The sequence below is a fragment of the Hibiscus syriacus genome, unplaced genomic scaffold (genome assembly GCF_006381635.1).
Source record: "Hibiscus syriacus cultivar Baekdansim isolate YM2019G1 unplaced genomic scaffold, ASM638163v2 tig00110392_pilon, whole genome shotgun sequence".
NCBI classification, from domain to species: Eukaryota; Viridiplantae; Streptophyta; class Magnoliopsida; order Malvales; family Malvaceae; genus Hibiscus; species Hibiscus syriacus.
This window is the reverse complement of record NW_024062720.1, coordinates 357483-429571: the sequence shown is the minus strand read 5'-3', so window position 1 is coordinate 429571 and position 72089 is coordinate 357483. Positions and strand designations below refer to the sequence as shown.

The 72089-nt window shown below is 33.3% G+C and overlaps 3 protein-coding genes and 3 pseudogenes across 4 annotated transcripts; 2 read left to right on the top strand and 4 right to left on the bottom strand.

Moving 5' to 3' along the window:
* Nucleotides 1-21875: 21875 nt before the first annotated feature.
* On the bottom strand, nt 21876-25408 carry LOC120123367 (annotated as a pseudogene).
* A 7709-nt stretch (nt 25409-33117) lies between these two features.
* Nucleotides 33118-36646, top strand: LOC120123244 (annotated as a pseudogene).
* Nucleotides 36647-38893: 2247 nt separating this feature from the next.
* LOC120123346 (chloroplast processing peptidase-like) lies at nt 38894-41273 on the bottom strand. Its single transcript, XM_039142266.1, has 5 exons — nt 40653-41273; nt 39921-40058; nt 39319-39405; nt 39134-39201; nt 38894-39035 (listed from the first exon to the last, which is right to left on the bottom strand). The coding sequence occupies exons 1-5, from the start codon at nt 41211-41213 to the stop codon at nt 38900-38902; spliced, it is 990 nt and encodes a 329-aa protein (XP_038998197.1). The 5' UTR covers nt 41214-41273; the 3' UTR covers nt 38894-38899.
* Nucleotides 41274-41349: 76 nt separating this feature from the next.
* On the bottom strand, nt 41350-41838 carry LOC120123366. Its single transcript, XM_039142278.1, has one exon. The coding sequence runs from the start codon at nt 41836-41838 to the stop codon at nt 41350-41352; it is 489 nt and encodes a 162-aa protein (XP_038998209.1).
* Nucleotides 41839-42437: 599 nt separating this feature from the next.
* On the top strand, nt 42438-43596 carry LOC120123359 (annotated as a pseudogene).
* A 496-nt stretch (nt 43597-44092) lies between these two features.
* Nucleotides 44093-47161, bottom strand: LOC120123357 (tRNA(Ile)-lysidine synthase-like). 2 transcript variants are annotated; one of them, XM_039142272.1, is made up of 8 exons: nt 46910-47161; nt 46433-46586; nt 46029-46200; nt 45787-45889; nt 45411-45520; nt 45307-45310; nt 45182-45220; nt 44093-45082 (listed from the first exon to the last, which is right to left on the bottom strand). In XM_039142272.1, the coding sequence occupies exons 2-8, from the start codon at nt 46444-46446 to the stop codon at nt 44838-44840; spliced, it is 687 nt and encodes a 228-aa protein (XP_038998203.1). In that variant the 5' UTR covers nt 46447-46586; nt 46910-47161; the 3' UTR covers nt 44093-44837. The 2 variants fall into 2 exon arrangements, with proteins under 2 accessions (XP_038998203.1, XP_038998204.1); XM_039142273.1 differs by lacking the exon at nt 45307-45310 and having other exon boundaries at nt 44898-45082.
* Nucleotides 47162-72089: the final 24928 nt, after the last annotated feature.

Below are 72089 nucleotides of genomic sequence, written 5' to 3'. Positions count from 1 at the left end.
TGTAGGACTCACGAAAAATTTCAAAAAAATATTCAGATCGAAAACCCTCTTCATAAACATTGCTCAAGTTGATCCTGCATTTAATCGACAAATTTGGGAACTTGTCATTGATGAATTTTTTTTCTTCAGAATTTTCTAGAAAGATTTTGATGCTGAAAGTTTCCATTTTGCAACTACATTAATTGGAAGACATCCAATTTTTTTTTAGAAATTATGGAGATCAGAAACCCCCTAAAAATGTTGCTTAAATTGATTTAGCAATCATTGTTTTTCTAGGTTTAGTTTTCCAACTTTTTCTTCGACTCTTATTGCTCTACCTTTTTCTTGTTCCTCTACACTATCTAACATATTCTCTTTCTTATGTTATTAGGATTAAATAGTTTGCATATTCTTCTTCATTGCATTCTCGTTCTCTTGGAGCCATAACTTTCTTTGGCCTCTTAGAACCCTTAAGTAACATTTTCTTCCTTTGCTAGTGATTGAACTCCGATAAGAATATTGGAAAGCTTTTTGCATAATATTATAACACACATTTCACGTATACCTTTCCATACATGAGATAAAGATGTCACATCACTTTTAAAACATTTCCTCCTTTTAAAACACATAAAATTTTCTTTCTTTTCATAAAACATTTTAATTTAATAATAATAAAACATTCATTAAACTTACTTAGGTAAAGAAAAAGTAATGTTAAATATTTTTATATTTTTACATCATTTTAAATTAAATACTTTTCATAGCATTACTCATAGGTCTATTACATGCCAACTAAGGGGTTATTTGTTTACTTCAGAATGATTAAGCGTTGAATGATTCAGAGGTTCTGTATAAATTAGCTCTGAATGTGACATGTTTGATAATGGCTCTGAATCATTCAAAATGTACTTCTGTGTTGAATCATTCAGTACTATTTTGCTGAATCAGTCAGCACTGTTTTGATGAATCAGTCAGCACTGAATCATTTAGAGGTGCGAAACAAATGCGCTGAATGTTGAACGGTTCAACATTCAGCGCTGAATGATTCCATTAAGAGGCAAACAAATAGCCCCTAAAAACATCAAAAGTAGACATTATTGTCGTACAGTTACTGATGAGGCACTCCTTGATTTGCGATGTCAGACTAACTCCTTACTCCGCTCGTATTAAAACCTGCGTATGAAATTAACACATGCTAAGTAATCACATAGTGAGGTATAATAGTCGTAAGGTAAATTCTAAACACGAGTATATTATAACAATTCAAATATCAATTAACTATTTAATTTCATAATAAATTCTATAGTTTTCACCCGTAGTGTCAATACAATAATTCACCACCTCATTAAGAATTACGTGGGATGCACATCTAATACCAATATGGAAATTCATAAACTCATTATGAATTTCTTAGGTTGCACACACAGTTCCAATACGGAAAATTCATATACTTATTATGAATTTCTTAGGTTGCACATATAGTGTCAATACAGAAATTCATAAACTTATTATGAATTTCTTAGGTTGTACAGATAGTGCCAATTGGGTAAATGTAATACATACATTAAGCAAACTACATCTATGACTATCATAACATATAAGTATATAATAAATGCACTCACCTGGCCCGCCTCGCTATTATCCAAAAATGCAAATTTGACTACTCAGCGACTTTATCTTTGCCTTTTGGTTTGCTTGATTCGGGAGCTTGATTACGATCCTCAAACATTCATTAAAGACACATACCATACCAAATGTTAGTATATTCCCTAACATTTATAATTTAAAAATACTCAAAAGTACTATTATTTAATTTTCTATAACAATCTCAACCTATCTTAAAATTTCTGGCTCAATAGTATAGATACCCCTACCATGGTATCGATACTTCTATAATATGGTACCGATACTCATTTCAGTATCGATACCATGTCTACATTATAGATCCATGGTATCGATACTTTTCTCCTAGTATCGATACTTCTATACTATGGTACCAATACTCCCTTCCAGTATCGATATCATTTTTACCTTATGGATTCCAAGGTATCGATACATTTTTATTAGTATCGATACTCACTTAAGTATCGATAATAGTACATTAGTATCGATACCGTTCAACTGATTTCCCTAAATTTAACCTATAATATCGATAATGTTCTTCCAGTACCGATACCCTTACCCAGATTTTCCATTTTTCAGCCTGATTCTTTCCCAAATTTGGTCAAATTTCCTTATGTTTACTCCCAACAATACTTTTAAACCTTATATACTTATACCAACTAACTTCCCTTCATTTAGTTCCTTAAAACATTGACAATCTCCAAAGAACATTCCAATTCAAGAATCACACTTCTTTTTCTAACCTGTTTTTAAAATCATCCAATGCTTCTAATATCTTATTTACTTCTTTAACAAGTCAAATATACTAGTAAACATTAATAAAAACTCATATCTTAACATATCATTCAAAAATCCATTTTCTTAAATCTTAAATTTTTCATCCATCTTTTGGTTTCAATCTTATTTAATGATTCTTTAAGCCTCTATAATATTCAATGATTCAAAAACCAACAAAAAACGAAAGGAAAAGTTAGTTAAATAAAACCTTACCTTTGGCTATGGAGGAGAGCCTTTACACGGGAAAGAAGAAGAAGAAGAGATAACTTAGTGTTTTTCACTTTTCCCTTTTTCCTATATTTTTAATACTCTAATAAAAATGAATTTTAAATTCATTTCCCCTTAAAGGATTAAAATACCCTCTTTATCCATCCATTGCTACAAATTAGTCTAAAACACTATTCTAAATTATTTTCCGACCTTTTATCATTTATTCAAATAAATCCTCAATTTTAAATCTTTTCAATAAAGTCCCTGGCCTGATATTTGGGGTATTACAATTCTCCCCTAAGAAAATTCGTCCTTGAATTTAAAGAAGTACCTGAAACAAAAAGGTGTAGAAACTGCTTTTATGTCATCCTCTCTTTCCCAAGTAACTTCTTCTACCTTATGATTCTGCCATAGCACTTTAACTAGCAGAATCCTCTTTTTACGAAATTATTTGTTTCCCTTTTCAGAGATCCATATTGGTTCGTCCTCATAAGTCAGATCTGGTCAGATCTCTATCTCCTCTGGTGTGATTATATGGGATGGATCTAATCTGTACCTTCTAAGCATTGATACGTGAAAAACATTATGGATCTTGTCCATATCCGGAGGCAAAGCTAATTGATATGCTACTGGCCTGAACCTTTTCAAGATCTCATAAGGTCTAATAAATCTCGGACTCAACTTTCATTTGCGTCCAAACCGTAATACTTTCTTCCAGGGTGACACTTTCAGAAATACCTTGTCTCCCACTTGAAATTCTATTTCTTTTCAAATTTGTATAAGTCTTTTTTCGATCGGAGTATATCTTTAGATTATCCTGAATAACTTTCACTTTCTCCTCCATTTCTTTCATCAAATCTGGGCCAACTAGGTCTCGATATTTTAGTTCAAACCAATTTAATGGTGTTATGCACTTCCTCCCATACAAAGCTTCACATGGGGCAATCTTAATTCTTGATTGATAGCTATTATTATAAGAAAATTCCACTACTCAATCACGCATGCCCTTAGCATATCCTCTCGTGTATGTATAGCTCGTTCTGACTGCCCATCTTTCTACAGATGAAAAGTTATGCTGAAGTTCAATCGAGTACCCAATGTCTCATGTAAAGACTTCCAGAATCTTGAAGTAAACCTTGGGTCACGATCTGACACTATTGATATAGGCACTCCATGCAGTCTAACTATCCCTTTTATATACAACTCCAAAAACTTATCCAACGAGTAATCTACTTGAACTGGAATAAAATGAGCCGTTTTGGTCAATCTGTCCACAATTACCCATATCAAGTCTTTTATACCTGGTGTCAAAGGTAGCCCCGAAACAAAATCCATTGTAACTCGCTCCCACTTCCACTCAGGAATGGATATCGGTTGTAGCAATCTGAAAGGCACTTGATGTTCAGCTTTCACTTACTGACATGTCAAACATTTTACAATAAACTCTGATACAACTCTTTTCATACCAGGCCACCAATAACGACTTTTTAAATCGTGATACTTCTTCTTTTCGCTTGGATGCATCGTCAAAGGATTATAGTGTGCTCGTACAGAATATTTTTCTTCAGTTCATCTTTATCGGGAATGCAAAGTCTTTCATGATAATACAAACATCAATCGTCCCTCATTACGAAGTCTTTGACCTCTTCTTTTTCGACTTGTGCCATTCTCTCCAAGCATTTCCCATCTCAACCTTGCAGTTCTTTTACCCGATCTAAAAGCATCGGCTTTAACTTAAGTTCAACAATCAAGGCACCATCTTTCTTTAAGGGCATATGTGCATCTAAAGCTCATAGAGCTACAAAAGTCTTTCGACTGAGTGCATCAATTACTACATTAGCCTTTCCGGGATGATAATCAATAATCAAATCATAATCTTTTAAAAGCTCGATCCATCTTCTCTGCCTCAAGTTCAGATCTTTCTAAGTCAACAAGTACTTTAGACTCTTGTGATCCGTATAAACATGGCAACGCTCACCGTATAGATAATGGTCCAAATTTTCAAAGCAAACATTACTACTGCCAATTCTAAGTCATGTGTCTGGTAATTTCTCTCGTGATTCTTCAGCTGTCTTGAGGCATAAGCCACAACTTTCCCTTCTTGCATCAGCACACATCCCAACCCATTATGGGATGCATCACTGAAACGATATAGTACTTACCTGACTCAAGTTGTACAAGCACTGGGGCCTCTGTCACTATTCTCTTTAGCCTTTCAAAACTTTATTGGCATTTCTTTGTCAAACAAAACGCACATCCTTTTGTAACAACTTGGTTAGTGGGAAAGTTAACATTGAGAAATTCTTCACAAACCGTCTATAATAACCAGTAAACCCCAAGAAACTCTGAACTTCAGAAACATTCTTCGAGGGTTGTCAATCCACTATAACTTGAATCTTTTTTTTTTGATCTACTCTTATGCCTTCTGAAAAAACTATATGACCAAGGAAAGCAATCTCAGCTAACCAAAATTTACATTTGGACAATTTCCTATACAACTACTTTTCACGAAGTATCTGAAGAACCACTCGAAGATGAACATCATGTTCCCCTCTTGATTTGGAATATACCATAATATCATCTATAAATACCACCATGAATTGATCTAAAGTAAGGTTGGAATACTCTGTTCATTAAGTCCATAAATGTTTCAGGAGCATTAGTCAATCCAAATGACATTACCATAAATTCGTAGTGTCTGTACCGAGTCAAAAAAAGTCGTCTTGGAAATATCCTCTATTTTATCTTTAATTGAGGTACCCCAACCTTAGGTCTATCTTAGAAAACACCTCTACACCTTTCAATTGATCAAACAGATCATCAATCCTCAGAAGAGGATACTTTTTCTTTATCATTACTTTATTTAACTGACGATAGTCAATACATAACCGCATAGACCCGTCCTTTTTCACAAATAGCACAGGTGCTCCCCAAGGAGAAACACTATGTCTGATAAATCCCTTATCAATTAACTCTTGTAACTGGGCTTTTAATTCTCTTAACTCTGTTGGAGCCATTCGATACGGAGCCATAGAAACAGGTTCAGTACCTGGGTAAACCTCAATCCTGAATTCCACTTCACGATCTGGAGGTAAACCCGATAATTCCTCCCGAAAAACCTCTAGAAACTCTTTAACTATTGGAATATCGTTTAATCTCACTTCTGGCACTCGAGTGTCTATCACATTAGCTAGAAAAGCTATGCATCCCTTTGACATCATTTTCTTTTCAGTTACGACCGAGATCACATTGGATGATGATTTTGCTTTTTCACCGATCACTACTATTTCGTAGCCTTCCGCATCCTTAAAAAATAATAGCTTCTTACGACAATCAACCCATCCATGATGTGGAGACAACTAATCCATGCCCAAAATGATTTTGAACTCATCGAATGGTAACTCCATCAAGTTTGCTAGGAACACAACTCATTGAATCTTAATCGGACATTTTCTACATACCTGAGTTACTCTTGCACTATGACCCATAGGGTTTATCGCTATCACCTCACTAAAGATTGGTTCTAAAGGAATGTCTCTAATTCTAACCAACTTTGTACTATTATAAGAGTGTGTAAAACCAGGGTCAACTAGAACAAAGACAGGCTCATCTAAAAGATGGAATATACCTGTTATAATCTCTGGGTCATCATAATCCTCATTGGTATTAATATTATAAATTTGTGGCATTCTCGAGTCTATTGTCGCTGGCTAGACTCATATTATCTGTCGGAGCTTCCTTTTCCTCTGTTTCTACTAGGTGCTGCTACTGATCTCTCAGTTTACGCTGATCTATCTCTAGACCTATTTTTGCAAATTCGAGCATAGTGACCAGATTTACCACAATTAAAACAAGCACCAGAGAGCAATATCATCTCTTTCAACTTAGGCCTCAGACCCTCAATAAACTAATCACGCCGGGCTTTATCATTAGGAACTACCTCGGTAGCATAACGACTAAGTTTGTTGTATTCAGCTTCATACTCATACACTGGTCGATCGCCTTACTTCAAATTAAGAAATTTCAATAGCATTGACCTCATAAACTGCTCCCCAATGTACTTGTTCTTGAACCCATCTTGAAAGAATTGCCAGTTCAGTTATTCAGGTGTTGCATACATCGTCGTATTTGACCACCACATCCTAGCTGATCCTCAGAGTAACGATACAACTCTGCCCAACTTTTCATGATTTGAGTACCGTAGACTTTCCAACATCACCATAACATCGTTTAACCATAAATCAACATCATAAGACTTTCACCTTCTTCTCCCCGGAACTTAGGAGCTCCCAAACTTCTTAGCTCTTTTGGGATTAATATTCGCGGTGCTAGAGGAGCAATAGGAGGTGGAGGAGGTTGGAACTGTGTCAATATAGCATCAAGAACTTGCATAAAAGCTCCAACCTCTGAAACGGGCATACCCTGATATGCCGGTGCACTAGTGTTCTCGGATGAATGGATACTCACTATTCTCTTTATAGTTTTCATTATCTGATCCATCTCTATTCTCTCATTCAGTCTCTCTCCTTAAATTCGTAGAATCCGACATCTAATATAACATACATAAGGATAATACTTAAGTTAGTAATGAGAGACATCAATCATATTCTAACTATACCCTATCAGTAACCTTGAAATCTTAGTGGCATGTAAACCCTTTTTACATGAAATTACACTCAATTTCGATCGAGAATCAGCTAAACATGTAGCTCTGATACCAATAAATATAACACCCATTTCAATTATACCTTTTCGTACATGAGATACATATGTCATATCACTTTTAAAACATTTCCTTCTTTAAAAACCCGTAAAATTTTGTTTCTTTTGATAAAACATTTTAATTTAATAATAATAAAACATTCATTAAACTAACATAGGTAAACAAAAAGTAATGTTCAAACATTTTATATTTTTACATCATTGTAAATCAAATACTTTTCAGAGCATTATTCCTAGGTCTATTACATGCCAACTAAATACATCAAAAGTAGACATGGTTGTCGTACAGTTACTAATGAGGCGCTCCTTGATTTGCGATGTCAGACGAACTCCTTACTCCGCTCGTATTAAAACCTACGTGTGAAATTAACACACGCTAAGTAATCACTTAGTGAGGCATAATAGTCTTAAGGTAAATTTTAAACACGAGTATATTATAACAATTTGAATATCAATTAAATATTTAATTTCATTAAAATTCTATAGTTGCACTCGTAGTGCTAATACAATAATTCACCACCTCATTAAGAATTACGTGGGATGCACATCTAATACCGATACAGAAATTCATAAACTCATTATGAACTTCTTAGGTTGTACACAAAGTGCTAATACGGAAATTCATAAACTTATTATGAATACTTTTCAGAGCATTATTCCTAGGTCAATTACATGCCAACTAAATACATCAAAAGTAGACATGGTTGTCGTATAGTTAATGATGAGGCGCTCCTTGATTTGTGATGTCAGACGAACTCCTTACTCCGCTCGTATTAAAACCTACACATGAAATTAACACACGCTAAGTAATCACTTAGTGAGGCAAAATAGTCTTAAGGTAAATTCTAAACACGAGAATATTATAACAATTCGAATATCAATTAACTATTTAATTTCATTTAAATTCTATAGTTTGCACTCGTAGTGCCAATACAATAATTCACCACCTCATTAAGAATTACGTGGGATGCACCACCAATCATAAACTCATTACTTAGGTTGGTGCCAATACAAAATTCACATTTCTTAGGTTACATACCAATACGGAAATTCATAAACTCATTATGAATTTCTTAGGTTGCACACACAGTGCCAATACAAAAATTCATAAACTTATTATGAATTTCTTAGGTTGCACACATAGTGCCAATACAGAAATTCATAAACTTATTATGAATTTCTTAGGTTGCACACATAGTGCCAATACATAAATTCATAAACTTATTATGAATTTCTTAGGTTACACACATAGTGCCAATTGGGTAAATTCAATACATATATTAAGCAAAATACATCTATGACTATCATAACATATAAATACATAATAAATGCACTCACCTGGCTTGTCTCGCTATTATCCAAAAATGCAAATCCGACTACTCAACGACTTTACCTTTGCCTTTCGGTTTGCTTTACTCGGGAGCTTGATTACGATCTACTAAAACATCCATTAAAAACACATACCATACCAAATGTTAGTATATTCCATAACATTTATACTTTAAAAATACTAAAAATACTATTATTTAATTTTCTATAACAATCTCTACTTATCTTAAAATTTTTGGCTCAATAGTATCGGTACCCCTACCATGGTATCGATACTTCTAGACTATGGTACGATACTCCCTTTTAGTATCAATACCATTTCTACATTCTGGATCCATGGTATCGATACTTTTCTCCTAGTATTGATACTTCTATATTATGTATCGATACTCCCTTTCAATATCGATACAATTTCTACCTTCTGGATTCCAAGGTATCGATATTTTTTTCTTAGTATCGATACTAGTATATTAGTATCAATATCATTCAACTGATTTCCCCAAATTTAACCTATAGTATCGGTATTGTTCTTCCAGTATCGATACCCTTACCCAGATTTTCCATTTTTCAGCCTGGTTTTTTCCCAAATTTGGTCAAATTTCCTTATGTTTACTCCCAATAATACTATTAAACTCTTCCACACTTATCCCAACTAACTTCCCTTCATTTAGTTCCTTAAAACATTGACAATCTCCAAAGAACATTCCAATTCAAGAATCATACTATTTTTTATAACCTGTTTTTAAACTCATCCAATGCTTCTAATATCTTATTTACTTCTTTAACAAGTCAAATATACTAGTAACCATCAATAAAAAAACTTATATCTTAACATATCCTTCAAAAACCTATTTTCTTAAATCTTAAATATTTCATTCATCTTTTAGTTTTAATCTTATTTAAACCTTACCTTTGGCTATGGAGGAGAGACTTTACACGGTGAAGAATAAGAAGAGATAACTTAGTGTTTCTCACTTTACCCCTTTTTCCTATACTTTTAATACTCTAATAAAAATGAATTTTAAATTCATTTCCCCTTAAAAGACTAAAATATCCTCTTTATCCATCCATTGCTACAAATTAGTCAAAACACTATTCCAAATTATTTTCTCACCTTTTATCATTTATTCAAATAACTCAACTTTAAATCTTTTCAATAAAGTCTCTGACCTGCTATTTGGGGTATTACAAATAGAGTTTTAAAGAGTAAAAGATCGGCTTTCTTGCGTCTGGTTGTGTTACTTCCTTGGAGTGACTTGTGAGGTTTCTTGAATTTTTCTTTGAGTGTTCTGATTTCAGGATGGAAGAAGAAGCTACTTTGAATTATACCTTAGCAAAACTATTAAATGTTGCAAATCAATAGTCCGTCTTACTATAGGGAATTAAACAACAATTTGATGAACTTCCGACTAATCTCACCATGAAAAGAAAAAATGGCCAATAATTAATCAAGGTTTCATATGTCGGACCTTTTGCTAAACCAAAGTTCACAATTCCACAATTCAAAGGCGATTACTATCCAGACGGCTACATAAATTGGGAGAGAAAAGTTGAACACATGTTCTCTCACTGCAATTGTCCCAAGGAAAATAAGTACGATAGATCACTTCAAAATTTCAAGGTTATGCTCTAACTTGGTGAAAGCAAACACGAAAGGTAATACAAGGTTTTTGAGTACCAGACATCATTTCTTGGATAGATCTTAAACGAGTAATGAGAAAACATTTTATCTTGACAGACTACATTCATGAAGTTAAGCAACGACTTCACCAACTTTGACAAGATAGAAGATCAGTAGAAGACTAATACAAGGAGATGACATCCTTAATGAATCGTGCAGACACACATGAAGAAGAAGGATATACTGTTAATAGATTTGTCACTGGCTTGCCATCCAAACTTCATTAATATTTTTGACTTACATAGTTATGAAAGCCTTGAAGATACACTGAAGAAAGCAATGACAATCGAATCACAACTTCAGAGGAAGTATCGTTTTAGAGACTCTTACCAAGGTACTTCATATATTTACCAAGGTAATTCATCTACTTCTACTTCTTCTTCTACTCCACATTCTACCACGGATACTAAATCGGATAATGACATTGATGAATATGATATTAGCATCATTATAATAGAAGATGTCGATCTTCTGTCACTTAGCCTTACATAATTGGAATCAAAAGATGTACTTTAAAGTCATGTAATGAAACTTTGTGAGGAGGATGAGAAAACACAAACAGAAAAAGACACTGAAAAATAGGCAAAAACGAAAGATGTCACAACCCATAAAAGCCAATAAAATGAACCATGGGAGGTGAGTGAACCTAATTGGAGAAGAAAAGAGTGACTCAAAATCAATGTGTGATCACAAAAGAATTGCGATAGAACATTCTTCACAAAAAGCCTTGTATCCTTGTTCTTTAGGGAATCAATTGTTTCAATTTCTAACATTAACAAGGATTTTTCTAGTGTGTTTATTTCTCTCTTATAAGATTTTCAAGAAATGTTAGGTGATCCACTGGATGGATTACCACTGAAAGAGGGAAACAACCCATATTCATCTAATTCAATATTCTATCATATCCCATTAAACAAATAATCTCGGAAGAACTAAAGAGTTAGATTTTTTACAAAAGGCTACATCCAGGAAAACCTTAGTGATTATGCTATTCAGTGACAAAACAAGAGTTAAACCATACCAAAGGTAAATATGTTGTTTACATTGATGATATTCTTATCTACTCACATTCTATTGATTTTCATTTCTCCCACTTCCGCTCGGTTCTTGATGTTCTCCTACGAGAACACTTTTATGCTAACATGGACAATTACTTTTTTTTGTAAGCTTATCTTTTTAGGTTTTATAATAAGTGCATAGAGAATCCATGTTGATGTTGAAAAGGTAAATGCAATTAAAAAATGACCCATGCCATCTTCCATACCCGAGGTAATATCTTTCCATGGAGTAGCAAGCTTCTATTGTCGCTTTGTCAAGTATTTCTCTACAATTTTCATACCTTGAATGGAAATACCAAAAAATTGATTGAATTCAAATGGGGGTCACAACAACAAGAAGCATTCAAACTTCTTAAAGGTATATGCATAGGTGTAATTCTCATGCAAGAAAAACAACCTATCACTTACTTTAGCGAGAAGTTAAAAGAAACACAACTGAATTACTCCACCTATGACAAGGAACTTATCGCATTAGTTCGAGCACTCGAAGTGTGGCAACACTGCCTTCTTCCTAAAGAGTTTTTCATACACACAGACCATGACTCCTTGAAGTGTTTAAAGGGACAAGGCAAGTTAAACAAATGACATATTCATTGGGATAAATTCATTGAATCTTTTCCTTAATTCTTTAAGTATAAATAAGCGAAAGATAACATTGTAGCTGATGCATTATCTCGAAGTTATACTCTTACCTCTCAAATGCATATTACTATTCGAAAAATTAAACATATCAAAGATTCATATAATGATGACTCATATGTTTCTTATATATATATGATTTCTTTTAAAAGTTCTTTTAATGAGTTCTATTTTGTAGATGGGTTTTCGTTTCAACTGAACAAGTTATACAATTCATAAAGCTCCTCATGAGAATTCTCAAATCATGAACCACACTTAGAAGACTTCATGGATTACTTTCATGAACCGCTTGACATGAATTTTAAACACTCTTTCTCGCCACGTAATAGTAATACCATGGAAAGGACATATGAGGCAATCAAAAAGAAAAACAATAGTGGTCGACGCCATGTTCAATTTCAACCGAAACACCAAATTTTAATACTTGTGTTTAAAAGAGGATTTTAAGACATTAAGAACTCGATTTCAACAAGGAATAAACCTCTATTAAAAAGATAAAGACACATCACATTGATCCAGGTAAGTATTTTACAATTGTTTTCTTTCAACACATCTAATTCACTTTCTCTTGGATTTTTAGATTCGTGGACGAATCCTTTTGAGGAGAGAAGAATGATATATGCACCAGAGTCCAAAATGATAACAATCATGCTTCTTTGGACTATTGTTTCTACTTGAACCTATTAGAAGAAAAAGTCTCGAAGATTCAAAGCATATATACTCGATAAGTACAATGTGAGTGAATTTTTAGAAGTCTTACTATTTCTCCCTTTGACGTTTTAGATTCAAGGTCGAATCCTTTTGAAGAGATGGAGGATGATACATGCATCATAAGGTTCACACCAAAGGAGTATGGATTATCACTTCTAAGTGATCTACACAACAAAGCATTAAAAGAAAAACAATATAGAAACAGACTTGTGACTACTTTTTGAATGGGATCTTGATGTTATTTGGTCAATATATCTTCCAGAGTTACGACCGAATGTCTCTTAGATTTTTAACAGTTCTTGAGTTGCCTCAATCCAATTTCGAGAACTCAAGATATGTTCATTTTAGTAAATACAACACATGTAGAAAATCCTATATAATATTTTATAAATATTATGAAATTTTCCATATTTTTATTGATTATTTTTAATATAATTTAATATAGGATGATACATTATCTTTTATGATTATATTTATTATTTTATTAGAATTAAGATAAAGTTAAAATAATTATCTTTAGTTTATTGCTATTAGGACATCTTTATTTATTACATAGTTAGGTTACAAAAAGGATTCCTCCTCACCTATATAAAGGAGGTTATTCCTACCATTGTAAACACATCATCCTTTCTTTGAATAATAATACAACGTGAGTCTGTTTTTGAAAAGTTGATTGTCTTTTGCCTTCGAAACATCTTTTTTTATGTTTTTCCAAGTTCTTAAAGAGATATTCACGCTTTGATTTGTCTTCTCATTGCGATTAGGAAGTTTGGTTAGAGTCGTATTACCAAGTTTGTCTTTTCATTGTGACTAGGAGGGTTTGGTAGGACATATCCATCTATATTCCATCTCTATAAACCCACCATCTTCTTTCTCCATCATCGCGCCATCACCGTACATAAAACCTAGGGTTTACATTATCCTTATACCTATCGGGGTAAATTTTCAATTCACTTTTTACGAAGATCTGACCGTCACAATTATGATATGTCTTCTTCATTGGAATCCTTATTCCATTATCTTTCCAGCAAGCATCTACTCATCTAAATCCACCCACAAATCATCATTTCTGACACCTATAATGAATATAATCTTTAATTTTTCATTATATATTTTTTCTTCTAGTTGTCTTTTAAATTTCCTTGTTTTTTCTTGTCTTATTCATTTATTGCCTTAACCTAATCTTTTTGTCTCAATTCCAGCAACCTTAATCTATCCAACCCCTATTTGTGGCCACATGCATATCCCTTTCATCATCTCATTCTTTGATTGAGTCTAGAGCTTTCTAGGTTTGATCCTTCAATGAAGAGCAACGATCATCATCTACTACCGCTTCTCTATCAATAGGTTTGTAACCTTCTTCAAGTTTCCTTAACTTGTTTTTAAATATTGGAATGAGTTTGTAGCCATTTATAACCATCAGAGATATATTGGAGTCGTTAGAACCCTTAATTTTGAGCATTAAATGCTCACATGCAACTTTGATATTTTTTGAGAAGTTTATATCTAGATCGATCATGAAAAACATTCAAAAATATAGTCATTGAGGCCTCGGTATCGATACTGTTTGAAGGAGCATTGATGCTCACCTTTCAGTATCGATACCAACACCATGGCACCGATACCAAAATTCCTTCTGGAATTCTAGTATCGAGAATGTTATGTTGGTCTCAAGACTAGCTAGGGTTTTTGGCAAATTTCAAGAGTTTTGAGCTTTAGAACAATATTTAAAAGTTTGACAAAGTTTATAAAACATCTAAGACATATTTTTCAAATTAATTTGGACTTTGAATTATTTGAGAAAATTCAATTTAATCCAAAAACATTTTGCCCTTATTTATTATATCAAAATATAGGTTCAACATAAGTTAATGCAAGGTGAGTTTGAAATGAGCGTGATGGGGGGCTCTCATTATTCTTGGGACTCCAAATAAAGCAAAGGAAATATGAAATCTTCATCAATCAAGTAAATTAGATCAAAGATATGCTCAAGAAGTTCGGATTGCAGGATGTGAAATCCCAAGCCACTCCTATGAGCTCATCTATAAAGCTTGACAAGGATGAGGAAGGTAAATGTGTAGATGTGCTTTATAGGTATATGATTGGATCACTGATTTATCTTACCGTAAATAGATCAGACATTTTGTTTAGTGTTTCCATACGTGTTATATTTCAATCTCGTCCTAAGGAATCTCATTTAAAAGACATTAAGAGAATCTTTAGATACCTTAGAAGCACTCTTAGTATAGGCCTTTAGTATCCTAGAGACTCCAACTTTAGCTTGCATGCCTTCTCGGATGTGGATTATGTATATTGTAAATTAGATAGGAAAAAACCTTCGGTACTTATCAATTCCTAAATAGTCTGTTGATTTCATGGTTTTCAAAAAAAACATAATAGTATAACATTATCAACCACAAGGCGAAATACATTTCGGACGGTAGTTGTTATGCTCAAGTTTTATGGATGAAATAACAACTAATAGACTATAGAATTGATGTAGGTAATACTCTTATCAAGTGTGACAATACTACTACTATTTGTCTCACCAAAAATCTCGTACGATATTCTAAAATTAAACATATTGAAATTTGCCGTCATTTCAATATATATCATGTCTTAAAGGAATATATAATTATAGAGTATGTAGACATTTTGCATCAAGTAGTGGATATCTTCACAAAACCTATAGATAATGAAAGATTTTGGGCACTTAGGAGAGAACTAGGTTTAACAAACCTACCTTAACTTTGTGTTAAATATTTTATGCACTTTTTTATGAAAAAGCCATGTTAAATGAATTTTTTTGATGCCTTCTATGCAATTAGTTAGGGATTTTAGTTTTTTTCATTATAATTGATAAAGTGTTCAAAGTATGCTTAAATATATGTTTGTTTGGTTGAACATGTTTTCCTTGTCATTTTAGAGTTATATATACCATGTTTTATGCCCTAAAGTATGCATTATGACTTTTTACCATTTAGTACACTTTAACTAGAAATTCATGCAACTTTAGCATTCATAGGTATTTTTATTGTTCAACCTTGTATGAATGAATTAATGCTTGTGTCTTGATCATAATGATCATAATTTTATGTCTCATATGGTCATATATGGTGTATGTGCTTAATTTGTCATAAAAGTGATATCTTAGGATTTATTTGCTACATTGTTTGACCATTCAGAGCATTTAGTATAGATATCGTTCATACAATATTGATATTGTTCTTACTAGGTATTGATATTGTTCATCCAGTACTGATATTGTTCTTGTAGCATCGCTAGGAGTATCGATACTCTGATTGATACCTTCTTCAATGTACGAGTATCGATACTCGAGGTATGAGACGCGTTAAAACCTTCAAGATTTCCCAAAATTTTCAAAATCCCTAAAATTCTTCACACTACAACCATTGAAACCCCTTTCCCCTTTCTCAAAATTCCATCTTTTTCATTAATTTTGGGTTATAATCGTGTCGTTCTTCAGTCTCTTTCCCTACAAACTTCATTAAATCGTGCCAACATCACTCATCTCTTCTTATTTCAACAACCAGGGTAAAACATTTTCTAAAACCCAATTTTCTTTTTGAACTTAGGATCAATTCCATGTCAATTTGTGTTAAATTAGTCAATGACATTGCTTATAGATCATTTTCGCATCTTAATCTATTGTTTTTTTTTTATAATTTTTAGATTTATTCTATTTTATCTTATTTTTGAATATATATATATATATATATATATATATATATATATATATTCTAAATTTTAGTTTATGTTTAATTTTTTATATATAGTTTTACATATAAATATTTATATAGATAGTATACTTTATATATACAATATTTTTATATATGTTTATAACTCTATATATACATTTATATTTATACTTACTTTTTAATATAAATATATTACTTGTTTTTCACTTTTCTTTTTACACTCATACATGTATTTAAAACTCATTAAGCCCATAAGTTTTATTTAATTTTTATTACCATGATTATTGTAGACTTTTTTAAGTTTTGGGAATTTATGTTAGCGTATATATATATATATATGGTGTCATTTTGTAGGTGTCCCTATCCCGGTTTTATCCTAATATGTATAAACGAGTTTGTTCTTCCCGATCCCACCCTCCTCATCGAGCACCTCCTCCTCAAAATTCACCTCCAAATCCTATTCCTAAACTCGTTCCAAATCCAAATGGGCTTACTATTCAAAACTCATGCTTTAATGAACCGGTCGCCAAAACCTTTGGCATCAGTAATCGCAATTCTTTGAGTCATTACCCCTTAGGGGCAAGTGTATGCCTTCTCTTTCCTCCATTACCGAGCTTAATTTCAAATACCTTCCGCAACTCCGATCTTGAAAACTAGACAACACCTTCAAAATCAAATCATTGTCTTTCAACAACTTGTTCATATTTTCTATTCAAATGTTGTTTCTATTGTTGATCAAACTCTAAATTCTACCGTTAGTATTTGCTCCTATCTCATGGGGCAATACCTTCACATAGATGCCACTTCCATAGCCCAAGACTTGGGTCTAGAGGTTAAGGGTATAGACAATGAGAAACATTGTTAGGATTCGATGAAGCTCAATTTGATCAATCGAATAAATTTGGGTATGGAGTAAAAAGAAATAAGAAATTTGCACAAAGATTTATAGTGGTTCGGCTTCTAAATCAAGTCTACATCAACTACCTTAGCTCCACATTAAGGATTCTAACAAATTCAATAATTTGTTCTTTCTTTTTCTAGGCTCAATAGTAACCTTTATAAAACCCTTAGTTTTTCAATGGCTAAACTAAAGCACTACCTTTTTACAAGGTTAAAAGTAAACAAGAAAACCTTTGAAAGGTAGGTGTTTACAAGATTTAAGCTCGCAAGAAAACAATTAAAAGATTTGCAATGAGCTCAAACACACTTATGTACAAGAGAAAAAGAAAAATAAAGAGTGAAAGAGTTTTTCTCTTGGTCTCTATTTCTTGGATAGGTAACCTTCTTCAAGTGTCCTCAACTTGTTTTTATATGTTGGAATGAATTTGTGGTCACTTTTAGCCGTTGGGGATTAATTTTCTACAAAATAAAAATGCCCAGAATAGGGAGTATGTGTACTCCTTTAATGAGTATCGGTACTACATTGGTAATATTTAAATAAACTAACCGTTAAAGACTGTTGGACTTGACCAGTATCGATACTATGGTTCATGGTATCGATACCACTGTGTAAAATAGTATCGGTACCCCTTGAGTATCGGTACCTATTTTGCATTTTGGAATTTGAGCAATTTGAAAAATAATTGGTAGTATCAATACTACCTAGAGAGTATCGATATTTCTCTTACCTTTGGTATCGGTACCACATGAACAATATCGATACTATTCTTGAAGTATCGACACTATAAGAACAATATTGGTACTACGTACCCAGAAAAATTGTTTTGTGCTCAAATTCTAGTTTAATGGACTTTGAATTATTTTTGAAAACTTTGAACAAATTCAATTAAGTCCAAAATACATTTTTCCTTAATTTGTTATATCAAAATATTATAAAACATAATTCAACAATCTCCCTCTTTTTGAATAGAATAAAACATTTGAAAATTTATTTTGACAAAACTCCCCCTTAATAAAATATTTAATGAAAAAGACAAATATTTGAAAAATATTAAAGCTCCCCTTTTTCATTGAGAAATTGAATTGTTCAAACCTATACTTCACCCCCATTTTGTTATATCAAAAATAATTCAAATTTAATGGTTCAAAACAACAATGTAGAGTAAGTAAAAATTTTAGCATAAAATCATTTGAAAAATCAACTCCCCATCAATAAGAGCATTCCAAGAAAATTTTTGACACAAACGTTTAACACTTTAATAACACATGAAATTCAATAAATTCAAGTCAAACATACTTTATGCAATATCAACAAATAAGACATTATAACTCATAAGCATAAAGTATTCTCAAGTGTTATGAATTTAACACATATATCCAATTGTTAGAGAGATATCATAGACAATGAAGAACACATACATACATATTTAAAAACAAATTAAGGTCAAAAAAATAATAATCAATAAACATTTTAAACATAACTTGACCAAAAATAAACATTATGATGAACTCGAATTGTAAAAAAATCATTTGAAAATGAATGTTCATCATACCATATTTTCAACATACATGATATAGAAAATATCAAGTTATCATTCATGTTCAATACTCATGCATGCATAAAAATCAATAGGCAACTAATATATACAATCAAAAGGCTATAAGTTTAGACGTTACTCATTCTTCTTTGTGTGACAAGAGCAATTGAAATCATTTATCTTTATCACCATTGCTCCAACACACCTACAAGAGACATTCATTTGGATTTTGGTACCCATTTGGATTTTGGTACCCAAATTGCTTTGGGTCCTAGAAGGTTAGTTCCAATGTCTCTAGTTCCCAAAGGAACACCTACTTGTCTAATTTTAAAAGATTTTCTTTTCTTTATAGGACAAGTATGTACATTGTGACCATGAAAATGGCAATGTGAGCATTTTGCAAATTTTAACATAGATGAATTATTTTTCGAAATGATTTCTTTTTCTTTTGTTAAACATTTAAGCTTAACTTTAAATTCAATATTTTCTTTTTCCAAATCTTCAATTTTGGCTTTTGAAAGCTCAAAATGATTTTTCAAAATTTCATTTAGTTTTTCAAAATATAATTTTGCTTTCAAAAGAAAATCATTTTCAACTTTGAATTTTGAAATTAATTTCTTATATTTGGAATTCGTGGTCTCAAATTTCAAATACAATTCATCATAAGCAACTTTTAACTCATTAAAAGAATAAGAATTTAATTCACTAGAGTTAGAAGTTACTATTGAATCTTCTTCGATGGCCATGAGGCATAGGTTGGCTACTTCATCTTCATCATTTAAGTCATCTTCATCACTCCAAGCCGCCACAAATGTCTTCTTCTTACTTGATCCCTTCTTCTTTAGGAGGGGACAATCATACTTGGCATGTCCCATTCTTTGACATTTAAAGCACACCGGGGGACCCTTCTTTTTGCTTGATTCAATCTTCACTTCTTTAGAAGTCATGAATCTCTTAAATCTTTTGAAGATTTTGGCAATCTCTTCTTCTTCTTCATCATCCACTTCTTCACTTGAGTCTTGATTACTCTCATTGGTGGATTTGAAGGCAATGCCTACCTCATTTTTCTTCTTCTTTTTCTTTTCTTCATCTTCTTCATCTTTTACCATCAACTCAAAAGTGAGAAGAGAACCAATAAGCTCATCAAGAGTAAGAGTCTTTAGGTTATTAGCTTCGATGATCGTCGTCTTCTTCGATTGCCAAGACTTTAGAAGAGAATAAATCATCTTCCTCATAAACTTCTCATTAGGGATAACTTCTCCAAATCCATTGAAACCGTTAACAATCACGAAAAATCTATCCGCCATAGCTTTTATGTCTTCATTCGTGTTAATCTTTGAAATTCTCATAGATATGATTGAGAAGACTAATTTTGGTTTCCCTCACTTCATTGTTTCCTTCATGAGTGACTTGGAGCTTGTCTCATATCTTCTTGGCATTTGAACAAGAGAAAACTCTTCCATATTCATTTGGGTCTAATACACAAAATAGAATGTGCATAATCTTTGCATTGAGTTGGAACTTATTCTTTTTTCCATCACTCCAATCATCCATCTCATCGGTTGGAATAGAGTATCCCTTCATAATTGAGTTCCAAGCTCCTAGATCATTGGCTTAAATGAAGAGCATCATCCTATTCTTTCAATAGAATTAATTTGTTCCATTGAAATAAGGTGACTTGTTGACTGGTTGATAGTCTTCAATATAGTAGGAGCTGGAGGTTGCAGTCATCTTCTCGGTTACGTCGGGAATTGGTAGAACTTCTTCAAGGATCATCTCAAGGTTGTTAAACCTTCTAATGAGTCAAGCTCTAATACCAATTGTTAGAATTCGATGAAGCTTAATTTGATCAACCGAATAAATTTGGGTATGGAGTAAAAGTAGATAAGAAAATTTGCACAAAGATTTATAGTGGTTCAACTTCTAAACCAAGTCTACATCCACTACCTTAGCTACACACTAAGATTTTCTAACAAGTTCACTAATTGTTTTTTTTCTAGGCTCAAAAGTAATTTTTACAAAACTCTTAGTTTTTCAATGGCTAAACTAAAACCACTCCCTTTTTACAAGGTTAAAAGAAGTAAACAAGAAAAGCTCTCAAAGGTAAGTGTTTACAAGATTTAAGCACACAAGAAAACAATTAAAAGATTTGCAATGAACTCAAACACACTTATGTACAAAAGGAAAAATAAAGAGTGAAAGAGCTTTTCTCTTGATCTCTATTTCTTGGATAGGTGTTGTAACCTTCTTCAGGTGTTCTCAACTTGTTTATATATGATAGAATGAATATGTGACCATTTCTAGCCGTTTGGGATGTTTTGGAGCCGTTGGGGATTAATTTTCTACAAAATAAAACTACCCAAAACATGGAGTATCGGTACTCCTTTAATAAGTATTGATATTACCTTTGCAATAGTTAAATAAACTAGTCGTTAAAGACTGTTGGACTTGACTAGTATTGATACTATGGTTCATGGTATTGTTGTCATTGTATAAAGTAGTATCGGTACCCCTTGAGTATCGGTACTTATTTTGCATTCTGGAATTTGAGCAATTTGAAAAACGACTGGTAGTATCGATACTACCTAGAGAGTATCGATTCTTTTCTTACCTTTAGTATCGGTACCACATGAATAATATTTGTATTATTATTGTAGTATCAATATTGTTCTTACAGTATCGATACTACGTACACAGAAAAATGTTTTGTTCTCAAATTCTAATTTAATGGACTTTGAATTATTTTTGAAAATTTTGAACAAATTCAATCAAATCCAAAAACATTTTACCTTAATTTATTATATCAAAATATTATAAAACATAATTCAACAAATATATGGTTGAATCCCCTTATAAAGTTAGTTATAGTGTCAACGTTAAGACAAACCTGCAGTGTTTAAAATTATTAATCCATATCTTGGAATTACTCACTATTGCCTTCAGGCAACCAAGGCTGACAGTTATGTCATGCGGCGATTTCTAGTTGCCTTCAGGCAACCAATACTTACATTAGCATGCCACCAACTGATAGGTATAAAGATCCAGAGCCTGACATGAAAGTATTTGCCTCAACAAATTGAAGAACCATTGCAATAGTCTGAGTAAAAATTAAATTCACAAATAAAGACAGAATTTATAGAATCAATTTTCGTTTGTTCATTTAAGAAAAGAGAATTGATATTTGCGTTTAACGGAGCCATGCACAACATGGTCGCAGCAGTATAGTTTGAAACCAATGCTCCAAAATCCTTGCTATGAATGATATTCTAGCTTTAACAAAAAAGAAATTGATTTCGTTCCATTTCAAACAGGAGATGTGTAGAATAATTTAACCAGGAGGGATCTTGGCATAAAAGATGAACATAGTAAATTCTAATGAGCCATGGGAAATAATATGTGCTTCTTTTCTTCATTTTTATATTTACTTGTCACATGTAGCTCCATAGAATACGACTAATAAATGAGAGAGGTCTTAAAGAGTAAATTACCATGCCAAAGAAGCTCCAGAAAAGCAGCAGCTTCCTTCCAAGTTTATCCATTAAAACCATCGCAATAATAGATCCTATCATGAAGGAAAAATCATGCATCAAGAGACACAACCAAAATGCCATAATATTTCATGGTCAAACTATCAAATAACAAGGTATACCTGTTAAATTTGCTACTCCTATCAAAACATTTGCAACATCCTATGGCACTCCCGCACTTTTAAATACAGATGAGGAGAAATAAAACACAGCATTTATACCAGATAGTTGTTGTAAAGCAAATAGGGTTGACCCAATATAAACAACTGCAAAAGGAGAACATGAATAACAAAATCCAAAACGAAAGTAAAGCAGAACAGTGACCCCAAAAAACTCAGAAAGCATAGCATAACAAGAAAAGGTAAATATCTACCTTTAAAATGGCGACCATAGAGCAATTCTGTGAGCCTCACAGTGTCTGCTTCACCCCCACTTGGATAATTCTAGCATGGCATATTTGACGTGTGATCCACCTAAAAGCCTACAAAATCTGCTTCAGCTTCAGTACTTCTTCCTTTCTGATGACACCACCAAGATAACATAATAATTCTATTTCAACATGACCTTTAATAATACTAAATATCTGTTTTTATTGAATCCGGTCCCGTGCTAGAGGTGATGGGCATGCCTTTGAAAAAAAAAATACGTAGGAATGGGTGCAATTTGTACAAAAAGCATAAAATAAGAATGACAGAAAAGAATCCAGTAATAATTGATAGTGATTCTAACAGATCAATTGCATCTATAAAAGTGAAGCAACAACATAAATACACTTACAGGAATATGTTGCAAACCATATATAATATATTCAGATATAAAATCAGGTGATTGCGTGTAATCAGAGAGCAAACCTTGTACAACCAATGTGGACTTTCTGCAAAAACATCATGACAAATGCAAGTAATCCAGCGGGAATTGTTGAGACCCAAAAACAAACACACCACCTGAGAAAATTATGAAAAATAAGTCTGACAAGCAACATATAAATAACAGATACTGTGATACCTAAATCATGATTCATACCAGCCAGCAGTTTCTTTGACAGGGGTTCCAATAAACAAAGCTCCCACAAGTCCCAGGCAGGTTGCAATCTGGATGAAGCTTCCATATGTTCCCCTCAAAGAAGCATGCGAAACCTACACCAATTGAGTGCATAAAATCAGAAGACAAAAGTACAGTTTATATTCATGCAAAAATAAAGAGTGTTATACATGTCAACGATTACTGTAACATATCATTAACAGCGTGAATACCTCTGCCACATAAAGAGAGGCAACAGGTGGACCAAGTCCCATTCCTGTCCCAACTAAGAACCTTCCAATGAGCATACCCGCCAAATTTTTTATTGTTGCACTAAGATGAAATTTGTTTGTCAGAGTACCATCCTTATAAATTCAAATTTATGAAGTGAATCCAAGAGAACAGAATGGTGTGGTGAATAGAGCAAGCAAACAAAAGATTATAAAGACAATAAAAAGTTCTGTATGTGACGCATATAAGTAACCAGTTTAAAACATGACCTCTACACAAGCAAAGATGTAAGAGTAAAAAGCTATCACAGCTCAAAGTAGAAGGAACTATCAATCAATGTCGTCAGCTACTAGCTAGTCTTACTTTATTCAAGATAGAAGATTTGTAGTAAAACATAAGTTTTTCTCAAGGTAAAAAACTTATATCTCTAATCCTTCTTTCTTGATAATAAAAAAGTAATTTGTCACAGTAACAAAGTAAATCACATAGATTATAAAAAGATGTTATTAAATTTAAACCAAAAGCTATTATGTCCAGTATTAAGAAATAAAACACTGGGCATAGCTTGAAAATCATTCATTAAAGCATTTCACTAGCAATGTATATCACCTTGTAGCAGCAGCAATAATCATAGGCAGAGCACAAAACTGAAATGCCCTACGACGTCCAACACCATCAGTAACCAAACCCCTGAACAAAGATCCAATAAGGGCACCACCCAAACATGTACTCACCACCAGACCTAAATTTAACGTTTTATAATAAAGTCTATCATGTTAGAGGTCTAGGTCCAGAAACAAAAGTCTAGAAGGAAAAAATGGGATAAAATGTCACCTTCAGCCAGAGTATTGCCACTGAAACCTAAATCTATAGAGATGCTTTCAAGTGGTTCATTAACTACCCTGTATAGGATGAACAACATGCAAATCATAAAAATTTAATTTGTTATAAGAACCATCAAAACAAACAAGCAAAAGAAAGAAGATACGAAGATGAAGTTTAGATAGCACACAAACCCAAGGTGGTAGCCAAATAGGAGTGAAGTTATGGTTGCCACTACTACATGCGGAAAGGAAAGCAACCATGAAGGATTTGTAGTTTCCATGTCCATGCTTTTATGTAAGAGAGCTAAACAAACATACAAATTAAGTACAGGAGTCTTTTAAAGTAACTTGAAAGCTCATAATAATCGCAAATAGTTGAATGCAAATTTTTGAAGAGCGAACTAAAAAGAGAGCCAAAGAATTCCGTAACTGAAAATTTTACTGCTGGAGAACGAATATAATCAAATTCTAAAAATTTTTCCATGTCGTTAAAAATTTTCGTATACAGAACTCAAAAAGACCTATCTGAAGGGATTAATACTGCTATTTATGCGCTTCAGGCAATTAAAATTCTTAACACTACAGAAACATGGCTATGCCTATGCAGAGACCTCAGTTGGTCTATAATAAATAACTTTACCGGAGTTCTCTTCCACATCATCAACTATAGTTGAATGATCTCTTGATGGCATCCTCTCGTACATGGAGAATGCTTCACGATGACGAGTCCACACCCCAGACTAGAGCAGCCAGCTCTGACCTTCAATCGCTCAAATCTTACGTATTTTTGTAAAGACTGTACTGCCACAGTGGAAGTTGCACATTAATTAGCAATTTAACAAGAAAATTTAATTTCCTTCATCACAAAAAAAACATTAACATAAAAATCTTTGTTTATTCTCCCCTACTAGAACCTTCATCTAAAAGTAACACAGATTCAAGCACAGCATCTTTTTTTTTGGCTCAATATATTTTAATTTATTCTAATTATCAACACTCAATCAAGTTCAACAAAGTCACCAATCAAATCGCTTAGTATACTAAAGTTTGATATTAAGATTGCAATCAGCCTAAATAGAAGGCAAACAATTCTTTATTCTACTCATAATAACATAAAAATAATCTTATTCCGATTACTATTAATTTAACACTAGATATTCAAATTGCCAGTCTCTTTTCTTTGATTTTCTTAACAATAATACGGAAGGAATAGGAAAACAGAGGATCTCTAAGTGTGAAACTACAATAAATCACCTTATTCAATCAATAAAAATACAAACAATTTTTTTGTAAAAAGAAAAATCAAATAACATTAGAAACCGTACCAAAAAATGCTAATTAAAAAAGGAATCAAATGAAAATTAACGCTAAACAAGATAATATTCGATCAAAAAGCTAAAATTAAATCCAGCTTGCTTAAGATGATCTGTTAGATCTGCCGTACGTAATCATCCGATAATTTCAATGACACTTTCACTGTAAGGTACCGAAAATTCGGGAAAGAGAGAGAGAGCTCGCAAGTTAGTGGTAGTTCTATGTACAACCGTCATAATAAACGGTTAAGTAAAGGTAATATTATTATTTTTAGTACGTTTTTTTGTCGTATATTAAGATTGTAATACATTATACAATTTGAATTATTTACAAATAGTAAAAAAGAAAGAAAAAAAGGTAGAGGTGTATGCTATCTTGCGCTGGGGGAAGGAGGTTAACGAGGAGTGGGGACTGGTATTGTGATCAGATAATATATTTAATTTGAGAAAAGTGAATTAATTCTAATTACATGGATTAACAAATTGTAGGATGATGAACAACGAGTCCTTCGTTGTCGACTTACCAATTGTGAGAAGCCAGATGAATATTGTCAAAAATTTAAAACTGGTAGGCTTTTACGTTGTCACATTTGTAAGAGAATATAGGTTGGTCCCCGGTTTGATCAGTGCATTAATTGAACGGTGGAGACCAGAAACTCATACATTTCATCTTCCGTGTGGTGAATGTACGATCACTTTGGAGGATGTGCTTTACAACTCGGGGTGCCTACAAATGGAATGGCAGTGGTGGGAAAAAATGATCAGAACGTTTTTGAAATATGTGGGGAGTACCTTGTGAAGGTACCAGAAAAAGCATTAACAAAAGGGTCACGTGGAGATTATCATGGTTGATAAATAAGTTTAAGTGGGGTCCTTATTGTACTGAGCAAGACATTGTATATGCAACTCGAGCATATATATTACGGTTGATCGGGGGAATCTTGATGTCGGATAAATCTAGTAATCTTGTTCATATACAATATCTTTCGTTTTTGGGTAACTTTTTTAATACCCGTCAGTATAGTTGGGGATCGGTAATATTGGCGTTCTTATATCGCGAGACGTGCAAGGCATCATTACTTGTAAATGATGCGTGTACGACGGAAATCGGTGGATGTATAATGTTATTACAATCGTGGGTCTGACACAGAATTCCATGGTTAACACCGATTAGCCGAACTACAGTTGACTTTCCTCTTACCGGAAGGTAATTTTTTATTTAAAATATTTTATCTTAAATTAATTAAAGAATATTTTATAAAAGAAAAATAATTAGAGAATTTATTTTGATTGGTATACAGATGGAGGCATAAAATAGAATAAACGGGGTTGGCACATAATAATGTGAAAGAGTTTAGATTTAAGATGGACATCAAATGCAAAGTTGGTATATATATAATTAATTAGAATTTAATTTTTATTTTGTTTCTAATATTGTTGTTTATTTATTTAGTTGAATTTTATAATTATTTATTTAATTAATAATATATAATTTTGTTTTATATTTTATTTGGAGGTCGTACGATGATGGAGAAATTATGTCTTGCGTACCGCAACATGTCTAGGAGAGTTGTCAATATTGGTGTACTATTACACCATTGATCCATTTCGCATTTGTTGAGTTCCAATTTTTCGATAGAGTGTTAAGGCAGTTCGACTTCCACCAACCTATTCCAGAAATTCCATATAATCATGACGCTCTCCACAGATTAGATATGCGGGGTAGGGTCGGTGAGGATTGGGCTGTGAGGCATGCCAACCATATCAATCATTGGAATAACAAGGCTTAATACTTGCCAACGCTAACTCCCATACAAGCGGATGACCTTGACTTCCAGAGTTCAGATTACTGAATTATTATTGGGAAATGGAAAATCGTTCTTAACAACGAACAAGAAAGACGACAATTTATACAATATAAGAAAAAATTTGGTAAACTCCAAAAACCAAGAAGGATTGGGAGTAGGAGTGGGAGTTCTTCTCACCATGGAGCAGAACAAGCGGCAATGGATATTATCCCACCAGAATCTTTTGACAGCACAGGATCATTTCATCACGTGTTTGGTGATTCTGGTGTTATGCCCTACACTCCTCAGTTTGTTCCTCATCAATCACCCAAGTTCTCTCCCATGTTTGGGCCAACATATATTTTGATTTGATGACATCTATAATGTCAAATACGAGTATTTGTCCTCAGATGGGAGATCATAGTGGTGGTGGGCATATATTTACAACACCGGATCATATGCCCTCGATGAATGAGCAGATTGGTTTTGATGAACAAACTCCTGAACAAGTGCAACAACCATAACGAAACCGACGTGCGCCTCAACATTATTATTCAACAACACCCCGACACCGACAATAGTTGTAAATGCTTTATATGTTTGAATTAATAAATTTTAAGTTGAATTAATATCCATCATTCAACTATTAATATTCATCATATTAATTCAAATATTGATATTAATCACATTAATTCGACTATTGATATTATTCACACTTTTTTTCTATTGATATTAATCATATTCATTAAAATATATCGTCAACAAATATCCAACATATTAATTCAAATATTGATATTAATCACATTAATTCAACTATTGATATTATTCACATTTCTTTTACATTGTATCTAATCATATTCATTAAAATATATCGCCAACAAATATCCAACATATTAATTCAATTATTTATATTAATCGTATTAATTCAACTATTGATATTATTCACATTCATTCAACTATTGATATTATCCATAATATGTTTGAATTAAAATAAAGAAAATTAAACATTCATTGAACAACCAGGCAAGAAATTCAATTATTCATTCAAATAGAAATAAGATTACTAGTGAGGCTTGTATCGTGGAAGGTTTGGACAATTTCTTTTTGAATGACCTTCACCTCTACATAATCCACATCTCTTCGGTTGACCTTTCTCTCTAATATGGATATCGATACTAGTATGAATACGAGTAGATTCAGGTCGACCTGTCAGACTTCTACGAAGCAGTGGATTTGGCAATCATTCATCATGATATCGATTCTCTCAATAAGATTCATTTGGGATCGGTCTAAACTCATGGTTGTATATATTTAATATCCTTTGTAGGTGAAAGCACTCATTAACATAAGTGTATGAATTGATTCCAGTTTGCATACATGCAGTGACTGCATGAGAACACAGATATCTCCACGCCTGAAAGCAGCCACAATCACACCATCTTTGTCGTAAATTAACTATAAATTATTCTCAATTTTCTCCTTCGTTGCGACGTATGCATTGATGACAACAAAAGTATGTCCAATTCGATCGAAGTCATGAACAAACATTGAGGTTTCCAAATGCTTATTTGCTTCCATTGCTTCTACCACCATCGGAGCTCAGAATTTACCTCGATTTATCAGACACTCGATCTTTTTCCCTTTATCAGACAGACTTTAGCTAACCTAAAGTATGTCTCTTTCACCACACTCGCTATTGGGAGATGACGTGTATCTTTTAGTATTGAATTAATGGCCTCAACAAGGTTTGTAGTCATGTGCCCGTATCGCCGACCACCATCGTATGCTTGCGACCACTTCTCCCGTTTGATTTTCGATGCCCACTTCCAAATGCGCTCATCTATGACCTTCAAATCCTCCAATTTCTTGTCAAAATTTGGTTGGCGTAGTTCATATCCTGTTTCAAAATATATATTGTGTTAAAGTCAATTTATAAACAAACACATAAATGGGTACAAATGCTGAAAATAAAACTTACCCATGCTGACTATTTCCCTACGAATACGACTATTATGAAACTTCTCAATACAATTCTTACCAATATAAATTATACAATATGAGGGATATGCGTGCGGAGGTGTCCAACGACTTCTCGGTCGTTCAATTGTTGCCAAAAGGCTTGTTCCTCATCGGATATCAAGGAAACTCCATCTTCTCGGACGACATACTTACTTAGATTAGTCAGAAAGAAGTCCCAAGCCTCTGTCGTCTTTCCTTCAATGATGGCGAATGCAATTGGGAATATATTTTGTTACCATCCTACACAACTGGTATCAACAATATATGTTTGTATTGACCGTATAACCACATATCATATACTTGGACCATACGTTTGTAAAATGGAAAACCTTCTATGCATGACTTGAATACCCAGAAGAGTCTATGGAATATTCTCTTCCCTTGTAGAAGTTGACCTTCTCGGTTGTATGCAGGCATGGTCTGAGACTTCACGATGGTTCCAGGTATGAATTATTTCATAGCTTGTAACAAATCAGGTAACTCATTATATGATGTATCCCAATCGCCATATATCAACCTCTTTGTCTTCTCCTTTGTATGCCAAACGGGTTTGTATTTTATATTGTATCTGAACTGGTCTCGAATAGATGCAACTAACACCGAGCAGGGATCCTTGGATTTTGTTCAACCAACACCTTCACATATTGACATATTACATTGGAGTCCAGTAGTTAGTGGTCTTGTTCGATAGAGTTTTGTAAATATGTGTGTAGACCATTGTACCTTGTGATGACCCAAGTATCTTGCCTCTACATGTTGGACACTCTGATTAGTCACTTCTAATCGGGCCCATATTTAACACACTTCGCGTACAGAGTTTTCGGTTGGACTCTGCAACCTTGCAATCTACATGGCCTCTTATGCAATACTCTTTAATCGCTAGTGTAGCTTCTTTTTTCCTCTGTATTGCTTCTCAACTGATAATTCACCAGAGTTATCGACGATTCAATCATGTAGCCTGAAATTAAATGTGGTATCTTCGGGAATTCAGGTGCCCTCATTGCTGCATAATCAATCTCCTACATGTGATGGTAGGTTGATACGGTGTCGGATATTCATCAATATTAATATCAGCTTCATCACCACGAATATACCGCCATCCTCAACCAAAAGAGGTTCCTCAGTTTCTTCATCTTCATTGGAATCATTAAGTATTTCTTCTCAACGGTTTTCAGCGTCATACTCTGCGGCTCCATATGTTCCACCAACTTCATTTGCACTTTCAACATCGCCACAAAGCTGTTCATCGACCTATATGTCGGGTTATCGAAATGACTCTCGAAAGCCATTTGAGATGAAGTTCCAACCGCATTTTTTGATGACTCAGACACATTAGATATATTACACAACTCAACAAATAACTCAATAATTGGAATATTTGTTGAGTCATGTAATTCAACCTTAGTTATAATATCATCATCTTCTTGAAGTGGTACTGTAGCATATCTGACCGAATTGGGACATACCATAAATTGTACCTCAAACCATCAACTTTATCACAGATTTTTCTTTCTATCATCTCCTTCATCTCTACAAATGTGATGTCCCTTTTAAACATCATATTTATAGGTGTTTTAGACTGAAAAATAACTTCGACCTTATTTTCGATAATATGTCCATTATAATGGACAATTATGGAAAATTTGTTGCTCATTTTCTCTACACAAAAATATAGATATTCAGAATAAATTACATTTATAATTATAATGAAAATTAATTATTTAAAAAATTATAAATAATAATTGTAAATATGTTAACAATTTTTTTAAAAAAAAATGTTTAAATACTATAATTACATTATAATAATGATTAAATTTATCACTTCATATTTTTATAAATACTTATTATTACTTCGAATTTATTACTCACTAATTCAATATTTTCCTGTGCAACCACCAACAACCAACCTACCGGGATATTAATGGATAATTAATAATCACCAACCACCAACCTACCCGAGTTAGTAAAGGATAATTATTAACCACCAACCTATTGATACTAATAACGGATAATTAATGTTGCAATTATTTTTTATAATTATAATAAATTTTATTTTTCTACTACAAATACTAAATTTATTACTTCGGTTTTTTTATACATACTTATTATTACTTCAAATTTATTACTCCTTAATTCATTATACTTTCTCATTCAACCACCAACCTACCTGGGTTATTAATGGATAGTTAATTACTGGTGTCATTATTTTTCGTCATTATAATTAATATTATTTTTCTACTATAAATATTAAAACTAACATGTTCATCTAAATATCTTAAATTTTCTACTACAAATACTTTATTGAAGTGTTTAATTTTTAATTCTATTAACGATAAAATTATTTATTTATTTATTTATTTATTTATTCATAGGAATCTAAATATAAGAAAATTTTAAAGTATTTTTTTAAAATATGAATCAAATTTAAATTTAAAAAATTTAAATTAAAATAATACTCAAATAAGATTAAGTTTGTGAAGCTAGAAAATATAATTTCGTACCAGAATCTCAGTAAAAAGAGCCACAAAAGTAATGGATGTAAAACTTATAACATATACGATTGCCAAACCTGCAACCTGCATAAATCGTATAGCTCATAACAACATCGGGAAAAAGCAATGCAAAGAAATAAAATAACTATAAAAACACTGCATTTTTAACAAATATATACACATCAAAGGTAATTTCTATTTAAAATAAAAAAATGGAACAATAACATTTACATAAAACTGACCAAATATTCGAATTATTTCTTCCTTTCTTCGAACTTTTTATCTCATTTTTCCCTACTCTCTCTCGGTCATGCAAGATTTCTTCCTTTCTTTTCTAACTCTACTCTTCTTCTGCCCCGAACTCCCAACACCCCATATTTATAAACCCAATATCGGTGCCCAAATTATTCGTGGACAATAATTGAACCATTATTGGTGCCCAATAATGGACCACGCATGCTGCTTCGTTCCCCATCCCCCATGCAACAGTAGCAAAAGTTGCTTCGTTCCCGGCCCCCCATGCAGCATCAGTAGTTGCTGCTTCCCACGCCATGCAGAGAAATCACGTGTAGCAGCTGGAATTAATGCTGAAGATGCCGATAAATCCCGTGGTCTTCTCTACCCTATTTTGCTTGAAGACGCTAATAATCATGGGATTTTGCATGCAACGGTTTAGGCTGAAGACGCAGAGATATTCTGGGGTCTTTAGACGTGTACTGTAAAAAACACCCTAGATAGAAAATAATATTAAAACCACGTTATCCTGAAAAAAAATTTCCACAATTCATTATTGTGGCATTTTTGCCCAATAATAATTGAAATTACAACGTAATCAAAAATAATATTTTTTATTAATATGATGTAAAAGATATATTATCAAATAATTAAAACTTATATATAAGTAAAATAATATAATAAAATAATATTGTTTTTTCAATTACGGATGTGGCCTTTGAAAGCAAATGGCAGGTACCAAACAAAACAATTAGTCAATTTTGTTCTCTTATTCTTATCATTATGACCGAGACATCTTCTTCCCGACTGATGAACCGTGAATCGAAAGAAAGGCTCGAAACGATTTAGGGTTAGCGGGAGGCTTTTCAGCAATGGGGGATGACAGATCGTCTATCGCATGGCGAGTAGAGATCGAGAGCTTCTGATCCCGGTCGGTAACACCTTCGACGACAATTCCCCCAAACCTTCTCCTTCTTCATTCCTACGCATCACACCGGCCGCGTGGTCTCTCTCTCTCATTTCATTTTTTGAAGAATCTTTTTGTTTGTTAAATGGTTACATTTGAGAAGGAATTCTATCTGACCTGGTCTGGCGTCGTTTTTGTTTGAATGAATTGGTAGTTAATAGAGAGAAATTGGATTTTAAAATTGATATTAATTGAGAAACGATTCACTTCAGAACGGGCAGTACATTGAAAATTTTTGTTGTGTAATGGGATTGCAGAAAAAAATTACTGTAGCTGTTCAGAATGAGGAAACTGTTTTCCGTTTTGGGAGATCTAACTAAAGATTGGTGGTTGATAAGGTTCTGTCTGAGATTTTTGTAATGGTTTCCTTTTCTCCCCAAGGGTTCGAATGCATTGGGTTTCCCCCCTAAACATGTTAAGGCTTATAGTAGAGACTTTGATTATTTATATACTTGTATGTATTCAGTCTCTGTTATAAATGCCCTTGGATAAATATAGATACTGAATTGTAGAATTGAATTTGATTTCAGCCTTCTTCTCTCGGGACTTGTTAGCACTACTTTAGATGGTTAAGAAACTGTTATGGTTCCTATTGAGATCTTTCTAAAACAAATGTTTTCAACATGTTGTTCTGTATAGGACCTGTGTGTTTATGCTTGTCCATGTACTTATATAATTATGCATGGGTGTTGTGCCTGACAAGCTTTGTTTTATCCAGACCTTTTACAAAGTTTTCCAGAGCTGGGCTTCAAAGAAGTTCTTGAGCGGATGGTAAACATCGTTATTTTTCTTGTTGCTTAAGGTTTACTTACTCATGAGATAATCGTGCAATTTCATTTGTATTTAATGATTTGCATACTCAATCTTGATTGAAAATTCTTTGTTTAATGCAGTGAACCTAAGTATCTTTGTTTAGCTTTTAACTTTTAGTTACGAATATAGTGACTTTTAGAACTGAGTTATCTGTTAAAACTTGGAATAAGTGATAAATGTAATTTCCTAAAAACAGTTTCCAAATTATCCAGCTATTTTATACACAAAGTGCTTGGTGAAAAAAAAAACATTTCTGTTCTTTCTTTGCCATTGTTCAATATTTTAAGTTTCTCTGTGCACAATGCTTTTTGGAAGAGTTATGTTGGAACCTCCATTTGAGAAGTGAAATTGGTGTGGCAGATTTAATTTTATGTCCAGCCTGATATCACCATTTAATTTTTCCTTGTTTTTTCCTTTTCTCATTTTTGGTTGGTTGTCTTGAAATTCTTCTGCCACTTATCTATCATCTATTCGTCTTACAAAATCATAGTTCTTGCCATCATGAATTTGTGCTAATCTATCATTTGATGAACTCAGAAACTTCAAAGATTTAGTTTCTAATACGAATATATTCTTGTGGCATTTTGTCTTATCAAATTTATAGTCATTCATGATTCTGTTATATCAGCAGCTAATTCATAGTTGTTTTGCAGTGTCATTCTGTTTCCTATAGCAATCACTTTCTACATAACATGGTGGTTTGTTCACTTTGTTGATGGCCTTTTCTCTCCAATTTATGATCATCTTGGCATTGATGTATTTGGTGAGCATTTCACTTAGCAGCTTAAATATTTTTTTTTGCTTTTCCCATCTAGACCTGTGAACTTGTTTCACAATTTGTTAGATTTTTTAGTCTTTTCCCTTTAGTTTGTTCTTGGAGTTTGTTAACTTATCTTCACTTAAGGCTTCTGAATGAGGAGGACAACTGTGTGTACAAATTATTATTATTATTTTTCTTGTGAGATGGTGGAAATAAATGTGATGGAGTGATAACAGTAAGAGCTCGGATGGTATTTTCTAAGACTGGAGGAATCCCTTTTTTGACATCTATAATTTTTTTAGAAGTTTTCCATATGGCTACTGCCTGCATAATACTCATTAGCATGCTTCATATGAAATTTCTGTTAATCAGGCTGATGGTATGGGAAATCAATACAAACATGTGAGATCTTACCAAATATGGTATGTACTGCAAGGAAGCTTAATTTTCTTTTCGCAAGGTGACCTTTGCAAATGATCTACCCTTTTATCCTGTATCTAAATATTGGTCTTGTCGTTTTTTTAGGAATGTCTTTTGACTTTAAGAGTGTAGCATCTTGTTAACTTAAGAGGTCTCTTTATGTTTTCTCCTCCTTTTGCTTCTTGATAGACTCGGATTTGTAACTTCTATTACATTCATCTTCATGATTGGGATATTCATCTCATCGTGGTTGGGAGCATCTGTCTTGGGCCTTGGTGAGTGGTTTATCAAGCGCATGCCATTTGTTCGCCATATCTACAATGCATCCAAGCAGATTAGTTCTGCTATTTCACCAGGTGTGAATTCTGCCGTTCTGTTGGTTTTCTTCCTCATGAAATAAATTAGTTTAGGTAGCGACAAATGACAATCTATATGCTACATCACTTTTACGTTTTACATCTTCATTGCAATTCAGATAAGAAAACACAGGCATTCAAGGAAGTAGCCATCATAAGGCATCCGCGTCTTGGTGAATATGCATTTGGGTTCATCACTTCATCTGTTACTCTGCAGGTGAGCATGTGAAGCTTTTGTTCCAAAGCAATCATTTTGGTATTACTTTCCAAGTCGTACATATTTGCCTGTTTCATACCATCTTATTGGCATGCTGACTACAGAACTTCTCTGGGGGAGAAGACCTATGCTGCTTTATGTTCCCACAAATCATCTTTACATTGGTGATATATTCCTCATCAATATGAAGGATGTTATCAGACTGAATCTATCAGTTCGTGAAGGAATTGGTGAGGGTTCCACTTCTTTTGTTGTCGTCTGTTATTTACGAACATTTTCATTCCTATTACCGAGTAGTATGTTGTGTTATAGGCCTCCTATTGTTTGGTGTAATTGGTTTGAAATTGCCACTTGAGATGAGGATGGTTTCTCTTTTTTGAAGTAATGGTACCGGTATTGGAATATTTGTATGAGAAGGGAAGAAAACATGATGGTATTACAGTTTTACTATAACTTTCCCTGCTTCAAATTAAGCTTATATCTCCACTCATTCTTCTATTGCAGAAATCGTTGTCAGTGGGAATGTCAATGCCACAGATCCTAACAACATTAGATTCACGGTTGCCTCTGGAAAGAAGTAGGTCTGACATAAGCTGGGATTTAAGGTGATATTTGTAAAGTCCTTTATTTATTGGTTTTTTCCCCCTAGTTTGAGATTGAAGTCATCTGAGCGCCCCACGTAATCAATGTCTTGGTAATGCAGAATTCAGAATGAGATTACGAATTGTGTATGAACTTAATGCCTACTCTATTGATTCATTCAAGCTGTGGTTAAAAAAATCTTTAGTTTGTGTGGCATATGCAAGGTTGCTTATCTACAATGGTAAATGTCACACTGTTTGCTTTAAAATATCGTTGGGTTAAAATTACGGGGCAGGTGCCAGCGAGGTAGGTAGTCTATCTTGGTCTTATATTTTTAGTATTTTTATTCAAATTTTATTCCGATTTATTTAAAATTTATAGCTTTACTTTTTTTCTTTACTTCTCAATTTAAAATTTCTGGTTTGGTTCCAGCTTGCTGTGTTGAAAGAAATTTACAAATTATATAACAATTATGGGTATTTCAAACTTCAGAAAGTATTTTACCTAAACATGAGTTAGGGTTAGACATATTCGAGCAGTAGTCTGTTAGAAATTTGAGAGAATTTAAATAAAGATGCTTGAAAAATATGATTGAACAAAAGAAAATTAGGATGGTTTAACTTATGAGTAGGATTTGGATGCAAACGTTCAATATCCTATTTCATCTTAATCTGATAAGTTATTTATGCTTTTAGTATGATATTTTATTTTTTATATAAAATCAAATCATGATAAGAGGAGAGAATATTAGAATTGAGATATACAAGTTAGTTTAAAATATGTTTTTAAATATTTTCTCTCCTTTATTTCTTTCATATTCTCCATTTTATTATCATTATTAGATAAACGCAAAGCTTAAGACTTATATTTCAGAAACGGATCCAACATGACACATTAATTTTTTTTTTTTTTTTGACAAATTTTAAATTTAATTCTGTTTTGAAGGAACAGGAAGGAGATATTCTAGAAAAAGGAAGGGGAGTCTTCCTAGAGGATCTAAAACTCATGACCTAAGGTCAAATATTTATTATTAAATGTGGATTTTTTTTTCATCATTTAATAAGTATCAAAGGTCTTGGTTCGAGCATTTGCGTTTACAAGTTATGAACATTTTTAAATGGTTAAGAAAATTTTGAATATATATTACCTTATAATTAGCCTAGACTATTAAAAATTATATGTATACATTGTTATTAAATGATTTACTTTGGTTTTAGAATCTAAATTCAAAGTTTTTTTTTGAAAGCCCAAGTTCAAGTTCTTTTTTTAATGGAGTAAATTCAAGCTCTTAAATGTAATATAAAACTCATTTATGAAACCCTGCTACTTTAACGTTAAATTTAAAAACGTGGTAACTCCAGACTCCAGTCAAGATGCATGGTCCATCAACACAAGGCGCTAACGTTAGTCCACACCCAACGAACAGATTAACGGAATCACTGGGCAACATCGTTCCACCTTCACAAATCCCATACCCCAACTCCGAACCTAACCTTGGTAATACTTGGTACATTTCATCACTCTCTTGTCCTTCTCTTCTTCAATGTAACTTCACAACTCATCGTCTTTCAAAAACAATTAAATTTAAAAGATGATGATGCATACTAAGTCCGATTTCCGATGTAACAAGCTCCGTCGTCTCCCAAGCGCCAATTTTACTATGACCAAAGCCCTTCCAGGGATTCCCACGATGGCGACAAATCATCCATGCAGGCAACGCCTGCTTACTTACATCACCCCTATGGAATCTCCTTCTCACCCTTCTTACAGCCGTCACTCAAGGGCCTCGTCCGCTAGACGTTTCTCAGGAACTTTAAAGAAAGGAAGGAAGAGGAACAAAAAGGGTTGGACCCAGTGTAACGTTATTGAAGAACAAGGGCAGAGGCAAGCTTAGCCGTCTCAAATGATGGAGGTGGAGTTCCAATGAAGTTGATCTTTGAAGTTTGGTCCAGAGGGAATGTAGTCGGAAAGCTAGCAAAGTCAAGGCATCGGAAAAGTATCGCTTGTTCTTTGGTTATCGGCTCCCTCGGTGGCAAGCCTCTGAAGCTTAAAAACAGTCCATGTCAATAGGAATGAGCCAAAGACCGGAGGAAATGATGGGTTTTGGGTGTTTTAAGTCATTTTAAAACTGCTAGTGATAGGTAAGTCTGGAAATAATAATTGCTAAGAAAACAGTGCAGATCAGTTTGGATTGAAATATGAAGTTTATCGTCTTGATGTAGGTAATATCTTATTGGTAGGATATTTTTGAGTCATTAAGAAGCTTGCATGTCTCCATGTATGCTTGTATACGTGTGGATGAACTACATAAATGATTTCTGAGATAACTAATACAAGTTTTGGTTGGTTCATATATATGAAATAAAAATCATAAAATCAGTAAGGCTGAATACATCTATTCAGATGCTTTGACACTCTCCTGCTGCTTGTCAATAGCACAGCTGAATACATCTATTCAGATGCTTTGACACTCTCCTGCTGCTTGTCAATAGCACAGCCACGCTCAAGTACTGTGCCACCTATCCTTTTTGGGGGCCAATACCGAAATACTGATCTTCCTATGATGTTCTTGGCTGGGAGGGGACCCCTAAATGAAACAAACACAAATAAATTAACAATGGCATAGGGGGGATTTGAAGTATCAAGGATGCACATATGTCAACCTATATGAGCATAATATCTTACCAAACGTGAGAATCATAGCTATTATTACGATTGTCACCCATCACAAAGACAGAATTTTCAGGTACTTGCTGCAGCATGAATAGCAAGTACACAATCAGGAACAGATGACACAAATTTACAAATAAGCAAAACTATAAGTTTGCACAACTTGTGAACTATTTTCGCCTTTAGTTATGGATACGTACAATTGGTGTCATTTCATAGGAAGGTGCTTCGTAGACGAACTCTTCATTTCGTACAACCCCATTAACAATTAGCTTTCCATTATGAACCTGCATCAGAACAAAGTTTAATATTTCATTCTAATGAAATCAAAGAGATGGTAACACATCAAAGCCAAGAAAAATAAAACATAGGGGAATTGTGAAAGAATGGCCTATATTACTCAGACCCGGGTGTGAGTGTCAAACGCAAGTATGTTCAAGATTTTCATGTATTTGGAGGGTTCTTCGAGGATCGGATTTCCACACCCATGTCCAAATATGCATGACACGGGTACTTCAATATTAACTGAAGGGTTAGAGCAACATAGGGAGTGGCACCTTACATGTAACTATGAAAGAAAATAAGACATGTGTGCATAGTAAGTGGGAGGTCAACAGAAACGACTTAGATAATTTGCAAAAATATCCATTTACTCAACATCTCTGTTGGCTTTAATGATTCAACATCACATCATGCAACTTGAACACGTAGTAATAATTTTCTCAATACAGTGAGAAACATATACAACCAGCTTGTCATAAGGTGAAATATGAATACTCGGAAATCATCAGAATATCCCTACCTCCACAGTATCACCTTCCTTAGCTACTATCCGTTTAATGAAGACATCTTCATCAGTGTATCCTACTTCCTGAAGAACTGGCGGGCTTTTGAATATGACAATATCGTTAGCACATGGTTTCCTAAAGTGGTACGAAACCTGACAATTTCAATTTTAAAATGTCATACATACATAATAATTAAACAACACGTTTATTTGATGCATGTCTAAAACAAAATAAGATTTTATGTTCATATCACATCCTTCTTTAATCAGGGAACGATTCTTGGTAAATCCTGTGCAAACGCATCCTTCCAGCCACAGTTTATAAGGCTAAAACTGACTAACATATCATAGTATTTCTATTTAGTCTTTTAGGCTCAAGAGATCATTTCAGTATTCACTTTCAGATTTCAGCATTACTAGGAACAATCATCAAACGAAAAGCATACCAGCATGTTCTTACAACAATCTAAACCAAAAACTACAAGATTTTTTTTCTTAAATCACTTGATCTCCCAAAGCACACATTCTACTTACTAAATAATATATGCATGTACACCTTAACATTGATGTTTCAAACTATTTACCAAATATGAAGTTTTTACCATAAAACTTTACGAATTAAAACGCCATTCCTTATCCTCAATAAAACATAAAAATAAACCCAACCATCAAACAATCAATAGCATGGAATCAATTTTTCCGCTAGAAACCTTTGTGCCAATTAACTATCAAACAAACAATAACTACCTTCTCAGCAACAATTCGATCCCCAACATCAAAGGTAGGATACATCGACAGCGAAGGAATGTACCTCGGCTCAGCCACGAATGCTCGGAAAGCAAGCGATATTACCACAGCAGCAATAACCGTTTTTGCATCATCAGGAGTGACATTCAACCATTCTGGCACTGACCCACTTTTCATCTCTACCTCTCCATCGTCTCCATCTCCGCCGCCGCCTCCGCCTCCATCAGAGTCCACCACTTTTTCGGTGTCCTCGGATTCTTTAACCCCATATCGCTTAAGTACTTGAAATTGATTCCTTGGACCTAAAGTTGTCGCATTTTCTATCTTGAACACCAAAAGGTTTGGAATTTTAGCGGGAAATGTGGAATGGGGATGGATTGAAAGGTGGGATTTTGAAGTTTGGTGAAGATTGAGGACTGTGCAATTAGGGATTTTGAGGGATTTGAAGTTGGGAATGGGGGTGAAATTATAGCTTTTGATGGGTTTGGAAAATTGGGTTGAGTTGGGATTAGTATTTTGAGAAGAAAGCAATGAAGGCAAAGAGTGTAGAGATATCACCATCTCTACTCAAAGAAGGTGAGAAAATTTTTGTTGAGGACTGAAATCTAAGAGTATAATTTCTTTTTTCGTTTATTTTGGTTGAAAAGAAAAGATTCATAATTCGTTTATAATAAAAGATAATTATTTTCAACCACACTCAGCTCAGCCACGAATGCTCGAAAGCAAGCGATATTACCACAGCAGCAATAACCGTTTTTGCATCATCAGGAGTGACATTCAACCATTCTGGCACTGACCCACTTTTCATCTCTACCTCTCCATCGTCTCCATCTCCGCCGCCGCCTCCGCCTCCATCAGAGTCCACCACTTTTTCGGTGTCCTCGGATTCTTTAACCCCATATCGCTTAAGTACTTGAAATTGATTCCTTGGACCTAAAGTTGTCGCATTTTCTATCTTGAACACCAAAAGGTTTGGAATTTTAGCGGGAAATGTGGAATGTGGATGGATTGAAAGGTGGGCTTTTGAAGTTTGGTGAAGATTGAGGACTGTGCAATTAGGATTTTGAGGGATTTGAAGTTGGAATGGGGGTGAATTATAGCTTTTGATGGTTTGGAAATTGGGTTGAGTTGGGATTAGTATTTTGAGAAGAAAGCAATGAAGGCAAGAGTGTAGAGATATCACCATCTCTACTCAAGAAGTGAGAAAATTTTTTGTTGAGGACTGAAATCTAAGAGTAATTTCTTTTTTCGTTTATTTTGGTTGAAAGGAAAAGATTCATAATTCGTTTATAATAAAAGATAATTATTTTCAACCACACTCAAATTTAATTTTTTAAAATTAAAATCATTAAACATTAAATGTTATTATAATAATCTCATACGATCAAGTTTAGTTTGAAACGAGATGTTTATGATTATTTTTATATTTCAAATAGATTTTTAGACTAAAATCACTTCTATATATATTCTCAAACGGTCCTCTAACATCAATGCAAAGGTTGAAGGTAAATCAGTATTTTATTATGTTGATTGAAAAAGTTAAACGCACATTCTATATTTCAATTATCTAATAATACTAATGAAAAATCTTTAGACAATGTTTTATTTAAATATTCTCGCTCAACATAATATTATTATCGTTAAATGTGAGGATGGCGATGAATGAAACCAGACAATTTTCTTCATGTTTTGATTTTTCTTTTTTTCTTATCTTCTATCTATCACTTTCCTCTATTTCTACCCTTCTTTTATCTCGTTATCCTTTTTAATTTCTGCTAACATAAAATGTTGAGGATATGGAAATGGTACGAGAGCTACTTATCTCTTCATCCATTGAAAACAAAGGCCATCAGCTCAGGTTTCCTATAGGGGAATTGGTCATGTTAGGGCTCAATACATCACCTCGGCTACCGCAAAGAAACGACGCCTTAAATTTAAAGTAAGCACCTTTTAATTTCCAATTCCCTGCAACCCCCTCCTTATCTATTCTCACATTTTTTTCAACTTGTTTTCCTCTTATCTAAGCTATTGAAAATCTGGGTTTTTGTTATATTTATGTTGTCCTCTGTTGATTCTTGCAATCCTCAAAGATGGTTTTGGTTTGGGATCATTTCCACTGAATATCATTTTCTTTTGTTCTACATGTTCCTTATTGATTTGATTGAATGTTTATGGTTGGTAAATGGTAATGTTCAAGAAAGAATTTAAAGGTTCCATTTTTAAGTGGTAACGTGAATTGTATCCGTAATGTTTCAATTGGTAGAATGCAGAGTTAGGAAGTAAAATCGATTGGAAAAGGGTAGCTGTCACTAGTATGTTTGGAATCGGCTTTGTTGAACCATTTGGACACTACTGGTTCGTGTTGCTTTTCACTTGTCTTCTTATAGGCCACTTTCTCAATTAGACCACGTTCAAATTTATATTGCATTGCTTACAACCTCTGTTCTGCTCCATTTAGGTATGAAGGGTTGGAAAGATTTATAAAGACGAAGATTCAACTACTACCAAAGACGACTAAGTTTGACGCTGGAAAAGTAGCTATCGATAGTGTTATCTTTACCCCCTTTGACTTGCTGTTATTTTCTCTTATATGGGGCTCTCCACAGGTAAAAGCGTTCCTCAAGTGAAGAGAGATTTTCTCCCAGCCTTGATCTTGGAGGGCAGTATATGGCCGGTTGTTCAGACTGCAAATTTCCGATACGTTCCTGTGAGATATCAACTTCATTATGTTAACATCTTCTGCTTGCTAGAGTGTGCCCTTTGGTCATGGATCCAACAACAGGATGATGCTCCATGGAAACAACGGCTCGGGGGAGGCCAACGCAGATGGTGATATTTCTGCCCCATTTTTGTGTTTCCATTGATTTCTCTGAACTCATTATCAAGTGTGCCACCCAATAGCCTTGTCCCGGCAGAAAGAATTAAATGAAACCCCTAAAATGTCAACCAGCGCTTTAGATGTTAAAGTTTCTACAATCATTCAACCAAAACTTGTAGACACTAACCAATTACATATATGTACAGTCGCATCAAAATTCATATGATAAATTGTTTGTTTAGTTTCGCTTGGTACTGAAAAGAAAAAGCAGTCCTCCAAGAGTCGCAAGCATATAGAAATTTACAAACCTGGTGAGCTTTAAATTACCATGACTAAAGAAAGGAACTGTGTCCTCCTCCAAGAGGTACCCTTGGCTTGAATACAGCCGATGCCATCATGAAAGGGCATTGTTTAAAGCCAATGCTCCGAAATAATATAAATAAGAAAGAATTGCTAGGAATAAGAAAGATTCTCATAAACACCCCACCCATCTAAAAGAAAAGGAAGAGTTCAACATACAGGGATACTTAGTATCCGTCCGTGGTCATTGATCAGTACAGGGATGCTTTTTCTTGCAGCAAATGGGGTTGATTTCAGTGATTTAAGAGCCTACAGGGATACTTAGTATCCGTCCGTGGTCATTGATCAGTACAGGGATGCTTTTTCTTGCAGCAAATGGGGTTGATTTCAGTGATTTAAGAGCCAAGTTTGCTGACAACCTTGAATAATCTGAGCATGTTATCCGTTAATGGAAGTCTTGTCGATTCAAAATTATCTAAATGTGGCCGTTTTGACAACTTGGCTCGGTAGAGCCAATCAGCATCAACCATGGTACGCACCTTGACTACCATGTCATCCCTGTTTAAGCAATAGCAATGACTGTGCTGACCAGGGTTTTAAAAAACGGTCCGCGACTTCTATTTCGGCCATGATATAGCGGTTTTTCCGCTGTCCGAGTTACCCGCGACGGCCGCAATAGCGTCCGCGACGACCTCAATAACGCCCGCGACGGCCGCAATCACGGTAAATCCAAAATAACCGAAAATGCGACCGCGATTTGAAACCCTGGTGCTGACTTTCCCCTTGCAAATATGGCAGAGAATAAGATTCATGAGGAAACACATCGCTACCAATTTCATGGCTTAGTTTCCATGAGATGATGAAACGGTTCATGAAGTAGCATTTTTGCCCAGGGAAGAACGGTTCACTAAGAAATGAATTAACATGTTCAGTCTCCTGTTTCAACTCACACCTAGATGCAACTTCATCATCAGTTTTGGGCTTAAAGTGTTTGACTTCCTCCCTTTGAAATAAAATGATGTTTCTATAAGTTGATTCACTGATAATAACTAATCTCAAGGCTTCATCTAGAACAAATTCACACCCCGCGTCCGAAAAATGTGCTTGTGATGCATCAGGGACCAGCTTATTAGAATATGATTTTCCCTTTGCAATAACTTGTTCCAACTCGTTTGAAAAACAATGCTTCTCTTCTTCAACAGAAAATGAGTGAAATAGTTCAGCATTTGAAGGAAGAGGACAATTGACAGAGCAGCAGACCAGAGCTTTGGCACCGTTAGACCCAGGAGCCGGACAATGTAGCAACCAGCAGCTGTATAAAAATTGTCCAAAGTAACGATAAAGAAATTTGGACTTGCAACAAAGAAAAGCTAAATAATTGCAAGCTACAAGTTCGGTTTAAGTAATTTACCTTGCATGGGATGGTACGGATGTATTGCAAAAGCAGTACCTGCAAAACCAATGTAACAAATTTAGAGAGGCATATGTCATCAATTTTTGATGGATCAAATGCCTTCAAATCCATAAGTGCATAACCTGGCTGCAAAAATGATCATAAAAATGAATTAGCTTGCAGTTTATACTAAAGCTAGATTAAAGTAAGAACAAAAACCATCTTCTAAACATCAAAGAATGCTTACATCCATTACAGTATCAGTCTGCTTTATTAAATTGCTACAGATTTGATCAACAAAGATGCGTGTTTTTCGACAGGCAGAAATAACAGCTTGTAGTTCAGACTTATAGGTACCTAGAAAACAGAGCCATTAATTCCAAATTATAAAGTCCAAAGTATTATTGCTCTCCAGGAAGAGTGCAAATGTATTGTATTAATACAAAGGCTTTGACGATGCGGATCATATATAACCTCAAGCTTTGGTAACATAGCAGCAAGATCAATGAGGGAAACCATTGTATATAACAGTAAGTTAAAAAGTTGAAGCTACAAGACTGTTGTGATTTGCGAATGATAACAGCATCAAAACGACCAAAACTGTCCAATCTATCAGTACTCACCTGATAACAGATTTTCTAATGACATCTGAATCCTATTCCGAGCAAATAAAGGACTTCGATTTGTTGGATCTTCAACCCAATCCCGGTTACTCCCTTGACATATCTATCAAAATGAAAACAAGGACCCATTTAAAGCTTATAAGAATACTATTAAATTAAAAAATTAAAACAGTAATTAAATAACTGAAAATTGGGTAGAGGCATGAATCAATCACATTTTTTGCTATATTCTTCACACGAACCTTATACATGTCTTCTTTTGAAAATTCAAGTAAAGGTCGCACTAGAAGGATGCTGTGATTTATCCAATCTTTATTAAAAAAACTTGTATGTGATGAGAACAATTGGGATGTGAATGTCATGCCGGCCAAGGACCCCACTATCACGAGATGATCTAAGAATAAATAACTCAGCCTGCATTGTGGAAGAAGAAGACTACATTTAGTTGCTGCTTCCATGTTCGTATTTCAATCGATTCAGCAGGAAACTTCACGAAAAACAATTAATCCTTACTTTTCCGTAAATCAAATTAAAATGGAGCGTTTTTGTACTTAAAGAACAAATATCTAAGGCTTAATATAACTTTTTTCAATCTTCGAGTCACAGATGTGCAAACAGCTTGAAGAACAATAATGTTGATAAAAACCTGGTCATCTGCATGATGTGCAACTAGTAAAACACTATCAGCTCCAGCCGCCTTGATCTCAGCCATTGGATCTGGACCCATCCAATGGTCCAGATCACCCAAGGGTATCTATTGTTGTTGCTATTGTCGCCAATCGCCTCTGACGTCGCCATTTCTGCCCGATGTCACAAATCAATCAAAGAAAGAAAAGCAATCAGAGAAGAAAATCACATAAAAAATATATTTGAACAAAAGGGATATCCCGAGGAAAATCAAGGGCTATCAATCCACCGCACAAGTCATCAAAAGCCATCACAGACCAACAAATAAAAACATAGGGGAAGCAACACACAAGGGGGACATGGGGGAGAGAGAGAGCGTTCGAAGAAAAAAAGGAGGAGATCGTATTCGATTATAAAAAAGGAATAAACCAGAGAGAAAATCAACCTATTCGAACGAAAAAAACCAAATTAAAAAGAGAGAAAGAGAGAAGCATACCTCAGTTCAAAGCAAGTCCAAGGGTCGTCGGATCTCTACGTTTTCGAAAGGTAAAACTTAGATCTAGGGGTTTAGAGGAGTTTTGTGTTACGGGGAGTTAGGATACGGGTTAAGGGTGAGGAGAGGCGTCTTTCGGGGGTAGTTGTCTCTCTCCAGCCACCGTGAGCACCTTCGCCGCCGACGGCATCTCTCTTCCCCGATGAGAGAGTTGAGAGAGTTTTGAAGACTCTCTCTCTCTGTTTTATGAAGTAAAGAAAATGAGGGAAATGAGAAAGGAAAGCCTGATTTCAGGCTTATATATCCCCACGAAACGACGTAGTTTTGATGGGGACCAGTTGATAGTTTTTTGTGCGTGGGTAAATCCCACTTTGGGTCCCTCTGACTTTGTAATTTCATATTTCAGCCATTTAATGAAGTTTTACTTTATTTGGTTTCGAGCACTTATATTTCAAAATTTATGTTTTAGTCATGTTCTTACATATTATGTTATTCTTGTTAATGTTTGATTTTGGTCATGATATTTGCAAATCTTCTATTTTAGTCACTGTTTTACATTTGGTTTAATTATTGTTCGACCTTTTATGTTTATGGTTTATTTTCATTTCAGTCATTAATATTATTTATGGGTTATTTTCATTTCGAGAATATGTATTGTTTAATATTTTTGTTCTTGGTTCTGATTTGTTTATATTTATTGTTCAGCCCTTTCAGATTTATGTTAATACTATTTTGGTCCCTTAAAATCATCAAATGTGATTATTTATGTCGGTTATGTTTAGAGCTGTAATTTTTATTTTATTTTATTCTAGTCCTTCATGTATATGTATATTTCATATATTACAGCTCTATGTATTATTTTAAATGGATGTTATTAGCTCTGTGTGTTGCGAATATTTTATTTTGTAGATTTCAAATTGTATTTGTTTTCAGCGTTTTTCATTATCTATCGATATGTTATTCGAATATTTTCAAGAACCTTTATTTGTAGAATGAGTGTGGAAAGCATCACTTGGTTGAAGTGATGCGATCCGACACGACATTTTATTGAAATGGGAACTTGAAATAAATCTAGTTTATTTTACAATTAAATTAAATTTTTTATCAAATAATGCAATGCATTTTTCTTTAAATGGCAATTTATGTTATTTTATGCAAATTTCGATTTTTAGTTTATATTCGATACACATTTTTTTATCGATGAGGGAATCTTCTTTACAGATAAGAAATAGGCGAGATAGTTTTCCCGATGGAGGATTGCTAATCTCGAGATTTCTTTTCAAGGTAAAGAATTTTCTCTAACCAATCGATTTGGAGCAAATTAATTAAAATTTAATAAATGGATCACATTCTAACTATATATTTGATTCACAATTTCCACCATTTACGACAACGTGTAAATGATTAAGTACCAATTTTGGGCGTTGCGGGGGTGCTTACCCTTCCACACACGTAATCGACCCCTGGACCTATTAAATCGATCTTTGGTAAACGCAGACCAATTTTTGTCTTAAAAATGATTTCTCTTGAAATTATTTTAAAAGACGTTTTTAGGTATTCGACCTACCTAACCAAAAGGTCGATGTCGACTCCTATTCAATTTAATTCAAATCAATTAAAAATCACCAATTTTTCAAATAAAAAGTCATAATGTTTTAAAAAAACGGTTTTGATAACATGGTAACTCTGGTGGGGACTTTTTTTAGAGAGTCAGGTTGTAAGCCGCTTACATATTGTCGTTGTAGTGGAAATTATGGGTTTACGTCTATAGTTAGCTTATGATCTATCTATTAAAGTTTTTCATTTCTTCATTTTTAATCGTGATACTAATATCTTAATATTTGTTTTCAGCAGTGTTCAAGTTTCTATTGAGAGTTTTATTTTTTTACTTTTGAGTAAAAGGTTTGTACGTTCTTCCTCACACACATCACGTGCATTTGCATGACATAAGCTCTAGACCCGGCTTCGTTCCAAGTAAGTCGATGTGAATGCTTTACTCTCGTAAGAATTTATTTTTCGTATGAGTTTTAGCAAATAACCTCTGGGATACACATGTCTTATATCCTCGTAGGAATTTATTCCTCGTATTGGTATAAGAAAGTGAATCCCCTTGAATTGAACTCGATCCATTTACGCCTGTAATGGGTTAGGATTGAGCGTTTGACAGCCCAAGAGGTCGACATCAAGGACGATTTGATTACCCTTTCCTCATAGTGCCAAAACTATGCATATAGTGAACTATAGAAAGGTCACCCTAAGTATAGTCATACCGAACCTCTATCCGTCAGTTTGTGCCAAAATAGGTGTACACGAAGGAGGAACGACTCTAAACCTTTACCTTTTACTTTAAGTTCCTAGAATATATTTATTCTTTTCGAATAAATGCATGAGAACAAGATATCATGCGGTTAGGATCATTTTCTTGAAATAAATCATTTGGGTAGGATTATTATCTGATTAAAGCATGCTTGGGTAGATAACATGATCGGGTAGGTGTTGTATTTATTTTTATATAGCATCTTTTAATTATATTTATTATATTTCCCAGAGTAACTTATTTATTTTCTTTTGTTTGTGTCATTTTTCATCATTTTGCATTGCATTTCATCAAAATAACATAATGAGAAAGTGTTGATCTGCAAGGGGATATTCAAGAGAAAATTCTCACAAGAAAAGGTAAAAGTTTTCAATCAAGCAGTCACGTACACAGACATGCATCGAAGGCTAAAAGAAGTTCAGAGAGTCCAAGAATGAGACTTGCTCGAAGATTGTAAAACATTTGAGATTGAAATAATGATCCACTAATCAGAGGAGTAATCTAGCAGTAGAGCCTTATTCACGATCATTTTATCGTTAGTCATCAAGGAGCGACGCACTGACTTCAGCACCAACGGAGCATTAACGGAGTTAGGTTACAAAATGCTTGAGGGACATTATTTTCAAGGAAAAAGATCCGAGACGAAGCAGTGATCCACTTCAGACTCAACATCTAAGTGAAAACATGTTTGTAAAATGGACTATCTTATAATGTGAAGGCATTTATCTCTAGTGAAAATTATTTTTATGATTTCATCATTGGGATCAACACTTTTTGCATCTGTATTTGCATATTTGCATTCTGCATAACATTCATTTAGGCATTTCTACATGCATTAATCATGAATACATGGGTTTATCTTGGGAGGACTCTGAGGAAGTGTTTCTAAATGTGCAACTTCATTCACACAGTACGAAGAATGGAAGCAAGAAAGAACCGAAAGAGAATTTGCGAATGATGCAAATGGATTGGGAAGCTAAAATAGAGTAAGCGCAAAAGGTCACCGTGGATCATATCTTACAAAACCAGGACAACCTAATCGACCAAATTGTAGCAAAACTTACTGAGTTCAATCAAGAAAGAGGCAAAGAGAAAATTTCCTCGACCAGAGAAACCTTTGAATGTGTGATGGCCCATGCTATTCCACAAAGACTCATTTCGCCCGATAGGCTTCCAAGCCACCAAGTAGGCTTATCCACCACAAAAACTCAAGCAACCGTGTTAGATCCTCAGTATAATCCTACTGATCACAACATGTCAAATCCTGATAAAATGGAAAAAGCCAAGAATGAGATTCTGGAGAATTTGAAAAAGTGGTGTAGAGAAACATTCAAGGGAATGAGAGGACAAAGCTTTCACAATGAAATGGATGCAACATAACTTGTCTTAGTTCCTGACTTGGTGCTCCCACCCAAATTCAAGATGCTCGAATTTGAAAAGTACAATGGAACCAGTTGCCCTAATGGCCATCTCACGATGTTTATTCGAATGATGACTGGATACACCAACAATGATCAGATGTTGATCAATTGCTTTCAGGATAGTTTGACTGGACCCACTTCTAAGTGGTATAATCAATTGAGTCGTACTCAAATCCGCTCTTGGAAGGATTTGGCTCGTGCTTTTTTGCGTCAATATAAGCACATGGCTGATATGACCTGATCGAACAACACTACTATAATCACCATTTTTATAACCCCAAACCCAAAAACACCAAATCCAGTAGATCCGACCCAGGACACGACCCTGCTCCTACGAATACCTTACCTTTGTCTATACCATCTCTTACTTGCTACATCACTCCAAGCCATCCTTGTTGTTGTGCTCTTACTCATGCCCTACTCTAGTCACAATTCCTTGTCAGTCCCCAAGTCATACCATACCTCTCTACCACTAACAAGGTTGCCCACTCCTCCAACTGATATCATCACCGAACAGGTCAAGCAAAGGAAAACAAAAAAAAGGTGTTTTACTTTTTTTTGTAAAAGGGTATAAAACCCGAAAAAGATCAACAAACAATGTAACTTTTAGACTGAGCAATCAAAATACAGAAAAAACAATTCAGCAATCAAAAGAGATAACCTAAATTCTAAAGGTATTCTCGTTTTTATTATTATTTTTTTGTTAAGTTTACAAATGTAATAAAGTTAGAGTAGACCTTGAATCTGGTTTTGTTTTTTTTCCGCGAGTATTAGCTTCTAAATAAATAAAAAACTATAAGATCGGGAGCGTTTACCTTGTTATCGGGGGAGTTCGTCGGGGGTAGTAGCATTGGCCGGTTTGAGAGGCGAGGAAGAAGGAAAAAAATGAAAAGGGGATGGTTTTTCTTTGCTTTCAGTGTTTTTGGAGATGATATAAAGGGGGGTTTCATTTTTTTGGGTATATTACGTGTAAGGTCTTCGTTTTATTGAAGATTCCTGCTTTGTTCACCTATCTTAGGGGTTAATCACTTAATGTTCCCCGTAATTTTAGCATTTTTTAGTTTTAGTCATTAGTTTAAGGTTAAATAGTAGTCTAGGTCCTCCCAGTTTCAGTGTATTTTATGCTTTGGTCACTGTTAGGGTGAAATCACCTTTAACTCTCTGTATTTTCCCCTTATTTTAGCGTTTTGGTCACCCAGTACCTCATTTTGCTATTTTTTCTGAATTTGACATTATGATTCATTTTGTTATAATTTAGTCATTAATCGCTTTGTTATTTCCTTAAACTTGTCCACTATTTTTATTTATTTCATTTTTAGTCCTGTATATTTATAGTTTTATTACAATTCTGGTGCTCCTATTATATAATTTTCTTGTTTTATGTCTTGATGTTTGTTTTATTTATATTTATGATCTCTAATTTACTATGCATTTATTTTTTTTCAATATGTTACAAATGAATCTACATGTATATTGTTATATTGTATCATTAAGTATGTTTTATATATTATATAATTATTTCACGTACATTATTATTATATATTACTTTATTATATATATAATACTACATGTATTGCATTGTGTATATGAATGTTATATTTTACATCTTAGTACATTTATAATAAATATTATGTTATATACTAAATATCATGTAAAAAAATATATGTATAGATTTTATTAAGTAATATAAAGTTAAAACTCTTTAAATTGTTTTTAGTCCATACGTATATTTATAATTTTTCTTTAAATGCTTCAATTTACCATTTTAATTTAATATTGTTTTATTTAGGTATTTTATTTAATCATGACATTTTATTTCGCCTAAAAGTCTCATACGCATAACTCATCCGATTACATAATTGGATTAAGGGTAGTATTTATTTATTTTAAAATATTAAGAAGAGATTGTCTTAAAGTAACTAGATGTTATTTTTTGATGTTTTAAAATAAATAAATACCCCACTAGAAAAACCTAAAAAATTGATTGCATTTAAAATTAATTAAGTTTGAAGGGAAAAGGAAATATTCGCTTATTTAAACTTATCGAGACAATTCACCTAATTTTATTAGAGATTAAGTCTCTATATTTTTAAATAATTGAATATCCCTTATATTTTCTAATCATATATAATTTGGATAAATTGGATAAATTGGATGAATTTCTTTTTTTAGGTCAAATAAAATTATTTTAATTCTTAGGAAAAATTATTATATTCCTTTTATTTCAGTTGGAAAGAGAAATGTTCGTCTTAAAGCATTTTAGGGATTATTTTCTCTTCGATTGGAAATATTGGAATATTTTCTATTTCTCCTTAGAATTTTTTATTCAATAAAAATTACATTGTTGAATTTGGAATAATGGGATCATAATTTAAATTTATATTCGAATTCTTAAATTTCCACTATTAGTAACAATTTATAATCGATGGGGTACCAATTTTGGGCGTTGTGGGGGTGTTTATCCTTCCCCACACGTAATCGATCCCTGTAACCCCTTTTTTATTTCAAAAAGAATGAATATCTAGTTACACGCAGACTGATTTATCTTTTAAAATGATGTTTTCTTAAAAACACTTTTAAAAGAAAATTTTTAGGTATTCGACCTACCTAACTCAAAAGGTCGATGTCGACTCCAAAACATTTCAAAATCTTTTTAAAAAAACCCCTAAGTCGTACTAAGTTTTCCCCCGCCCGGGCGAAGAACGGTGTCGACAGCTTGGTGATTCTGTTGGGAATTTAGAGGGTCAAGCCTTTATTCAATTATATATTGTCTCTATAGTTAAAAATTGAGAATTCAATTTTATTTAATTTACGATTCCTTTGATTCCTTTCAATTGTTATTTAATTGTATATCTTTGTATACTAATGTGTATATTTGATTGATTTTCAAATATTAAAGTCTTGGATTCGCTTTAGTTCATTTTTGTGTGGTTGTTTGTCAAAGGTTTAATAATTTCTTCTCACACACAACACTTGCATTTCATAATATAAGCTCTATAGTCGAGCTCTTTACCCTTTAAGTGGGAGTGAAAGCGACGTCTTCGTGAGAATTTATTCTCTGTGTCAGACCTAACAAGTAGCTTTCGGGGTTTATATGCCCTATGTCTTCGAGAGGATTTATTCTCCATGTCAGGCATAGGGAAATGTGCCCTCTCAAATTGAACTCGATCTGCTTAAGCCTATAATGGGTAAGGATTGAGGGTCTGGCTCACCCAAGGGGGCACCGACAAACAATTCGAGTACCTTTAATCCTAGAACCAAAACTCTGCATATAGTAAAATGTAGAAACCCACCCAATCTAAGACCATGATGTAACTCTGTCCATAGGTACCTGTATGTGAACTAGAAATTATGCGGTTAGGGTTTTAATTTCCTCTATGTGTTTTATTCACTGTATTTTATGGTTCATTTACCAGTTGAATTTAATCTTTTCGTATTTCACTAACATATATTTCCTCTCTTTGATTATTATTTTTGCTAACATCTTTTATTTGTCCTGTTGCTTTATTTGTGCATAAACATGTTGTTAAAACCCGAGGTATTTATCAAAATTAGAAGGCTTTTAAAACGACAATGCCACACGAAGGGGTAAATATTTTATCTTCTTTGACATGTTGGGACGTTGTGAGTTCTTTGAAAGTTGTTCTAGGTTAATTACCTTGAAATTAACACTTGTTTCATACATATCATGTCATAAAATACATTGATTCCCAAGTTAATAGTCGCATTAGAAGGCTTTCAATACGACAATGTCACTTGAAGAGGTAGAATAGAAATGCAAAAACACATCGATGGTCCAGAAGGGCCCTCCAAGAAACAATTGAAGTGATACATCAAGCTGGAATACATGAAGCTTAAATGATGCAGTAAAACAAGATTTTCAAGGGTGCTACGGCGATGTTGATATAACTAGTCGAGAAGAAATAATATGTTTGAAGTCATCAAGCAACAACGATAACCAACACGAGACAGTAGATGATGTCATTCACATATGGCCACTTAAAAAATGCATTTTTGGAAAAGAAGTCTAAGCGTTGGAATTTTCCATCAGGAAAGGAATTAAAAGAATGATACTTCCTTGCACAATCGATGAAAATGTATGAAATCGAGCAATATGGCGTGATTTTAGTTTCCATCTGCCTAAGTGTATTGAGACATTATGTGTTCTTTGGAAGTTATTTTATGACAATTACTTTGGGGATCAATTCCTTTATTGCATTTACATTTTGCATTTTGCATTCCCATTTTTGCTTCTTTTCATTTGCATGAGCATATTGCATCTTTGCATTTGCATCTATACATCGTACATTGCATGGTATACATTTAACTCGCAGAGAATCTTATGATAAGGGTTTTGAGGTGAGCTGAAGTCACCCCATTCGTTCCTAGAAAAGAATTGAAAGATGTAGACGTGACAATATCACCATTTGAAGTTCGATGTACATCATTGAGATATGTGGGGCACCAAAGAGCAAAGTCCAGAATTTGTTTGACCTCGGGGTATTGACCTTTAACATGTCATGAGACATCCTGGTGCGAATAAAAAAAGTCTTTCATCCACCATGAAGACTTTTGGCACTAGCTTTTTCCTTTTTGAACATGTTTTTATTCTTTCTTTATTTTCTCAATAAATATTTTGTTAATTGAATTTACTTTGTTTTTTAAGGTTATGAGCAATAAATCAAGTTTTAATCTAGCAGTTCTTTGAATATCGAATGAATTAAAATTTCTTTTACTACTTCATTAATTATATATCTTTGACAAGGGGCAAGATTAGACCTTCCATACCCCATCCAAAGTCGAAATAACCATTGATGTGTTCCTTACCCGAAATAACACACATTTACTCCCAAAAAACTGAACTTTGATATCACTTCCCTTTGAAACAATAAAGTCATATCCTTATCCCCCGAAGCACCAAAACCGATACTTTTTCCTCTCCAGAAGAGCTAACATTTCTATAACACTACCTTTTTCATAATCACGACTTTAAAGTCACATATTTCCCTTCCTAGAAACAAAACCAATATTCATTTCCCAACCTCAATAAATCCTGGGGGCATGACGATGACCTTTCCTATAATAAAGAAAAGATGGAGTGTTGCACATCAAGTTTCGCAAGAGAATTCAAATAATTAGGGCATATACTCATCCCCTGGGGATACCTCTTTTACAAAGACTTCCATGTATGAGATGATGAACACTTTGTTTCATTTATCCTTTCAAATATATGTATATATATATATCCCTTGTTGTCCCCTTTTGAGCCTATAGTATTTTTTCTGATTCAACCCTAACCAAGGATCACCATCCACACTTGGGGGAAAAGATAAATGACATCTTCTCGCATGAGTGAACATCATCAATTTTGATTTCGCTATAGAGGAAAGTCATAGGAAGAAATAACAAGATATCACAAGGTGGACCAAATACAAAGTGCTCGAAGATTAAATCGATTTGACAACACGGAAAAAACACACAAAAAAGAAAGAAAAAAAAAAAAAAAAGAAAAAAAGACAAAAAAGAAAAAAAAAAAAAAAAAAAAAAAAAAAAAAAAAAAAGAAAAAAAAAAAAAAAGAAAAAAAGAAAAAAAAAAAAAAAGAAGAAAAAAAGAAAAAAAAGAAAAAAAGAGAAAAAGTAAAGAAAGAAAGAAGAAAGAAAACCGATCAAACATTTCAAGACGAGCGGTTTAAAGATCTCAAATTTATTCGCCAGAAGATCAGAGAACACCAAAATAATATAAAATAAAAGACAGACGAGCAATTCAAGTCGAGTAGACAAGATTGAAGACAGCAGGACCAATTGATCCCTGGTTCGGTAACCCTTAAACACTTGTTTAGGCCTATTTATGCCTTTCTTTCATAACCGTGAGCCCTAGCCTACATTACATGCCTGAAAAGTCCTTTCTAATTATACATGGATTTCTAAGTGGAGAGACTATTTTCAGATTTCATTTTGCCCTTCAGGGTTAATTGTTTTTGCAAAAAAATAATAATAGTTTTCTAAAATCTTTAATGCATGTTAGGGAAAAATATTAAAAAGATGGTTTAAGACGTAAAATTTTAGATTACATCTTGAAACCAAAGGAGAATTTGAGTTGAAAACCTAAAAAGGCGGCTCGAATATGAAGATTTTTAACCACTACACAGAAGACCATCTTATACATTTATTGATAAAGCACTACACAACCCAAAGGTTCTTACGAGGGTTGGGAACCTGTGAACATTTCTGGAAGATAAGCATAACAGCTACTGCATCAAATCAACGAGCATCAAAATCAAGGATGTGATATTTCAACCAAAGAAGCCAAACTGGAACACATTTGGTGAAAACATTTTGATGTTTCGATATAACAAATTAAGTTAAATGAATTTTAAGATTTTACAAAAGGTTTTCTAAAGTATATTTGATATAATTATTCGAATATCAAAATATTACTCTAAGTCTTTCAAAGTTCATTTTAATGGAACACATTTGTTGAAAACATTTTGATGTTTCGATATAACAAATTAAGTTAAATGAATTTAAGATTTACAAAAGGTTTCTAAAGTATTTGATAATTATTCGAATATCAAAATATTACTCTAAGTCTTTCAAAGTTCATTTTAATCCTTACTAAAGTGTAAAAATATGTTAAACAAATTTACAAAGTATTTCGAGCCTTAATCGAGTCAAAAATCATTTCTTAATTAAAATCAAACCAAAATGGGCAGATTGCCTAGAGGGAACCGATTCCCCCCCAAGGGGGTACCGATTCCCCCTGAATGGTTTGGCTCTGAGAAATAAAAGAATGCTCGGAGGAAATCGATTCCTCCCCAAGGGTATACCGATTCCCCCTATTCAATGGTCAAAATATTTTAATTTTACACTGTATGAACAGATTCCCTATGAGGGGGTACCGATTCCCCCACGCTCCAAGCAGTTTTATTAATTTTTTTCACGCTTAAACGGCTCCATTGACTCCACTAATCATCCCCAACATTTATAATCAATTGAAGGAGTATTTAAACAAGCTTAGAAGCCATTGATCAACAATAAGAAACAACAATCAACAAGAATCAAGAAAGAATAAAAGAGAAAGCATCAAACCTCAAGTTTGAGCATTTTCAAGCCTACTTCATTCAATATTCATTTTTGCTTTCAAGAACACTTATTGTGCTCAATTTTATTATTCTTGAGTGTTCTTTATTTGTTCTAGAATTGTGCAAACATCTTGCCTGGTGAGGATTTTCTTGTAAGTTTGCAAAATTTGTATTGTTCTCTTTGGGAGAGAGTGTTCCCAAGAATTTGGGGTATAATTCTTGAGGAATTTGTAAGGTTACTCTTTATCCTCAAAAGAAAGACAAATTAGTGAATTTGTGGAAAATCATTAGTGTGGATAGCTGAGGTAGTGGACGTAGACTTTGGTTGAGAAAGTCGAACCTCTCTAAATCGCTGTGTAAATATTTTCAATTTTCCGCAAAAGCTTCCACCGAAATTTTTAGTGCCAATTCACCCCCCTCTTGGCCTATTCCATCGATCGATTAAATCAAAAATTGGCATCAGAGCTTGACTCATTTGAAGTTTAATCACCTCTTGAGTAGACCCGAGAAGATTTACATCGATAATCAAGTCATCAATGGCCTCCACTTCAAACTCTGACTTCGTTCTTGATTCATTGCCCGTCAACAAGCTTCCTTTCTTCAATGGAGCTAATTATGCTTATTGGAAGAATAGGATCATGTATTTCATATAATCAAGTGACATGGGAGCATGGAATATTATAGAAGATGGATACATCAAACCTTCCACTCATCCAAGATTGTGGAGTGAAGGAGATACAAGAATGTTCCAGCTCAACTCCAAAGCCATCCATATTATATTTTGTGCTCTTGGACCAGATGAATATGGGAGAGTTTCATATTGTACAACCGCCAAGGAGATATTAGACAAACTACAAGTCACTCATGAAGGAACCAACGAGGTAAAAGAATCTAAAATTAGTCTTCTAACTCACAGCTATGAAAATTTCAGGATGAAACCGGATGAAGATATCAAAGCTATGATGGATAGATTTTCAACGATTGTCAATGGTCTCAAATCATATGGGGAGATCATTCTAAATGAAAAGCTTGTGAGGAAGTTGGTTTACTCACTTCCAAAATCATGGCAATCAAAGAAGACAACAATTATCGAGGCTAAGAACTTAAAGTCCTTAACCCTTGAAGAACTAATCGACTCACTCCTCACTCATGAAATGATGCTTCAAGATGAGGTATACCTCGATAAGATTGATGAGACACCAAAAGGAAGGAGAAGAAGAAGAACGTTGGAGTTGCTCTCAAATCTACAAAACATTAGAGTGATTCGGATGAAGATGACGATGATGAGGAAATGGCATTATTTGCCAAACGGTTTAGAAAATTGATGAGGTTAAACCGATGAAGAAAATTCAAACGAAATGAAGGTTTCAAAACTGAACCAAAGGATAGGGACCCGATCATTTGATACGAATGCAAAAAGTCGGGGCATGTCAAATACGATTGCCCTCAATTAAAGAAAAAAGGCCAATCAAAAAAGAAGCACAAGGCTCATGTAGCTATATGGAGCGATGAAGAAGGTTCCGATGAGGACAAAAGTAGCAAACTTGTGCTTGATTGCATTCGGGGAAGATTCTAGGGAAACCTCTAACTCATTCGATTTGGATAAATTATCTTATGATGAGTTATTAGAGGATTATAATGGGTTGAATTCGAATTATAAGACTTTATTTTCAAAATAAAAAATGATATTTCAAAATAAAAAATGAAAATAGTCTTATGTCCAAACCAACAATGATCTTGAAGTAAAATAAAAAATTTGCAAATCAACTAGAAGAGTTTGAAAGAAAATCTTGATTTGCAAATTTACTTTCACAGGTCAATGATGATCATCAAAAGAAAATTGATGATCTTAAAGCTTCTTTGATAAAGTTGGACAAAACGTTTTGAAATGGAGAAAATTCAAAATCCAACTTTGTTATAAAAGTTTTAAAAACTACAATCTAGAGGTCCCCGAAGAACCTCTAATGGAAAAATCATTAGAAGTATATGGTTCCTAAAGACTCATTACTACTAAGATAAGGATATCCTACACAAATGGATACCTAAGGGGATTAAGAATTTGGAAACTAATGAATATGGACCCAAAAGAATTTCGGTACCAAAATTAAAAAATTAATCTATGTTTGTAGGAAAAGGAGCATTGCTACAAGGCACGGAAAACAAATTCAAACTCATGGTACCTTGATAGTGGATGCTCAAGACAGATGACCGGAGACAAAAGCCGGTTCATAAAGCTCAACGCCAAAAATGGATGAGATGTGACTTTTGGTGATAACTCAAAAGGTCACATTGAAGGTAAATGCATTATAGGTAATATCTTTTCCATACAAATTAAGAATGTTTTATATGTGAATGGATTAAATCATAGTCTATTGAGTATTAGTCAATTGTGATAAGGGATTCAATGTAATGTTTGATATTAATGCTTGTAAAGTCATTGACATTGCATCTAATCAGATTATGTTTGTTGGTCATAGAATATGAAACATTTACATAGTGCATTTAGATTCTATAGATATGACTAATTTATGTCTAGTTGTTAAAGATGAGCATGATAGTTGGTTATGGCATAGGAGACTAGGACATGCTAGTATAAGTGTTTTGCAATGACTAATTCAAACAGACTTAGTTAGAGGGTTGCCAAAGCTAAAATTTGATAATGATAAAATCTGTGATGCTTGTGCTAAAGGAAAACAAAAGCGAGTTTCTTTTAAATCCATTAATGATGTATCCACTAGTAGAGTATTACAATTTATCCATTTAGATCTCTTTGGGGAATCTAGAACTACTAGCTTGGGTGAAAAACAATATGCATTTGTATTGGTAGGTGACTATTCTAGATATACTTGGGTTCTATTCTTAAATACTAAAGATTAAGCATTAGAAAAATTCATCACGTTTTCAAAAGTAATCCAAAATGAAAAAAGTTACTCTATAACTAGTGTTAGGAGTGATCATGGACTGAGTTTGAAAATCTTGGATTTACTGAATTTTGCAATTCTAACGGTATTAGCCATAATTTTTCAGCACCTATAACTCCTCAACAAAATGGAGTTGTTGAGAGGAAAAATCAAATTTAGAAGAAATGGCTAAAAACAAGCTTTGTGAAAACAATTTGCCAAAATATTTTTGGGCGGAAGCCACAAATACCGCTTGTTATGTTATTAATCGAGTAATGATTAGACATATTTTGAAGAAAACTCCATATGAACTTTTTAAAAATAAAAAGCCTAACATTAGCTATTTTCATCTTTTTGGATGTAAATGTTTTTGTTTTAAACAACGGTGAAGACAATCTTGGCAAATTTGATGCTAAAAGTGATGAATGAATTTTTCTAGGTTATTCCTTAAATTCTAAAGCTTATCAAGTATTTAATAAAAGATCTTTAGTTTTAGAAGAGTCTATACATGTTTTTTTCAATGATAATCCCTTCCGATGAAGGATTCTTGTGTGAATGATGATGTAGGTATTATAAACATAAATGACGTTGGACATGACGTTGGAGAACCATCATCAAGGAAATGAAGATGAGGAAACTCAAGATACTCTTGAGAATCCAACCTTTGAAGAAAGGGAAGTCTCTTACCCAAGGGAATACAACTATGTCAAGGATGGTGAAATAATAGGTGATCCATCCAAAGGGGTAACAATTCGATCTTCTCTTAGAAATATTTGTAATTATTATGTGGCATTTATCTCATGCATAGAGCCTAAAAATATTAAATGATGAACATTGGATTATGGCTATTCAAGAAGAGTTAAATCAATTTGAGAGAAGTAAAGTATGGACATTAGTTGAAAGGCCTAGTAATAAGTCTATTGTAGGTACTAGATGGGTATTTAGAAATAAGCTTGATGAAAATGGTAATATAGTGAGAAACAAGGCTAGACTTGTTGCTCAAGGGTATACTCAAGAAAGAGGCATAAACTATGATGAAACATACGCTCCTGTAGCTAGGATGGAAACAATTAGAATGTTATTAGCATTTGCATGTTTCAATGAATTCAAATTATATCAAATGGATGTTAAAAGTGCATTTTTAAATGGTTTTATAAAAGAAGAAGTGTATGTGGAACAACCTCCTGGTTTTGAAGATTCAAAATTTCCAAATCATGTTCTTAAATTGACAAAAACGCTTTATGGTTTAAAACAAGCTCCTAGAGCTTGGTATGAAAGATTGTCAAACTTTTTAATTGAAAAGGGAAGGTTTACATTACATTGTTTTTAAAGAATAAAGGTAAAGATTTATTAGTAGTTCAAATTTATGTTGATGATATAATATTTAGTTCTACTAATAATGTTCTTTGCCAAGAATTTTCTAAGCTAATGCAAAGTGAATTCGAGATGAGCATGATGGGAGAGCTCTCTTTTTTCTTGGGACTCCAAATCAAGCAAAGAAAAAATGGCATCTTCATCAATCAAGCTAAGTACGTCAAAGATATGTTCAAGATGGTTGACTGGAAAACGAAGCCTCATGCCACTCCAATGAGCTCATCAACAAAGCTTGACAAAGATGAATGAGGTAAATGTGTGGATGTTAAATTATATCGGTCAATGATTGGCTCTTTGCTTTATCTAACCGCAAGTAGACCGGATATTATGATTAGTGTTTGTTTATGTGCTAGATTTCAATCATGTCCTAATGAATCACATTTACTAGCTATCAAGAGAATCTTTAGATACCTTAAGGACACTCCTAGTTTAGGACTTTGGTATCCTAGAGACTCTAGCTTTAGCTTGCATGCCTTTTCTGATGCGGATTATGGAGGATGCAAATTAGATAGAAAAAGTACCTCTGGTACTTACCAATTCCTTGGAAATATACTGCTTTCTTGGTTTTCAAAGAAACAAAATTGTGTTGCACTATCTACCACTGAAGCAGAATAAATTTCAGCCGGTAGTTGTTGTACACAAGTTTTATGGATGAAACAACAACTTTTTGATTATGGAATTGAAGTAGGTATAATTCCTATCAAGTGTGACAATACTAGTGCTATTTGTCTCACTAAAAATCCCATCCAACACTCTAGAACTAAACATATTGAAATTAAACATCACTTCATTAGAGACCATGTCGCTAAGGAAGATTTAGTTCTAGAATTTATTGATACTTTGCACCAATTAGGGGATATCTTTACAAAACCTTTAGACAAAGAAAGATTTTGGACACGTAGGAGAGAATTAGGTTTAACTGACCTATCTTCACTTAGTGTATAAATTAATTTTAGCACTTTTAAGAAAAATGCTTATAAAAATAATAATTTTGATTACATTCTTTGCTATTAGTTAGGGGGAGTTTATGATTCTTAGTAAAAATTAATTATATGTTCAAATGTAGTTTAAAGATAAAATTGATTGATTGAACATGATTAATTTTCAATATATGAGTTTCCAATACCACTAGAGCAAATTAATTTAGCATTCTAAGTGTTTAAAATCAGATTTTAGCATTTTGGTACAGAAGGAATCGATACCCCCTTAAAGGGTAACCGATTCCCCCTTTGAAGGGGAACCGATTCCCCCTGGAGGGAATCGATACCCCGCGGGGTCTGTTATTTTTAACGCTCAAACAACACATTCTCTCAAACCCTCTATTCTCTTCTTTGCCATCGTTCACTCTCTCCATCTCCCTAAATCTATACTTTGCTTCAAAACATCAATTTCTAATTGGAATCACTCCATATTTATCTCTTAAACTTGCTAGAATCATAAAAATCATGCAAACTTCATCAAATCTCTCTCAAATCCGAAAATATTCAAGGTATTTTTCTAAAACTTCTATTTTATCAAATTTTTTATTTTAGGACTAGTTTTAATTAGTTCTAGGTTGAACATTATATCGGAAATTGATTGCTTATTATTAGAAAACTAGATTTTACAACAAATTTCATCAAAAACAAACAATTTTTCAAAGTTTTCTGAGAATTTCGAAATAAAAAAAATTATTTTAGAAAATTATTGATGTTTTTGACTCAATTGTGTTATCTTTCATGAAAACTACACGTATTTAGACTTTCAAACATTATTTCTCAATAATTTTTCAAAACTTTGCCCATTAGGATTATTTTAGAGAACCTTGAAATATTGAGGACTCATTTGAGTTTTGGAATTGATATTTGTTGCATACATGTGTTTTAAAATTGTAGGTTACTCTTTCCATTCTGATTATCTTATGTCATGTCTCACAAATTCTAGACCTTCCTCTAGTCGATCAAACCAACCTCCTAACTCACCTTCAAATTCTCATTCTTTCCAACAAATTCCTAATCCTAATCCCGATGATCAAAATATGACCATTCGTAATTCGTGCTTCAATGAACCCGGTCGTAGACAAAATCTTTTCTTTTGGTATTCTCAATACTTTGAGTCTTACAAAATCCGGGAAGAACGAATCCCATCTCTTCACGCCATGTTAGACATCAATTTTTGACATCTTCATACCCTACAAGAGTGGAAATTTGATAAACTCTTCGAACTTGAACCAATAGTTTATCATCAACTCGTTCGTATCTTCTACTCTAATGTAGTTTGCGTTCAAAATTGAACCATAGGAATACGATCCTATCTTCTAGGGCAATTATTTTACATTGTCCCGGATTACATAGCCAACGCATTAGGATTATATAATGCAGGCTTAGACAATGAAAAACAAATGGTAGGTTCTCAATATAAACAAAGGGATAATACGAGTGTTTTAGATCTCTGTGACTGTTTTCTTCATCTTATGATCTTTTGGTGGTTTCGACCATCCGGAGGCAGATACTCCACTCTTTGAGCCTTGGATCTCTTTTGGCTACTTTGCATCCAAAATAATCTTAAAATAAACCTACCTCAGATTATCTTTACTGAAATTGTCGAAACCGTAAACCTTGTTCCTAAAAAGAAACTTCGTCAACTCTAGTTTACGGTTGTATTCTGAGTAATCTATTTTCTAAAGTTGAGTTTAGGGTTGTCCTTGATACCACTTTTCCACTCAAAAACCAAATCAACCTCTTTTCTTTAACTAAATCAGGATGGAAGGTTAATGAAGAAATGGGTCTATGGGTTTGTACTAATGAGCAACCTCCGAAGCTGAAGAAGCCGACGATGAGCCGGAGCAGCACGAGGAGCAAGCACAGCAAGAAGATCAAGTGCCTCCATACTTCCGATTATTTATAGAGAATCTTGATATGAGGTTTACATCCATCAAACACATCTGACTGCTACCAACAAAATGATGAATCGTCATTTCGACACTTTGGACGAGAGGGTCGATGAACTTTCACGTGATGTGCCCAACATTTGGACACACTTATCTCCTCCTGGTCCACCGATAGAGGATTAGGCCCTGTTTTCTTGCTTAGCTTCGACCTTATTGTTTTCAACATTTTGAATGTTTTTGGATTGTTTTTCTTTGGTTGTTGGATGTTTTAATTTGTTTGATATTTTTTTTGGATGATTTGAACTTATCTATATATGTGGATTTGCTTAATTTTGTGCATCATTTACATCATGTTAGAAATATGACTCATTTCACCATTTCACATTCGTTATGAATATTGATTATAACTAATGGCTAATGTCTTCTCTTGATTGTGATCTTAGCACCTTAGAGCATTAAAAATCTAAATCAATTGGCTAATATTTTCAAAACCTTGTTTAAAAATGTTTTAGAGTCTTTTTGATTTAACTAAAAGGGGGAGAAGTGTAATAGTAAGGTGGAGTAATTTCAAAACCGATTTCAAAATTTATTTTCAATTATAAAATCTTAAAATTACTAAAATGTTTTGTTATATCAAAAAAGGGGAGATTGTTGAAAACATTTTAATGTTTCGATATAACAAATTAAGTTAAATGAATTTTAAGATTTTACAAAAGGTTTTCTAAAGTATATTCGATATAATTATTTGAATATCAAAATATTACTCCAAGTCTTTCAAAGTTCATTTTAATCCTTACTAAAGTGTAAAAATATGTTAAACAAATTTACAAAGTATTTCGAGCCTTAATCAAGTCAAAAATCATTTTTAATTAAAATCAAACCAAAATGGTTAGATTGCCTAGAGGGAACCGATTCCCCCCCCCAGGGGGTACCGATTCCCCCTGAATGGTTTGGCTCCGAGAAATAACAGAATGCTCGGAGGGAACCGATTCCCACTGTTCAATGGTCAAAATATTTGAATTTTACACTGCAGGAACTGATTCCCTATGAGGGGGTACTGATTCCCCATGCTCCAAGTAGTTTTATTAATTTTTTCACACTTAAACAGCTCCAATTGACTCCACTAATCATCCCCAATGTTCAAAATCAATCGAAGGAGTATTTAAACAATCTTAGAAGCCATTGATCAACAATAAGAAACAACAATCAATGAGAATCAAGAAAGGATAAAAGAGAAAGCATCAAACATCAATTTTGAGCATTTTCAAGCCTACTTCATTTAATATTCATTTTTGCTTTCAAGAACACTTATTGTGCTCAATTGTATTATTCTTGAGTGTTCTTTCTCTATTCTAGAATTGTGCAAACATCTTGCCTTGTGAGGATTTTCTTGTAAGTTTGCAGAATTTGTATTGTTCTCTTTGGGAGAGAGTGTTCTCAAGAATTTGGGGTATAATTCTTGAGGAATTTGTAAGGTTACTCTTTGTCCTCAAAGGAAAGACAAATTAGTGAATTTGTGGAAAATCCTTAGTGTGGATAGCTAAGGTAGTGGACGTAGACTTTGGTTGAGAAAGTCAACCACTCTAAATCGCTGTGCAAATATTTTCAATTTTCTGTAAAAGCTTCTACCGAAATATTTAGTGTCAATTCACCCCCCCTCTTGGCCTATTCCATCGATCGATTAACTCAACAACATTACCTCCCTAAATTGACCTGAAACACATTACCTTCCCAAGGAATCCTAAGCCTTATATCAACATTAATCTTTACACTTTACAAATGTATATAATTTTTGAAGGATTAAAAGGGTATTTGATTTATTTGATATTAAATGAACTCTTGTGTTACAATTTGTTTGATTATGAGCCTGAAGAAATTGATAACATCTTTTGAAATTTTTTCATCATTTTCTTCACATTTCTAAAATAAAAGAAAGGAGAAAAATATTTTCAAACAGGATAATCTCAAGTGAAAAAGGTCCTTGAACCTGGTGAGGCTCATTCTGCCTCAATCAGAGAAAAGAACAAACGATGCCAAAGTAATCCATAAAGAAGCAGATGATCGCCTTAGTCGAAGGGTTACATATCTCAGCTAATGGTAAAGATTCAAGACATTTATGTTAGAAGAATTGAACACTTATTAAGTTTCTATCTGATTAGGGCATCATCCCCTAAGTTATTCAATAACATTTCTTGTAACATCCCAAAATACGGGTTAGTGACCAAATTGTAAAACTTTAGAATTTAGTGATTAAAGTAGAATAATTAAATAGTTTAAGGACTTATTTGGAAATTATTTTATGAAGGAGTTTTAGTAATTATTAAATGAATCAAAGCTTAAAAGGGTCATTTGACCATAAAGATTTTTTCTCCCTTTATAAGATAAGGAAATCACGTGGAAAAGAGGAAAAGGGACAATTTCTCCAGAGTTTTCTTCTTCCTTTGTATGTGAAGAGCCAAGTAACGGTAAGATTTATTGTTGGTTGATCTTTAGTTGAATTTAAGATTGAGTTATAATCATTAGATGATAATTAAGCTTAAGGATAGCTTAAGTTATCTTAAAATCAAAGGATGAAGGAGTTCGGAGAGATTAAAGATTTGGAGTTTTTGAATGAAAAACTAGAATAGAGTTGATAAGTAGAATTGGAAGCCAAATTTGACTTGTCATCAACCTAATTAAGATATATGAAGTAATATAATTGAATTTGGAACATGTTGAAAATTGAGTTTAATTCTTGAATTTCACATGGATGATAGGATTTTGAGGTTTAAAAGGTGGTAAATGAGTATTAATGAGTTTAAGCAGTGTATGTAAGTTAGGAATATGTGAAGGGATGAAATATGAAATAATTGCACTGAATTGAGTGAACTTTCGGGTGAAAAAGTATGTTCTGTGCAGGGTGTACATGTACCATATGAACAGGTACCGATACACTAAGACCAATTTTCAAAAATATCTTCATAGTGTATCGATACATTAAGGAGTGTATCGAAATGAAAAGTTTCGAATGTAATTTGTGTATCGATACATAGGCAGTGTACTGATACACCAGTGAAGGGATGTACTGATACCCTATAGTGTGTACCGATACACGTATAAAGGAAATTAGAAATAAATCTTTCTTTTAGTTTAAGAAATGAAAGATTAGAGTATGCCAAGTGGAATACTGATATGTATAAATGTATGATTATGTAGACACCAAGCGTAAGCAAGTTCCGGAATGACTGAAAGGTTAGAATTGATCAAGAAGAGAAAGTAAGCCATATGAGTAATTGGTAGCAAGTGAGGCACAGGTGAGTGCACATTATTTAGTATATATTGTTTCATGGGAAATAAGACTTGCGATAAGTCTATTTCCGATAGTAAAAATGCATGAATTCATATATAGAAGTATGTGTTTGTTATGATTTATATGTGTATATGAGTATTTGTGTTAACATGTTATTGTGTATGTTATATGAGTTATATAAGTATATGTTAGTGTGATAAGTCTTGTGGAACAGTACAAATGATCTATATGATTATATAAAAATATGAAATAAGTTATGTGATAAGGACATAAGGAATGAAATGAACACGTGACATAGGCTATAAGCTAAAGAATCATTTGATATAAATATATATGAGAATAAGATAATCAAGTATAAATTATATTATATTGTATAAATGGTGATATCAAACTATAAGACAAGTGTTATAGTGATGAATTATATACTTAAAGGAAACTATGATATAGGAGTCATGTGAAATTGAACTAAATAAATAAATTAACTTAGTAAATAAATAACATTAGATAAGTACTATAAATTATATATTATAGTATAGATTACATGATCTATATAAATTCATGATAGTGTAATAAATCATATGACTGAGTATAAATAATTATATGATTAATTAGAAAAGTAAGACATTATAAGTATTTAATTATAGGATAATAAGTGTGGAAATAATCTATGTGTAAGTGAATTACGTGAACTATGTGAGTATAAAAGTACAAACCATAAGTTATATGATACAAATAAGTTATTATATGTACATGATGTATATTATGAGATGAGATATATGTGGTTATATGAGACTCTACGAGAATATTGACCTATGCTACATGATTACATTTGTTTATATGTTAACTTAAATACGTGACATAAATTATAATAATTGATAATGGCCATGTTATACGTCATGAGAGCTAGAGGTATAGTTGGCATGCCAAGAGTCGAGGGTCTACGCGGTCCTTTGGGACACATGATTAGTCCTTGGAATATGTATATGATTCTTAAGGAATTTCTATGTGGTCCTTATGGACATTTTATATGGCACTTCGGTACATTTTTACGCGGTACTTCGGTGCAATTCTACGTGGCACTTCAGTGTATTTATATAAGCTGTGGTAACAGCATTAGTGCACAACCTCTATAGACTCACATATATACAGTTCTCACATATGTACATGGGCGAATAAAGGAGATGATATAAAAGAACCTTGTATGATATTATGTGATTTGTTTGTAATCTTTATGGTGTGAAGTGATATATGTGATATGGTGATGTGTATATAGCTTGGTTAAGAAGAATAGGTACAAGAACATATGACTAAAAGACAAAGAACAAAAATAAGACTATTAAAGAGATAACAATAAATTCATTACATATGATTTATATGATTTGTGCTATGAAACATGTTACAAGAATTATATGATGATATGTGTGCTTCTATGTGAAACAATTTGTATGTATATGATATACAAAATGTAATTAGTATAAGATATATTAAACATGAGTAATAATAATCGGAATAATGAAACAATATGTATATATATGTGTTTCTGTTTGGATGCATAATGCATTTTATAGTTTATCATGATTACATGAAATGTGCATAATAGGAATTTGTTATGATATGCTATAGTAAGTTTACTCATGCCTCACTAAGTCATCAACTTAGCGTGTGAGTATTTCACACGTAGGTTCCGGAAAAGTGAGAAGATACACTAAGAGGAGCAAGATAGGTCAGCATCTCCTTTACGAAGTTCAGATCAGAAAAGTATTTGTAAATTTATGTATATTGTTATATTAATTTTAGTTGGCATGTACTAAGAGAACTGTATTGAATATGCTCTGATAGGTTTTGTAAGACCAAATGTTTTAGTTAATGAAAATCATTCAATTTCTCGAATTTTGAAATTAAATTTTAACCAATTGGTAAAGAAAAATGTTTTGAAAAGTCAATGTGACACCTCGGACTTGTATCCGGGTCGGGTACGGGTTGGAGTGTTAGATTTAATGGTATCAGAGCTAAGGTTTAGTCGATTATAGGCTTAAACCAAAGTTAAAATAGTTTTAAAAATATGTACATGCCAACAGAGAGTGAAAATTTTCTTATCTGATAGTGTAAGGAGTATGTTGTCTTGCTAATAGAATAAAAATTGGTAGGAGATAGTTATGAGAATGGTCGAAGTGAATCAATAGGCGATAAACTTGATGGTGGTAGTAATTCACCTGTCTTGGCCAGGCAGGATGAAAAGCAGACACCTCAGGAAGTGCCTCGTAAGATTAAAGGTGGATTTCAGAAAGTTGAAATCATATCAAAATAGTGATCGAAAGTTTCTATTGTTTTGAATCGGAAAAGTAATCAGGAGTAGTTTTGTTATTTAATGAATAAGATGGAATATGGTGAATACGTGTCACCATAAGAAAATTATAGAGTCTCCACTGTTTTGAAGTAAATAAGTTAGAGGAAGTAGTTTAGTTAATATGTGGAAGAATTGATGTATAATGAACAAAGGTTAATATAAGAATGATAGAAGATTCAGGGATGGGTTATTCGTTAGAAAAGTTCTAGAATAAGTATTTGGTGATAAGTTTATCAAATGTATGAAGTCAGAGTTTGTGATTTTGAAACAGAGGAATCGTAACGTATGGATAATAGTGCAGTTTGATAAGTCGAAGAAATTGTTGTTAGGTTAATTTGAAGGAAAATGAGGTAGATATAGTTTAGAAGAGTTTAAGAATGGGTATATTGGTGATTAGCTTATGAGACAGAGGAAGTTGGAATGTTGGATTGAGCAAAGGAAATTACATAGTATATGAGGAAATAAGTGAATTTTATAAGTTAAGTAAATTATTGTTAGGTTAATTTCGACTAGAAAGAATGTATATGAATGGTTCGATAAAGATTTACGCTTTAGATTGAAAAAACCGATGTTGACTAACAGAGTTATGAGATAGTAGTGTATTAAAGTTAAAGCATTAGAAGTTGATGTCAGGATAAGCTAACTAAGTATAGTGTGGATTGATATATGGTTATGTATTTTGATAATTGAAAATGTAAGATAGTAAAGGAGACAAGGGAATAATATTGTATATGAATGTGAGTATGGGTTTGATAAGTGAATTACACTGGTTTGATTTCAAATGAAATGATGCATATGATTAGTTTGATTAGGGCTTATGCCCTAGACTGAAAAGTTGTTACTAATTAACTGTAATAGTATGGATAATAGAGTTATAAGATTTGAAGAATGATAAAGTTAAGTTAATTAAGTATGATGTGGATCTGGATGTGGTTGTGTATTCTGATCATATAGATATGATGTAGGCAAGGAAATAAGTGTTTGTATGTTTTAAAAGGGGGTTTCAAAGGAGGAAATGCAAGTACAAGAGTGGTAAAGAATAAGGTTATGTATAAGTAAAGTGAATTATCAAGGTTACAAAGATGCAATGAAGATTGGTACTCAGAGATGAATATAAATGATAGGACAATAGTATATGGACATTAAAGAAAAGATATAACCTATGCTATAAGGAAATTTTGATTTATATTACAAGGAAATGAAAAGATGGAGTTTAAAAGATCAAGTATGATAAGAGGTTTATTGTGGCATAAGTTATAAGTTTGAAATTGAAATGATACAATTTTTCATTATTAGAAGAACGAGAATGGGTGTTATAAGTTATGTATCATAATTTTGTTAGAGATTAATTAGGATTTGTATAAGGAAGTGGAGTAATTTAAAACATTTTATTATTTAAAGGGATGCTTATTCTTTGGACAAATACATAAGGTTATGTGAAAAGATTGTGTATATAGTAATACCAACAAGGATTAAGAAATGAGTAAAAGTTTGGTTTAAGTGTAAAGCACTTAGAGAATGATGAAAAAGATCAATTGAATCATAATATTGAGGAAAAAGGATTAGAGTTATTGTCTATATAAT

Bases quoted from the DNA above. Each gene is read 5' to 3' on its own strand.
- LOC120123346 (XM_039142266.1), bottom strand. From the start codon at position 41,213: ATGGTGATATCTCTACACTCTTTGCCTTCATTGCTTTCTTCTCAAAAT. The intron at 39,406-39,920 runs GTAGGGATATTC...GTTCTGATGCAG, and splicing joins AGGAAGGTGATACTGTGGAG to GTTCATAATGGAAAGCTAAT. The intron at 39,036-39,133 runs GTAAGATATTAT...TGTTTCATTTAG, and splicing joins AGCTATGATTCTCACGTTTG to GGGTCCCCTCCCAGCCAAGA.
- LOC120123366 (XM_039142278.1), bottom strand. From the start codon at position 41,838: ATGGTGATATCTCTACACTCTTGCCTTCATTGCTTTCTTCTCAAAATA.
- LOC120123357 (XM_039142272.1), bottom strand. The intron at 45,890-46,028 runs GTTCGTGTGAAG...TCATTTTGATAG, and splicing joins CAAAAGAAGACATGTATAAG to ATATGTCAAGGGAGTAACCG. The intron at 45,083-45,181 runs GTAAATTACTTA...ATTTTTATACAG, and splicing joins TCCGTACCATCCCATGCAAG to CTGCTGGTTGCTACATTGTC.